The sequence below is a fragment of the Lycium barbarum genome, chromosome 2 (assembly GCF_019175385.1).
Source record: "Lycium barbarum isolate Lr01 chromosome 2, ASM1917538v2, whole genome shotgun sequence".
Classification (NCBI taxonomy): Eukaryota; Viridiplantae; Streptophyta; class Magnoliopsida; order Solanales; family Solanaceae; genus Lycium; species Lycium barbarum.
In genome coordinates, this window is record NC_083338.1 from 113052360 (window position 1) to 113114317 (window position 61958).

General features: G+C 36.2%; 3 protein-coding genes across 10 annotated transcripts; 1 reads left to right on the top strand and 2 right to left on the bottom strand.

Moving 5' to 3' along the window:
• Positions 1-6397: 6397 nt before the first annotated feature.
• Positions 6398-8115, bottom strand: LOC132621425 (universal stress protein A-like protein). The gene is made up of 3 exons (XM_060335692.1): positions 7843-8115; positions 7017-7233; positions 6398-6707 (listed from the first exon to the last, which is right to left on the bottom strand). Exons 1-3 carry the CDS (start codon positions 8009-8011, stop codon positions 6620-6622), a joined length of 474 nt encoding a protein of 157 aa, XP_060191675.1. The 5' UTR covers positions 8012-8115; the 3' UTR covers positions 6398-6619.
• A 20235-nt stretch (positions 8116-28350) lies between these two features.
• On the top strand, positions 28351-37951 carry LOC132626793 (kinesin-like protein KIN-13A). 7 transcript variants are annotated; one of them, XM_060341783.1, is made up of 15 exons: positions 28351-28580; positions 28676-28724; positions 29357-29590; positions 30339-30560; positions 30653-30788; positions 31489-31634; positions 32023-32127; positions 32884-32961; positions 33218-33299; positions 34109-34271; positions 34821-35150; positions 35385-35603; positions 35684-36290; positions 36477-36542; positions 37206-37951. In XM_060341783.1, exons 3-15 carry the CDS (start codon positions 29396-29398, stop codon positions 37386-37388), a joined length of 2532 nt encoding a protein of 843 aa, XP_060197766.1. In that variant the 5' UTR covers positions 28351-28580; positions 28676-28724; positions 29357-29395; the 3' UTR covers positions 37389-37951. The 7 variants fall into 7 exon arrangements, with proteins under 7 accessions (XP_060197766.1, XP_060197769.1, XP_060197765.1 ...); XM_060341782.1 differs by having other exon boundaries at positions 28352-28580; positions 29344-29590; XM_060341784.1 differs by having other exon boundaries at positions 28352-28580; positions 28680-28724; positions 29344-29590.
• Positions 37952-38695: 744 nt separating this feature from the next.
• LOC132626795 (ubiquitin-like-specific protease ESD4) lies at positions 38696-52717 on the bottom strand. 2 transcript variants are annotated; one of them, XM_060341790.1, is made up of 9 exons: positions 51522-52710; positions 50922-51001; positions 50730-50823; positions 50541-50639; positions 47527-47619; positions 47322-47441; positions 46217-46320; positions 39856-39928; positions 38696-39188 (listed from the first exon to the last, which is right to left on the bottom strand). In XM_060341790.1, the coding sequence occupies exons 1-9, from the start codon at positions 52335-52337 to the stop codon at positions 39126-39128; spliced, it is 1542 nt and encodes a 513-aa protein (XP_060197773.1). In that variant the 5' UTR covers positions 52338-52710; the 3' UTR covers positions 38696-39125. The 2 variants fall into 2 exon arrangements, 1 of the variants encoding a protein (XP_060197773.1); XR_009577644.1 differs by lacking the exon at positions 38696-39188 and having other exon boundaries at positions 39894-39928; positions 47322-47401; positions 51522-52717.
• Between the last annotated feature and the right edge of the window lie 9241 nt (positions 52718-61958).

Sequence of the window (61958 nt, forward strand, 5' to 3'; positions counted from 1 at the left end):
CTATAATTGCTATTTGGCATTTTTGCCTTTGGTAGGTTTAGCAGCCTTTAGGGATGGTTCCCTTTGAGTGGGAGGTGCTTCTTCGACTGCGAACATCTCCATTGCTGTGGGTTGCTTGCCACGACCGTTTTGATCCCTTCCGAGGTTGGAAACCTCAACATTTGATGTAATATCGAGGGTACCGCCCTCATGCTATGAATCCATGGTTTTCCTAGCAATGCGTTGTATTTCATCTCACCTCTGATGACATAGAACACCGTTTGTTGAACAGTCCTGGCGATGTTTACCGACAAGGAGATTTCTCCCTTAGTAGTTTCACTTGCCATGTTGAATCTGCTGAGAACCCGAGCTGCTGGCACAATTTGGCCCAACAGTCCAAGTTGTTCTACCACTCTCCACCGGATAATATTGGCCGAACTACCTGGATCAATCAAAATACGTTTAACTTGAGATTTAAAAATAAGGATAGAAATTACCAAAGCATCGTTGTGGGGCTGAATGATGCCCTCTGCATCCTCATTGTTAAAGGAAATAGATCCTTCGGGCACATAATCCCTGGTTCTTTTCTCATGAATAGCCGAGACCTCCGTCCTCTTCATCATCAGACCTCGTGGCATTTCTGTTCCACCGATTATCATATTAATCACGTGCTAAGGTTCCTTAGGCTCAACCTGCTTGTGATTTTGCTTGCCCTTAAAATTTCCTTTGGCTTAGTCACTTAAGAACTCACAAAAGTGACCATTTTTCAATAATCCAGTCACCTCCTCTCTCAGTTGACGACAATTTCTATCCTATGACCATGAGTACCGTGATACTCACACATCACACTTAGATCTCTTTGAGCGGGGTCAGATCTTAGTGGCCTCGGCCATCTTGCATCCTTAATATGGCCAATGGCCGAAACAAGATCTGTGACGTCAATATTGAAGTTCTACTCGGATAACCTCGGGTTTTCCCCATTGTTAGCCAACCCGCTGGTATCACCTCTAAACTGCAAACCTTGATTGCTGGGACCGCGATTAATTAGCCTGTCACTCCTACTCAAATGATGACTATGACCGTTTTTCCCTCTATCCGACCTAAAGCTGGACCTCTCCGGTTAAACATAAGGTCGGTATCTATCCTTTGACGGCCTTGTCTCTGCTTCGAACGTCCGTCTTGACCTTTTCGAGTTCTTGCTTCCGCCTATCGGATCTGAGGGAAGCTCAAGTTGATCATTCTCTACCCGAATTTTAGATTCATACTTGTTATGGACATAGGCCCAAGTCACTGCCTCGTACTCCAATAGATTTTCCTTCAACTTAAATAAGGCAGTAAAGCTACGGGGGTTGAGACCCTTGGTAAAGGCATGGGTAACCCATTCTTCCGGGACCGGGGGCAGTTCCATTCATTCCTTTTGGAACCTATTCACAAATTCTCGAAGTATTCCGTTGTCTCTTTGGGCGATCCTGAAGATGTCTACTTTCCTTGCCTACACCTTTTTAGCTCCGGCATGGGCCTTAATGAATGCATCCGCAAACATCTCAAAAAAAGTGATGGAATGCCCAGGCAGATGATCGTACCTAGTTAGTGCCCCTTTAGATAGCGTTTCACTGAATTTTTTTAGTAGCATTGACTCAATTTTATCATCATTAACGTCGTTTCCCTTTATGGCACAAGTATACGAAGTCACATATTCCAGTGGGTCCTTTGTTCCATCACACTTTGAAAAATCAGGCATTTTGAACCGCTTCAGGATCAACTTTAGGGTCGTGCTCGAAGAAAAAGGCCTTTGAATATATCTTTTTGAGTCCGGTCCTTTCAAGATCGAAGGGGCCCTCGGGATCTGATCTACTCGGGAGTTGTACACTTCTACCTTTTTCTCATTAGATTCAATCCATTTAACTAACTTTTCGAGCATTTTCAGGACCTCGACAGATGCACCGGACCCCAATTTGTTACCACTATCAGTAACCCGACCTTCCTCTCGGTTTGGCTCAATAGCCTGACTTGGTCCTGCCGCAACTGCTTTGTTGCCTTTCTTTTGGAGCTGAGCTATAGCCATTTGTTGTTCCTGCAACATATCATATATCAAACATAAGTTAACTTCCTGTACGGCGTCACCCGGTGTTTTTTGAGCTGGCGCCTGAGGTAAATTGTTGAATTATCACTAATTAAAGTATCTGTGGCTTGAATGCCGCCAGCGTTCTGGTTGCTAGCATCAGTCGAGCTGACAGCATTTGGATCGACAGGGAGAGCGTTGTGGTTTGGTACCCCACTATTGTTGTTTTCATCGTGGTGACTTATCAGTTCGTTGTTGTTCACGTGCATCGATTAACTGTTGTTTACCATCTCGAAATTATCTGAAATCACAAGCTTTCAAAAAACAAGTGAAAAATAGAGTTGTAAACCAATCACCACTATTATCCTCTACCCCACGGTGGGTGCCAAACTGTTTAACCTCAAAAATGATAACAATTAAATTTGTATGTGGTTTAAACGATATGTGATTTGATTAGTTACCAACGTAAAGTAATATAAAATAGCAAGCAATATATAAATGAGCAAAAAGAGAAAAATAGCTTCCAGCGATAAATTATCTGTCACAGTTAGCTTGGTTCGGTTCGGGATGTACAGCTTCTATACCGAGCCAAATCCAGAAAGCTTGAGCTAAGATCTAGACTATTACAAAGTGTATCTGTTGTATCTCTCCAAAAGCTAACCTAAAAATGAGGAGGGTTCACCCCATTTATATTAAAAAATAGATAGGTCTCTTAACAACCTTAAAAGGGCCTTTTAAGCAAAACCTTAAAAATCATAAAACGGCACATCGTACGGATGTCAGAGATCCCGTATGGGTGTCAACGCAAATGACGGCGTGATTGGCAGTGTGTAACCTGGCTTGTAGCAGATCCTTCGAACTTGGGCTGAGTATCTTTCCCTCGGGCTCGGAGTCTCGTCGCTCTTCAACACTCCTTTGGTTTTCAATGTCCCATTGAGCAGATCACCGATTTCATGGACTCTGATTCCTTCGACTGTACCCCGAGGTTTAGCTATCTCATTTTTACTCCGACTGCCCATCTAGAAACAGTAACAATTTACTTCGGTTTTTACCGTATACAGTCCTCGTGTTATATTTATTAATTAATGTTAAGGTTGATTCACTTGGTCAAAGTTAATGCACCGATTTACTGTCCGTCCCCCCAAGGTTTAGGCATGACAATTTGCTTAACGGGTAGTGGCTCATTGGGGATCCTGTCACGGCCTAAGTGTCTGATTTGAATCATGACAGGGGTATATGCAGTATTTGGGTACTCCTTCATAAGGGTGTTCACGGTTTGGTTAAAAGCCAATCCAAATCGAAATCTGAACCAAACTGATTAAATAAACCATTATTTACTTGGGTTGGGTTTGGTTTGGTTTTAATTTTTGAAAACTGATTATACTTGGTTTGGTTTTGGTTTTACTAAAAGCAAACCGAAAAAAAAAAAACTGAACTGACAGAATTTATACATAATTTTATAATACACACACACAAAAAAATATATATATATATATAGTAATTTTTATAAATACTTTTAAATAATTTATAAACTTTTCAAGCAAAATTTTATTTATCTCTAATAGGCTAATGAACTTTATACCTTAAGCCCACTTTTAAAAAGAAATCCGTAAATTCAAACTCATTTATTGAAAGAAACAACTATGAGATTTACCTAGATTCATTTTTTGTATTTCTTATAAACTTTATTCACTTAATTAAAATCATAAATCCTAAGACATGTTCTCCATAATGCAAGAAATATAACTACCATAATAAAAGGTTATAACGAATTATAAGTTGGAAAGTGGTAGAAAATTACCTCCTAATTGTTGGAAAAAAACATGAAAGAGTGAAATAGAGTTAGTTTTCTTAAAAACCGAACAATCAACCCAAACCGAACTAAACCAACTACAACCCAACCGATGGATATGTGTTACATTTGGTTTGGTTTGGTTTGGTTTTAATAATCTTAAAAACCGACTAGATTGGTTTGGTTTTGGTTTTGGTTTTAACCTAAAAGCGACCCAAACCCACCCATGAACTTCATATTCAATTTTTTGTTCAAATCTTTTTGTTCAGGGGAGACTTATCATCCTAAAGCCTAATCCAGATTGTATTATGTAAAGGTTTAAACAAATCAATGTCGAGGAGTCTGCTATTTTATTTATGTGCCTTTATAAAGGTTTATGATTACTAAATTTATATGAGACGGTTTTCATTCATATTTTCTATCTTGTTTTTTGCATCTCTCTCCAAAAAAATATAACAAAATCGAGGTAAGAGAAGAGCTATCAGTAAATATTTTGCCGTTTGTAGACCAGCAACCACTTCTGAAGTCACATTTGCATCCCTTCGATCAATCTCCACAACTTGGAACCATACTAAGGGTTTGTTTGGAAAGCCACCTGGTAATTGGAATTGGTGTAATTACGACCCTAGTAATTACACAGCCTAGTAATTATACAGTGTTGTAATTACAATGACCTGTTTGTTTGTCATAATGTAATTACAAGAGTGTTGTTTGGTTGCACAAGTGTAATTACACAGTTATTTTAATTTAAAAATAAAACTTAACTATAAAAAATTTAAAATTAATATTTAAAAAATATGTGCCTTTATAAATGATATTAAATTAGTTATTTAATAACACATTATTTCTTGAAAATATGTTACTTAATAATCATATATTTGTAACTAATATTGTAAAAAATAGTTGATATATAATTTCAAATTAATAATATTTTTATTTTAATTGATTATAAAACAGCATACTTTTTTTGTGAGAACATCATGGGATTTGATGTTTGAAAAAAAAAAAAGAATACTTATAAATATAATGCCACAATATTATTCAAATGTTTAACAAAAATTCTATCAATTATAAGTGAAAAATAAACAACAAGCAATGTGAAATAACAAGTCAATAGTACTAAAGCAAATAAATTAAAGTCGAAAATATAACCTAAATTCAAAATCCAAAAGAATTTTTTTTAACATAATACTCTTATGTCAAATTCCAACATTACAAAAGTAAGTTCCAACGTAACATAAGTAAATACTCCTATAATTCAAAAGAAAGGGAAAATATAAGTCTATAACCACATTCACAACGAAATTCTACTTTAATAACGTCACTCATTATATGTCAAGATTGTTAATGACTCATTCTTTCTAATATTAAGAGATGTAGTTTCAAAAATTAGAATAATAATACGGTTATGCTAAATGAATAAAAAAAATACGAACAATTAAATGGAACAACAAGGAGTAAAGGTTGGGAATGAGAAGAAAGGAAATGAAATATAAATAATATAAAAAGAAAAATATATTTTAAAAAAATAAAAATAATTAAAAAGTAAAAATAAAAAATAAATTAATTGATAGAAATTAAAAAAAAATAGAAAAGCAAAGAAAAATAAATTAGAAAAGCAAAGAAATTTAAAATATATATATATATATATATATATATATATATATATATATATATATATATATATATATATATATATATATTAAAATAAACTAAAAAAGAAAAGAAATAAACTAAAATAAAAAATAAATAAACTAAAAAACAACTCAGTAATTACACCCAATTCTCAGCCCCCCCTGAGAATTGGAGAGTGTAATTACACCCTGTCAATTACACCCAATTCCCACCTAACTGTGTAATTACCTGGTCAAACAAACAGGCCAAACTGTGTAATTACACCCAATTACATCCAATTCCAATTACCTGAGTGGCTTTCCAAACAGGCTGTAAATAAAAATCTCTTCATCATTGGTGTCCATAAACACATTGTAGTTATCATAAACCCCAATCTTCACCGAGCCCTTTAGAGGAACGTGCTCTGAAAAAATTGATCTCTTTTTCTATATTTGTGGCCTTATCTTCAGGAATAATCCCACTTGCATTCTGATGCTACACTTTTGTAGTAATCCTTTGTCTTAAATTAAATATCACAAGTATTCCATAATGAGTTGTCTTTCTTGCAATTAGAGATTCATATTCATGTTGAACGGCGATCATCACTAAGTATTCCATAGTGATGTTTTGCTCTCAGTAAAATTAACTAATCATGATTAAAAATGTGTTTTCTGTGTTTCCTTTTCATTGGCGATTCATCTCTCTTCTTCTTCTTTTTTTTTTTTTTCTTTTCTTCAATTTTAATGTGATACCTCACATGATTTAGAGAAACAAAAGATATAACTCCTGAAGAATGTAGAAAGTGGCAAATTAATCCATATCAATTTGAATGCAGGATTCATTTCCATTGATTCAAAAATGCAAAAAATTCCACAAAAAAAAACACCATGCATGTGGTGCAAGAAATTAAGGAGGAAAAAGGAGAAAGAAAAAAGAAAAAGGAGAGGGTATACCTATAAATTGCTAATTACTAATTTCACGGAGCCGGCAAGAGATGATTTTTTTTTCAATTACAAAAGCATGCTAGCTACATATTCTAGTTACAAATTAATAGTATATATATAGAGAATTGGATGTATGTCCCTTCTCTAAATTTTGTATTTCTTGTGAAGTTCTTGGTCTAATTATTAATCTCTCTCCTAAATTTCCTTTTTTCTTTTATTTGTACCTTCTCAATTCTTTGCCTTTGGCTTCTTGACAATCATCACGGAGCAACGAGCATGGTGAGAACAGTAGTCACTTACGCTGCCCAAAACGGCCCTGTAGAAAATTAAGCATGAATTTCCAATCAATATCCTCCTTATATAAAAAGAAATTAAATATAAATTCTTAAAAGATTATAAGATCTAGTAGTAATACTACAACAACAACAACATACCCAGTGAAATCCACAAAGTGGAGCCAGAGGGTAGAATGTATGCAGACCTTACCCTACCTTACTCCTACCTTGGGAGGTAGAGAGATTGTTTTCGAAAGACCCTCGGCTCAAGGGAAAGCAAGATCCAGTAATACTATTATTTATAATTTTACCTTTTGAATGCCCAGTAATACTATTATTTATAATTTTACCTTTTGAATGTTCCATAACCATGGCTTCCCATGACCAAGACAGCGGCATGATGCTTGTCAACAACTTCACACAACACATTTCTAGCATCTCCTTCAAAAACATCAAGTTCTACATCATTCACCCCTTTAGCTTCGCATAATTGTTTTGCCTTCTCACAAACTCTCTGAGCTGTCTTTTTAATATCTGTTTCTACCAGCATGAGCACGTCACTTGTTCCTACAGCACATTAAACAAATAATCATTAATTAATTGATTATCAATCTCAAATTAGTTAAGGTTGACTATACGATTTATCTTTATGCATTAAATATCCTGTACTGTTTGGACCAAAGAGTATTTATTTATCATAAACAATGCTAGATCCGCTTCACGGAAAAATCGTACATTATATAATAGGAAACAAAAATTGTGTGTATATATAGATCACAATTAATATTGAATCTCCTAGATAAAAGAGAGTATAGTTTTGAATCCCCATGATGGAATTCCCACAGGCGGGCAGATGGAGCATTAACCAATGTCCTGTTTAACTGATCCTAACTTCTTTATACGAAGTATATATATATATATATATAAATCAGTAAAATTTCAAAAAGAAAAAATCGATTTTGAACCCAAGAGTTTCAAAGTATATTGCATGAAATTAAACTTAAAACTTTGAAATCGTCAAATTAAAGTCTTGAAACCGTCTTTGAAATTTCCGTCTCCCCAATTATCATAAAGACAAGAAAGTACTGGAAAACTTGCATACTTCATCTATCCAAATTTATGTGATATAGTACGGATTTCGAGAGAAATTTTTAACTGCGATTTATTCAATCATACCTGGGCCAGCAAGACCTACAACAGAAGTTGGAGTGGTTTTAACGTGAACAATGACGAGCTTAAAGAGACTAGAAGTTGAGCCAAAGAAATGATCAAGTGTCCATTCTAAGGCGTAAAAGCTGTGGTCAGTGTCATCAAGGGCAAAAATCATGGTCTGTTTTGCTGCCATTGTTATGTCTGATGAGCAAAGACCAAAAGCTTTTGAATTGTTTGAAATCAATCCAAACAACTCAAAGCTTTAGCCAGAAAGACCAAAAACTTTAATTATATGTTTGAATTGAAAGAATTGTGATAACATTATGGGGATTTTATAGCTACTTTTTTCCAACTATAGTCAGCCAAAAAAGGTTTAACCACTAATTTTAATGGATATTATTAGTTGGCAGTTAGTCATTGAATTCATAACTGAACTGAGGTTTTTATGGGAGATGCGTGGTCTGAATTCTCTGTCAGATGTAATTATGTGAAAGAGTTTCTCTTTCTATTAGAATTGACTCGATTAAGGTTCTTATCTAGTACTTTAACTCCCTAGAAAATCCTTTGTTTTCTTAAAGATGGATAATTTGGTTTCTTGCTCAATAATTTATTGATTGGCACGCCAATAAACCATAGCAAATAACGGGATTCAATTTACGTAGTTGAATTTTGATCATATATATAGAGAAAATAATTAGTTAACGATAGTATTCTAATTACGTCTAAAACATTTTGTTTCTATTATGGACCGTAAACGAAAACTAGAGATCCCACATCATATATGAGTAGGAGCTATTTGGATTGGCTTATAAGCTGTTTTCAGCTTTTTTGAGTGTGTGGCTGGCCAGCTTATAAGTTATTTTGTGCTTAAAATAAGCCCAAAAAAATAATTGAGCCCATTTGGCTTTGCTTATCAAAGGGCAATTCGCAGAATTGCCCTTTTTTTAGGGTGGTATTTAAATTTTGCCCCTCATATTTGTGGTCTTTAAATTTTGTCCTTCGGCTAAAACCCATAGGTTCCGGGTTCGAACCCCCGCTCAGTCAAAAATTTAAAAAAAAATTGCAAAGCAGAGTTTAAATTTCGCTATGCCCCCTCCGGCAGACTTTTAGTCATGTTTAACTAAAAGTTTGTCGGAGGGGGCAGACTTTGCCTTGAAGCATATATACGTATTTTTTAAAAAACTTTTCAAGGTAAACTTTTAGTAATGCCTTAACTAAAAGTGTGCCCCATAAAACATAACTACAAGTATGTCCCATAAGGCGTAAGTTTTCCTTAAGGCATAACTAAAAGTTTGTCTTATAAGGCAAAGTTTAAATTTTACTATGCCCCCTCCGGCAGACTTCTAGTTGTGTTTAACTAAAAGTCTGCCCCCTCCGACAGACTTTGCCTTGAAGCATATATATATATATATATATATATATATATATATATTACTTTTCAAGGTAAACTTTTAGTTATGCCTTAACTAAAAAGTGTGCCCCAAAGACATAACTAAAAGTATGCCCATAAGGCGGAACTTTTCCTTAAGGCATAACTTAAACTTTGCCTTATAAGGCAAAGTCTATGCCTTAAGAAAAGTTCTTGCCTTATGGGGCATAATTTTGTTATGCCTTAACTAAAATTCTGCCCCATAAGGCATAACTAAACAATGTCTTAGGAAAAATTCTACATTATGGGGCAGACTTTTAGTTATGCCGGATCCGGCATAACTTTAGCTTTTCCTTAAAGATTGTATGCTGGATCCGGCATACACTCCCCCAGTCCTGCCTGGCGAAATTATTTTTTTATTTTATGCCTGAGCGGGGATTCGAACCCAGAACTTCATGTATTCGCCCACCTTTCCAAGCAAAGGGCAAAACTTAAAGACCACAAATATGAGGGGCAAAATTTAAAGACCACAAATTTGAAGGGCAAAATTTAAAGACCACCCCAAAAGAAGGGCAATCCGTGCAAAAAACTGTTTATCAAAAGCAGCTTCTAAACTGTTTTCAGCTTATAAACTGCTTTTTTTAAATCCATCCAAACTGACTCTAGTTCAATCAATAGTTTGAACGGACCTTATTAATAAACAGGGCCGGCTTTAGCATAAAGCGGCTAAAGCACAGGCCTTAAGCCCCTCAATTGTGAAGGCTTCATTTTTTTAATAGCAATGAATTATACCCTTTTAAAAAAAAAAAAAAAAAAACTTTGAATGGAAAAGTACTACGAAACTACTGTATAAACAAAATTATTTTAATGATGATTTCAACAATTGAATATTATTTTTGGAAATAGGATCCTATTAATAGACTTTTGGATGCTTAAAAAAAAAAAAAGAGTACGTTTTAAAGATCAAATATGAAGAAAAAATGTCAAAGAGTACAAAAAAAACTACTTGATATAAATACTAGATTATTTTACACATTATATGGTTGTCATAATTTAAATTTGATACATTGTGACATGACTAATTCTTGTACGAAAGTTATGTTATTTTTGGATTGGTACTATATATATATATATATATATATATATATATATATATATATATATATATATATATATATATATATATATATATATATATATATATATTCATTGTTTTCTTCTACTACTAAGCGACATAGAGTTTTAAAAGAAAGTATATTAGTCTATCTCTTAAATCATCGTCATAAGAATGTCCGAAAGATCGTATTGAAAGTATTAAAACAATTAGATTAATTATATAGGCTTAAAAAAATATATATGCAATTTTTTTCAAAAAATTATCTTTTAAGGCCTCTTTTCAAAGTTTGGCATTAGGCCACAAAGATTCTTGAGCCGCCCCTGTTAATAAAGGAACATATATAACACGTTAATCTAAAGTAATTATCATAACGTGTAAATTTTAAAACAGAACTTACATGATATTCGTGTAGTGAAAGTGGAAGACTAGAATGAACCGCAGCGAAATTACTGGTCGACAATGGTTGTCATGATACGTAGAATCAACCTCCAATAGCATAGTCTCAACCCTAGTTTTGATTGTAAGAAAAAATAGCATGGATAGCTAGAGAGTTATATCTCTCGTATATCTCTTAGTTATTCACAGTATATGTACTTAGATATAAAACTATTAGCATTACAATAATTACTAAAATTATTGTATTTACTCTAATGAGCTTTTACAACACCCTTTATGGATGGACACTTTCCTATCAATAATAAAGAAACAAATAATAAAAGTCAAATTCCACAAAAATAAATTCTAAAAAGAAATAGGAACAAAAAGAATCTCCCCTTCACACATAATGGGAGTGCTTATCCAATATGAGAAACATATTACATCTCATCTCCACAATCTTTCATACGGGGGAGTAGATCATGTGACTAGTATATATATTTCGAGAGCTATGTGATATACATTTGTTAGGAGTATATAGCCTCTCGTCAAGTGTAATCCTACAAGTAGAACATAATGTATGCATCACCGTAGATCATATGAATCACATTCGGTATAATCTCATACATTATTTTTTGTATCCACAATTATTTAAATTAACTAGATTCAATCAATGATCTTCCTCTTCTCACGGTCCCCTTAACAAATGCTTAACTACTTTTCTAGATATGCTCTGCTAGACCGAATCTGAGTTTATCATCTTTTAGAAACACACTAAGATAGTTAACATTAAACTACGTCTCAAATATCTAATCAAAGTCAATAAGGGCACAAATCTTGAGCTACCATGAAGATTCTAGGTCTCACACACAACAATAAGTTGAGAATGAACTTGTGTTAACCCAATTAGTCGACATTAGCACACATATATGGTATAAAACACGTGCTCCAATATTTTTTCCTTTCTCAAGGAGCATATGTCTTTATCTCGTATAGAATATTGTACAAATGATATTTAGACACCATAAGTATCTAAATTTGAGTTTCTTGATCTACAATATCGTTTTCAACTCATATTTGTCTCAATGAGTAGACTATGTGAATGTTTTTCACCTTAATAGTCTTGTGCCATTGTTTTTGTGACGTTCATGATTTTCAGCTTCTAGCTCTCAAATTATCTCTTTGACATTTTTTTTATTAAAATTCAGTCTCATCTTCACTCATCATGCGGTTGCCTGAGTGAGAAGTTCAACCTCTTCTTACTCGACAACTTATCAAAAACAAATAAATAAATAATACACATAAAGTCCAATAATAATTAAAATATACATGAATGTAAAAAAAAATAAAAAAATTAAAGACATCAATTTTGTGAACATGAAAAACAAAATAAAGTATCTCAAAGTCTACACAAGCCTGGCGACCTACTATGTCTCACAAATACATCTCTAGACAAAGGTTTGACTACTATCATATATTTTGTAGACACATACTTCACGTACACTACTTGCCTCTAACCATGTCTCCCACGTAGTTATACTTGATATTTATGTGTTTGGTTTTGCAATGAAACTCAGGGTCCCTGGTGGAGGATATTGCAGCCGTAGACTAACACTGGTTCAGCATTTCTATGACATGCAACAAGTGTTCTAAGAAAATTTTCAACCAAAATTCTTCTACTGCTGATGCGAGTGCCACATATCCGGCTTCCATTGTAGATAGCAATATACATGCATTCTTTCTTACTATTCCATAATGCAACGCCATCACTGAGTAAGAAAACATATCCTGAGGTCCGAGGCGAATTTAGGATTTGAAGGTGGCGGGTGCCACAATTTTCTTCAATATACATCTGTTGACACCCAATTTTGTCCCGTCTCTCTGCCAAAATACCTATTTTAAGCTTCTAATATTTTGAAAAAAATAAAAAAATATATATTATGTTTACTATAATTATTAGCCTCTTATCAATACCGCCATTGTATCATTCTATCAATTATTATTATTTATCGTATTTTATTATTATTATTATTATTATTATTCATAATTTTTTATCATTTCAGTATTTTACCAGCTTACGCACACACATCGCATTTTATCTTTGCATAATTAAATAATAGTATTTATCTTACTGTGGATTTTCGGAATATTATTGCACGGCTATTACGCCATTTTTTATCTGAACATTAATGTTTGCATATTTTATGTCGATCAATATTTTAACACAAGTTATTTAAATAGGTCTCTTATTCAAATTTAGAAACCAAATTATTTCTTGCACTCGGTCCGTATTTTGACTTACCGGGCTCCAAATCAAATCCTGATTGACTCCTAATATTTTTTTGGACTAGTCCATATCTCTTATCTCAATTTTTAGAATAATTCGTGTTTTAATTTATTAGCCTATTGTTTTAATACCCAGTCTAAAATTGACCCGGTCCACTCGTGGACCGGGTCCGATTCATTTTGTCATTCGAATAAGGGAACCCTTTTAGGGTTCCCCTTCATTTTCCCCACTTTCTTCCGCCGCTCCCTTCTCACCTCCTCTCCTTTCCCTCTCTCCTTCTCCGCCTCTCCACCTCCCCATCGCCGCCTCCTCATCCAGCCAAACACTCCATCGCCCCACTCCTCTTCCTCCCCTTTACCCCTAAACCCTAGCTGCCACCCCATCCTCTTTTGTTCCCACGTTACCCCCACTACTTTTCCGGCATCATCACACCCATATCCATCATCTCCACTCACGCCCGACATCTCCACTCCTCACTGCCATTCCACTTCATCGTGTCGCTCCTCTGCCATCCCTCTGTTCCACTCCATCCTCACCACGTGACCCCCATCCCGCACCCATACCTCTGACACCACGTGACCATCATCTCCACCACACCCATACCCCCACGTGCTCTGACATCACCACGTTACTTCTCCCTCTGTTCCTTTCGCCATTTTTTGTCTTCAACCCAAAACCCTATAAAATGGGGTTGATTCATCGATAAAAGGGGGGATTTTTGGGATCAGTAAGAAACGCTCCCAAGAATCAAAGTCTTTGATTCGCCAGATTCACCTTTAAAATACAAATCTTTGATGGTTTCCAGTTCTTTTTTTTTAAACATCGGTTTTCAATTTTCTCGATATCGTCACGAAAATATAAAATCTTGTTCTGTCCTTGTCGAATTTTCGTTTGAATCTGAGTACACGCGAGTTCGAATTTCGAAGTGTTTCGAGGTATATCGGAAGCCCGAATCCCATTTCGCTGCACCCCAAAAAGGTTTGTAGTTCCTCCTTTTCTTGTTTATCTCTTTCAGTAATTTTATTTAATTCTCTGTTTGTAGGAGTAATTTTCTGCGTCGGTGTGTATTTGTGTGTTTTGGGTTTAATATCCGTTAGCAAGTACATGTCATCATGTGTTTAATTTGATATTAGTTAGATTAGTGTGATCCTAGTTAATAAATATTATCATATGTTTATGTCTGCTTAGCCTTATGTAATCGCGAGTATGTGTTTTAGGTAGGCTTTAGAAGTCGTCTGATTATAATGAATACGTGCTAGCATATGTTTGCTCAGCTTAATATCGACAGGAGTACCATGATAGCTTCTTTGTGATGTGTTAAACATAGTTGATTTTGCATTTTTTGTGAGCTAAAACAATAGTAAAATGTGTGCTAATTGTGATGACTCTCGGATATTTATATAATCTCTTGGTCATAGTCTTCTAATCAACCAGCAGCTTTATCAAATGGTCGATTACGTGAGATGATCTAGTCTAAATGATCACTCTCTGTTAGCACAGTTTTGCATTATCTGTGATTTTTTTAAGAAAAGGACAAATGCCTTACACATATTGCATGATTGTTTGTTTTGTTCAAATGATGATGAACTTGATTTAGCTACACCAGTTGTGTCCATAGACTTTTTTTGTGATGAAAGTTGTCAGAGGATGCCTATATGATATGTTTGGTTGCATTTTGGTTGGTTGAATGGAGCTTCAGTTTGAAGAAATCAAACTCAAAGTGTGTATATCACCATTTGCATTTTTGTTGGTTGAATGGAGGTTCAGTTTTTTGAAAAAAATCAAAACTCAAAGTGTGTATATCACCATGATCTCTATGTATATCACCATTTGCATTATACCTACACTGTTCTGATCAACTTCCTATATGTTGATATTGATATATCTTCATTTCCTGCTATCCTGCCTGGCATAAGCATTTTCTTTCATCTCTGGGCATGTTTTACAGTTCACATCCTATTTGTTTCTCTGTTTTCACCTAAATGTTTTAGCCATTTTTATCCTTTAAGAGTTATTAGGAATTTTAGACTTGATATGATGTTGAAATGAATTTCGGAATCAGTTAGATAGGATCGCTGTGGGCAAAAATGAAACTGATCAACTATTTTAACACTCTAGCCCATCTGTTTAACTTGTCTCCATTTAGTCAAGTACAAAAATTGCTGGAAATGTCGTTGGATATTGATAAATATAGGCTCGTTAAAGAATATCCCTGTCTCGCTGATTTCTTATAAGTAAGTAGTCTAAATGTGCAAATAGATACTGTTTATTAGCAAATATGTATCAGTGAGTCTCGGATGAATTTCGCCATCGGTTTGGGTGTTATTCGACCTTGTGCACTGTTGCAAGTATATTTCAGTTGGTGATGTATATTTATGTGTCTTATTGATATACCTCTTTTAGACAGTTGTGAACGTGTGTACATAAGATATACCTGAATATACATAATAATATACATAATCTCTGATCTGTTTTGAGCTTATTTTTTACGTGTTCAACTTCATTCGTTGATTGCATGCTAATTTCTTTCTTTTCATTTTTTTTTTGCATGATCATCGCGTACGAGACCGAAGGACTTATCTCCTTTCGTATTCGGTGTTGGGCTAAAAGCCCAACGAAATCCCCCTCTGTCCAGCTCTGTCCGCAGCCAAAGAAACAAAAGCAAATTCTGGGCCAAAGCCCAAATAAAACAGCAGCAACAATCTCGAATGGGCTGGCCCATTTAATATTGTTTGGCCTTTTATTCTATTTTTTTTTTTGTTTTCTCTTGTGTATTTAACTTGTATCTATGTAACTAACCCTTTATCCTATTTTATTCTCTTAACTTAGATAGGTTTTAGTGTATTAATGGGCTCAGTTTAGTAAGGGGCTAATTTAGTTTAAGAAAGACTAGCAAATCATTCCATTAGTTTATTTCCCTTCTTTTTCATATTAAATGTCTAATATTTTTCTATTTTTTTGGAAATGATTAATTTACAAAATGGTATGACTATATATTCTAAGTAAAAAAAAGAAATCGTTTTATCATAAACGTTTCGAAACGTTACTAATACGCAAATAAAACTCAAGTATATTTTATAAACAACTCGTCAAATTTGGAATCAATCATGCATACTTTTACTAGGCATAATTAATAAGAAAACTCACTTCCTTTTGAATCCTACTATAAGCTTAGATTTTCTTACATTGCTATGTTCACGTTATATTTTCTACAAGTCTTATTTTAAATAGCATTTACTGATTTCATACAAAATCTTAGCGACATTTTGAGCTCTATTTAAATAGCATCTAAAATTCTTATTATGCAAAATATCTTTTACGAGTTTTATTTCTAAATATCATCTTATTTAAAACTTTTAGCAATATTTATAAGTCTTCTTTAAATGGCATTTTATCTTAACAATGCTTGCAAGTTTTATTTCATGAAATTATCACATTTCCTACAAATCTTATTAAATACCATTTTCCATTTGAGGCTTCATCAATATTTTCAAGTCTCACTTATTTTTTAGAATTTTCTTTACGTACGTTATTATGTTTCTGCGAGTATTATTTTAAAAAACGCTATTACATTTTCATCTAAAAACCTTAACAACATTCATAAATCATATTTTCAAAAAAATGGCATTTAAAATCTCTTTTTATACAAATTATTATATTTTCTGTAAATCTTATTTTGACCAACATTTTTTTTAAAACTTTAGCAATATCTCAAAATCATTTTCTAAATTTTAAGCATTATATTTAGCCTCAATTAATTAACCTAAGTTTGATCGGATAACCGTAAGTTAACGGATTTTAAAGGATGCCTAACCCCTTCCCTTTAGGATAATATAGAGCCCTTACCTAGAATCACACTGGTTAAGCAGACTATTAATTGAGGTTTAGTTTTAACTTTGCCTTAGTTAATCTCTAGGTGTCCTAATTCACCGTTAAACTAATTAGGTGGCGACTCCTTAAAACGAACAAACAGGAATCACCAATACGTCATACTCCTTAAATCAACCGGGTTAAAATGGGGTGTGACAACATCTTGTTAGGAACGTGTATTTGGGTCGGGTCCATCTCTTTTTAGTTTATTCGGGTCAACATAATAGGCTTTTTTTATTTGCAAATATGAAATTACATCTCAAAAATCAAGAAACAAACATAATTAGCATCCTAAACAAGAAATCACACCCATTAACAACAAAAGTAAAATCAACATTTTCACCAAGAGACTTGCATCTTTTATGTATATTAAACAATGAATTTGCACAAGTAAAATAACATCTTCAATAAGGAAATTACACCAATCAAATTAAGAAAAATAATAGAAAAACTCTTCAATAGGTAAATACACCCCATAAGTAAATGTAGAATTAGATAAACTACAAGTTCTCAAAAATAAATCATAAATTTCATGTTTTTTCTAAGCAGTGCTTACGAAATTTCCATCAAAATTTGACTAGTAAAGTGATTTATATTGAATTTAACAATTATAGAATAGCATAAATTTTTATAATACACTCCCTCCATCCATTTTTATTTGTCCATTATATTAAAAATATATGTCCACTTTTACTTGTAAGTTATATAGTTTGAAAAACCAAGACATAATTTACCACTTTATACCTATTTTACCCTTATTATTAAGTACTCCAATTCATTTCTCTTTTTTTTTTTTTTTTTTGTTTGCTTATTAAGAGTGTCCCAAGTCAAATATAGACAAGTAAACATGGATGGAGGGAGTAATAAACAAAAAAAATTATAAAAAAAAAATGAATTTTGATCTCAATCCAAAATTCTCATTGAGACCCCAGTTTTTCGATTTAAATACTCACAGATTTGAGATTAAGAGAAATGCTTAATTTAAGAGATTTTGAAGTTTCTATTTGTGTGTTCTCGCTAGAGATCACAGATAAAATAATAGAAAAGAGGAAAGACAATATAAATAATAAAAAGATAAATAGAAAATTGGGAGAGCCGAAAAGAGAATTACTGGTACAAAGGAAGTAAAAAGCAAAAAAGAAAAACGGGAGTCAGAAAATGTTCAAGATAGATTCAAACTTGTGTCTGCCAGCAGTGACACTTTTGTCTAATTTAAGACTGGGGTGGCAGGATCAAATATTTAACCTAATTTAAGTAAATTACAACATAAGTATATAAAAAAATTATTAAACTAGGGGGTGCCATGCCACCCCCACCCTTTAGGGTTGCCTTTGCCTGAGGTTGACTTTCATGATCAGCATCACTATATCCAACTAATGCAGATCTTTGTCACCTTGGTAACAAAGCGCATAATCAGCAGTTCCCTTTAGATATCTCATAATTCTCTTTATGCATAAATAAACACCTTAACTTGGCCTCAGCTAGTAACTAAATACTCCAACTTTCATATTGCACATCTAGACACCTCAACTCGTCTCTATTGTGTCAGTTGAACACTTCAATTTATAAAATGATCATTTAGACACCTCCAAAATTTATGTGTCATGTCAGTATTGGGTATCCATGAGACATAGTGGGGACGAGTTTAGGTGTCTAGATGTGAATTCTCAAAGTTGGAGTGTTTAGTTGTCAGTTAAGGCCAAGTTAAGGTATTTATCCGTGTACGTATTATGCCTTCTCTTTAATAATTACTAATTTGCTAAACATGGGTCAGTTTAATATCTACTTACCAATCCAACTACTTGAAAGATATCAGGTCTAGTACACACCGGCCATAACGTATATTAGACTTTCGAATGCATTCCTATAAGGAACTTGGCTCATTCTTTTAGTATCTTCAGGAGTTTTATGACACATTTGACTATCCAAGGCATGGCCTTTATTGATAGGAGTCTCAACTGGGCTTCTATTTTGCATATTGAATTGTTCAAGTATTTTCCTAATGTAATTCTCTTGGGAGAGATGAAGTAGTTTCTTTGGATGATATCTTGAAATCATAACTCCAAAAATATATATATATATATATATATATGCAACCTCACACATACCTTTCATCTCTGGAATGACAACCATGAGTTTATCTCAACTATGAACTCCTTATAATTTCCAACTATAAGTATGTCATCTACATACAATGTTAAAATCACAAATTTGTTTTTAGATCTCTCGGTATAAACACAATGGTCTTCATCATAATGGCAAAATCATTGGATACAATAACATTCTGAAAACGTATACCTTTGCTTTGAAAATTGTTTTAAGTCATAAATAGACTTCAAAAGTTTGCAAACCTTTCGTTAGTGGCCTATTTCAATGAAACGACATTCAGGTTGTTCCATATAAATCTTTTCATCTAATTGTCTATTAAATTCAATCAAATTTATGTGATGACGCCAAACAACCCCAAAACTAAATATTATGATGAAGTGGGGAAAACAGGAAAACTAGATGACAAGTAAGACAGAAATCGGGTTGTCATTAGAAATTAATTACTAATTTAATTTCTTAGTGCCGACCTACTTGAAAAGCATTATTATTACTTGTCATTTGCTGAGTATATGTAATATATGAAGCTAACTAGTTAATTACTACAAATGGAGCGATCCAATTTTTTAACTTTTCTTTCTCAAACTCTCAGTTTCCTAATTCAACGTTGGTTCATTTTAAAAAATCGGTCAAGTAATCATCAGCTCCTTTTATAAATTAGACGGCGAAATCGTCTGCTTTCGTTTAAATGAATCTTCTAGATTTTTTTTTTTTTTTTTTTTGGAAATCAAACAATTTCTAAAGACACGTTAGTTCTTTAACCATAATACTGCTACAAATATAATTACATTTCATCTTCAAAGCAATACTAAAAAACGTTTATAACAAAAGTATATTTAATCTTGATCGACATTTCTCTTTTTCTGTATTGATTTCTTTTGATTAACCATGAAAGTTCGCCATATATGTTATTTATCTAGTATTTTTATGAGTAGAAGGTAATAAATATTCCGTGAAATTAATCGAGGTGCGCACAAGTTCATTCGACGCCATTGTTATAAAGAAAAAGTTTCTCCATAAATTTCTTTACAGTATACTTTACACACGATGTTCATTTATCTCCGAAAGCATTGTCAAAGGAAATAAAAAGGAATTTTAGAACCAAAAAAAAAAAATCCAAGTTACAGTTATTCCTCTAATATATCACAGTTTTAATGAAAGGAATCCTTTAGTAGGTGTTTGGCTATGCAATTTGGAGCTTAAATTTGAAATCAATATTTGTTTATGACATTTAATAAAACTTCAACTCCAATTTGAAATTTTGATTTCAATTCCCAAATCCTACATTTAATAAAAGGTAGGATTTCAATATCAAGGTTTTGATTTCAATTAAAAAAAATGACCCAAAAGCTTATATATATTTTGCAAAGAAAGACTCGTAATTTTAAATTTTGAAAGAAAAAAAATCCATGCTCGATGTGAAGAGATTGTGATCTGTACCATGTGGGAGGATTATATTAAAGAATAACTAGTTACTACTATTGTTGATTTATTGGACCAATAGATCTTTGTATATGCCTTTCAAAAGTCTGCAAAAACAATTCATGCTCGATGTGAAGAGATTGTTCAGCCCTCGTGGGAGGATTATATTAAAGAATAATTAGTTGTCACTATTGTTGATTCATTGGACCAATAGATCTTTGTAAAATTAAAGTATTTGAAAAGTTTGTAATAGCATATATATAATCGCAAGCACTTATATATAAAAGGAACATGGGGATATGCAATTTGTTAATGCGTCATTAGGATATTCTGATACCTTATTTATAAACTATGATTTGCTCATCTGGAGCCCGTTTGAATGGGCTTATTTAAGTGACTTTTAAGCATAAGCCATAAGTTAGGAATTGTAACTTTTAGCTTTTTGCTTATTTTGCTTATTTTGACTTAAAAATAAGTGCTTAAAAGCACCTTTTTCACTTTAGCCAAACACTAAAAAATGACTTAAAAAGCTGTTTTACTCTAAAAGGACGTAAAATAAGTCAATCCAAATGGGCTCTTGGTAAGATTGGAAGAATTGAAGAAGTTATGCATTCTGGGGTTCTAATGTTTATGAGAAAAAATACAACTTTTGAGATCCAAAATTTCAACTTCAAATCCACAAGATTGCAAATCATGGCCGAACGTGCTATTAGCTCAAATTAGAGAGTCTGGGGCCTAAAGGGCACTAAAATGCACAAAATAAACCAAAAGGGGTGCTTCATTCCACAATATACCAAAAGGGGTATAATGTGGAGGGGCCAACATTATAACCCTAAATTTTTTTTCCCCTGTCAGACAAAAAATAATAATAATAATAATAATAATAATAATAATAATAATAATAATAATAATAATAATTTAAAAGTATAACGTGGATCAGTCCACGTTATACCATTTCATTCTAATCTTCCCATTTTCTAATATACACGACAATCTTCCCATTTCATTTCTAATACACGACAAAGATATATTGTATAACATGGACTGATCCACGTTATACAAAATTAAATTATAAATTTTGTATAAACGTGGATCAGTCCACGTTATACAATATATCTATATATATATCGTTCCTCAGTCCACGACCTCAGACATCTCACCCCAAAAATTTATTCTGCCCTAATTCTCCATCTTCCTCCTCCGCCTCCTCCACCATTCTTTTTCAACTTACAGAAGTTTTCCAAAAAATCTTATCCTTCTCCTTCTCCTTCTTCTCCTTCATTTATTGTCATTTTAAACCTTGCATTGCGGTCTAATTTTTGGAGCAATTTCTTCATCAAAAACCTTTTGTTGCTATCTAAATTAAGGTATTTTCTCTAACTCATATAATATTGTGTATTTATAGTAAATGTAGGATATCTGTTTATCTTATATATCTTGATTGTATGTATTCTTTAATTTTTTGTTTGTGTTATTTTTATCTGAACTTTAGACATGATTGTTAAAAACATTGTTATATAAAAGGTCTGATTTGTTAAGTAGCACTTTTGAAGAAATTTGTTCTTATGTAACCGTTATTTTCATGGGTTGTTATATAAAAGGTCTGATTTGTTACGTTTTTCATTATACCTTTAATGTGATATTTATAGAGCCAGAAGAGTGGAACTTAATTGATGTCTCACTGGCCCAGAAAAGTGGATACTTAAAATGTCATGATAATGCATTATTATATGGGACCTAAGTCTAAGTGGTTGGACAATTATTTTCTCTATATTTTATAGGTACTAATGTGGTCCACTATCAGTGGTTTCTAAATAAAGCGTATGGAAGTTGGCTTTATTCTAGTCAGTGCATATTTGTTCTGCTAAAATTGGAATAACAAACATTTTTTTTTTATATTAAGTTACTCCAAATAGCTTGATTTAGATTTCAATTATTTTATTTTTAGGCAGCTTCCACGGGTACCCCTACATCCTGGGCCAGAAGTGTACGATGTGTTAACACTCCAGGAGAAGCATCGATCACAGGTGTGTGGGATGGGAGCTTGAGAGGACTGACAGAATGCCTAAATCCACGCCGCGTGGATACTGAATTTTAGAAGCATGTGAGGCGTCATCCTCGCATCCTTGACTACTTTGGCATGTGTGGATTTAGAGGAGTAGTAGAGGTAGGATGTGTATCATATGATTGGGCAGTCATCACTGCACTTGTAGAGAGATGGCGTCCTGAGACGCATACCTTTCATCTGCGTACGAGTGAGGCCACTATCACATTATAAGATATTGAGATCATGTTTGGCATGGTTATAGATGGTAACCCCTTGAATGAACTTAATGCTAGAAATATAGACATTATGGGGTGGCAACATTTGATCTACGAGCTTACTGGTTGGGCACCCGGTCAGGATTGTTTTAACGGTGTTAGTAGGTTGGAAGTAAAAAAATTAATTGAATATATTAAAGGCTTATATGCCATTATAGACCAGACCCCAGAAATTGATATGCAAAGCGGGTTAGGTTATACTTGCTATGGCTCTGTGACGGCACAATATTTCCGGATAAGTCCGGTGACTTACTTAATTTAGACTATTTGCTTGACATGCGCGACCTTAGAGCAATGAGTACCCAAGCTTGGGAAGCGGCTGCATTGTCATATTTGTATACTTGTCTATGCCGCGCTTCGATGAAAAAGGCCAAGGATGTGTGTAGATTCATTTCCTTATTGCAGGTACGTGACCTTAAAAATTATATGATTTTATTTGGTTGTCTTATTTGATAGTTATAAGCTTTCTATTTTTTTTAATTTTTTAATATAGGTTTGGGCTTGGGAGCGCATTATACCGATGCAGCCACCATGCAGGGCTCTTCCGCCACACACGGCTCTTGCACGAAAGTGGACTCATCGTAAATCCCGCGAAAATAAGGCACGTGATGTGCTACCCATATGTAGGGATGTATTGGACAACCTAATAGATTTTATCATAATTATGGTTGTTAATGGCGTTTTGATATAATAGTTACGCTTATGTGTAATTTATTTATTTTATTATCATGTAATTTTATGTTCTTTCTATCATAGTTTGTGTGGCAGCCTTATTCAGAGGCCATCATTAATAGACTCCCTGAGTGGTGTCTGCGTGGCCGAGATATTTGGATGGCGCAGGTACCCCTTATTTGTGGAATCTATCGTGAGTGGCACATGGTAGACCGCGTTCTCAGACAGTTTGGAAGGAAGCAACATATTCCGGGACCATGTGTTGAGATTGATCATTTTCATTAAAAACGTGACAAGTGGTATGCTATAACAGAGGAGGATCAACAAATTTTTTTACAAACGGATTATTTTTGGGAGAATCGTCGAGAAAGGGTAATTCGGGCCGAGTATCAAACTCAAGACCCTGAGGCATTATCAGAGTACTTTTCTTGGTATCGACGTCACTCGCGCACTTTCATAGGAAATCCCGCGCATAATGTGGATAGAGGATACCAACACATGGCAGGCAGGCATGAGGCACTGGCACGTACATTACATTGCATTAGATGTTTGATCCTTTATATGTGTCATAGACCACTGTCAAATCTTATAATTTAATTTTTTTTAGGTTTTAGGACATCAAGAATCGTACAGGTTGGCTCAAGAGACTATCCAAGATCCAACCATCCCTAATGAAATGAAGGAATTAGTAGAGAAGTTTAGCCACATTAATATAGAGTTTATGGTTGCTGCCTCTCTGGGGATGATGTTGAGTTTCGCTCCAAATTATATACCACCGACGGAGTACGTTGAACCGTCTACTGTGCATGTTCCTCGTCGTCAACGTCCTAATGTACCAAGACCTGGGCGCATGGTAAAGGACGCCAAGCAAGTAACAAACGGGGTCAAGGCTGGATCACCAGTTGGTTGATAAAGATGAGGTTCGTTTTGATCAAGATATGCCCAGCTCATCAATGCCTGCAGTTGATGATGCATATTACCCAATAATGGATTTTGGTATGTCCAGCTCATCGATGTCAGCTCCCGAGGTCCAAACACCGGACGTAATGACACGTGAGGGACCTTTTCAGCCATTCGCATTGTTTGATCCTATTAGCCTCGCAGGTATGGCCCAACACTATGGTGTTCAGACAGGCACCTCTTATGGGATGACACCTAATTTTCTTGCATTCACGGGACATAGCTCTCCAATTGGGAGGAGACCGAGTTTTACCGACGTGAGTATTATAACCACTCAAATAGCTTGTATCTTATTTAATTTCATTAATTTAATGGCTACCTTATGTGTCCATATTATTTATTTTGCATAGTCTCCCATGACATTTACTGCCCAAGGTGATGGTAACGTTAGCTATCATTCTAATGCGATTCCATGTTTGGATAACACAGAAGAAGGCCCGGATGATTTTGCCTTCATGAGAGATGACGGTCCAGTTCGACCTGCACTTTGGGATCGTAAAAAACCTGAATTGGTACACTTTGGGATCGTAAAAAACCTGAATTTACCAATTCAGGTTAGTATGGTGGCAATGAATATTTTTTTTGTTTGTTGGCCCATTTTTAGGGGGTTGATAATTTTCCTTGTATTATGCAATTAGGTATGTTATTTCAGAACAAGCAGGAAATGAAAGGCGTAGTGAGACTATATTGTCTCAAAGAAAAGAAAGAGTTCATTTCTGATCAGTCCAAAGGTAAATTTTGAAGGGTTATTTGCAAGCGTCATATGTTGGGATATGAGTGGATGATCCGTTTTAGAGAAATTTCAAGTGGTAGGTGGAAGACAGGCAAAACGGTTCTCCAACACAGTTGTCTCACAGATGATTACAGGAAGGATCATTCCAATTTGAACAGTCACCTAATTGCTACTACGTTGATACCATATATTATGGTCGATCCATACATCAGTATTAAGTCAGTTCAGGAAAAAATAAAAGGGTTGCATACGTTTACTCCTGGTTATAGAAAAGCACAAAAGGGGCGTAAGAAAGCTATTGAAATGGTATTTGGAGATTTTGAAACCTCTTTCAAGACATTGCCCCGATACATGGCTGCCTTACAATATTTCAATCTGGGGACCGTTGTTGAGTGGGAGCACCAGTCAACTACAATGCAAGGTGAACACATCTTCAAGTTTCTTTTCTGGGCTTATAAACCAAGAACGATGGATTCAAAAATTGCAGGCCGGTCATCTCAATAGATGAAACTGTTAATTACTGTTGGAATTGATGCGAACAATAACATTTTTCCACTTGCATATGCTATTGTTGCACGCGAGAGCTTTGAGTCTTGGACGTGGTTCCTTGTGTTGCTGTGGAGGCATGTTGTTTGTGGGAGACAAGGAATTTGACTTATTTCTGACCGTCATCAGGGCATCTTGTAATGTGTCCAAACACATGATTGGTTACAACCACCATCCACACGCCATAGGTTTTGTGTTCGGCATTTGAAAAGAAACTTTAATAAAAAGTTCCTCAACAGTGACTTTGAGAAGCTAGTGTGGTTGGCGGCTACAGAGCACCAGAAGAAAAAGTATAAAATGAGGATGGAAAAAATCAAAAGATTGTCACCTCCAATGCATCTGTGGTTAAAAGCTCTTCCGAAGAAGAAATGGACATTGAATAAGGACAACGGTCATAGGTGGGGGGCTATAACAACGAATGTCTCTGAGTCTTACAACGCTTTATTGAAGAAAGTTCGTGGATTTCCCGTTACTGCCATGGTCCGTTATACGTTTAAAAATCTTGTTGATCGGTTTGTTGAGAGAAGCACCCTTGCTGATTTGTTGATTGCGGATAAAAAGTTTTGGCCACTCGCTATTGAAAAGATATTTGATGAATACTGGGAGAGGTCCCTAAAGCACATTGACATGAAGCAATACAATGCAGCTGAAGGGGTCTTTGAGATTCTGACATTTGCACACAAAGGTAAGAGCGGAAATATCCATAAAGTCTCTGTCGAAGGGAAAAAGTGTTCGTGTGGGAAGTGGAGAAACTACCATATGCCATGTTCACATGCCATTAAATTTTGTGATATCCGCGGAATTCAACCAAAGACCTATGTTAGCAAGTACTATAGTTGCATGTATTACAAGCAAACGTACAGTGGAAATTTTTCACCGTTGGGTGATGAGGCATATTGGCCACCTTCTCCCTTCAGTTTAATTGCAAACACTGAATACGAGCGAACTTCAGGGCGCGAAATACAACTAGAAGGAGGAATGAAATGGATATAGCTCCTGCTCACATGGCTAGAAAGTGTAGTACGTGCAAGCAAACAGGTCATAACAAGAATCGCTGTCGCGACAGAAATCAGTAGTTGTTGTTGCTTGTTGGTTCTTATGTTTTTTCCTAAGTTTTACGATCGTTGTTTCCTTATGTAATCTTTCAAGAATATATAATATGTCTTGTGCCGTTTAATAACATATGTAATTTAACATTTACTACTCAGTTAATGTGTGACATTTATTTAACTTATATTTTAGTTTTTTTTTTTTTTATGTTCGCATATATAACACATATTTAATAATTGTATGAGTTAAAATATTTGTTTGAGTTAATTATTATATGACTTGTGGCGTATGTTTGAGTTAAAAATTAAAAAATCACTAAAAAAAATTATTAAAAAAACAACCGGATATGATTTAAATCTGGCCAACATCTTAGAAACTATATTTGGAAAACGTTGGGGGGGGGGGGGGGGGGGGTAAAATATATATATTGTATAACGTAGACTGATCCACGTTATACAATATATATGACTTCGTGTATATTAGAAATGAAATGGGAAGACTAGAATGAAATGGTATGACTTCGTGTATATTATAAATGAAATGGGAAGATTAGAATGAAATGGTTTAACGTGGATCAGTCCACGTTATACTTTTAAATTTTATTTTATTTTTTATTTTTATTTTTTTGTCTGACAGGGGAAAAATAATTTGGGGGTATAACGTTGGCCCCTCCACGTTATACCCCTTTTGGTATACTGTGGAATGGAGCACCCCTTTTGATTTGTTTTATGCATTTTAGTGCCCTTTAGGCTCTGGACTCCACATTAAAAGTGTTTTATACATATGGCTTTACCTGGGGAGTATCGTGTGTATTTATTCTTGACGCACGAAAATCATTAAAAGTGTTTTATACATATGGCTTTACCTGGGGAGTATCGTGTGTATTTATTCTTGACGCACGAAAATCATTACTGCTACAATTGTAGTAATATTTTAACATGAAACTAGCTAGTGCAGCTTGCATTCTTGATTAATATGCTGGGGGTCAGCTAGACCTATTCCCGTGCTACAAATTATAAAATTGTATTATGGGAACTTGAACAGATGCTAAGCACGTCTAATTAGTGGCATATGGAGGAGAAAAACAAAATCAAGACCACATAGAGAAATCGAAAACAAAAGTTCAAGGTTAATTAATTAGATATTTAGTTTCAGATATTTAAAATTTTATCTTCATGTGTACCAGCATAACTTTCCAGCACGCACGTCGTTGCATTAATCATTCCATAGTATAGTTGTTATACGGACAAACTTCACGGATTACGACAGATAATTTTTTGATTTTATTTTTCTCGATTATTACATAAACTCTTACAGGGTAATTTTTAATATGTCTTTTAATATGATATTCTTACTAATATGGTCTAAAAGTTAGTAGGTTAAGAAGCGTAAAAAATCAAAATCAAAATCGAAAACCTTATATTCATTAAAGTATAAAGCAGATGACAATCATTTATTTTTAATATCGACATTTTTTCTTAATACAGTTTACAATATGTAGAATTATGCTATGTGACAGCTACGAATATAAACATTTGGAGAGATCTACACATTTTGGATGCTTTATAGGTGATTAGGCACTAATCACACCTAGAAAGTAATAAGTATATTTCAAATTCCTCAATGAGTAACCTTTAAGTTCACTTTACATAACAAAAAAGAAAATGAAAATGAAAATATATCTAGTTTTTGTTACCAGTCCAAGGGTACCTTACAGCTCCACCAAATTTAGCCGTTTAATACTTTTGAAAAAACATTAGCACCAGTCGAACTTTATTTATTATTTATAAAACAGACCCATATTAAATACATCAATATACAAGTAAGTAGATGGATATAATTTCCCTTTCACCAAGGTAAAAGATAGAGATAAAAAAATTTTAAAAAGCATTCAGATATCAAGAAAATTCCTCAATCCAATCAGACAAATTAGGTTTGTTTCCTTTCCATTTTGGATAATCCAATCCAATTCAGTGTTTATGATTCTATGTCTTTATTTCTTGATTTTTACATGCATTGTATTGTTAGGTAGATTTGAAGAAATCAGCTGGTTTTGATTTGGACGTTTTGCTTCCATGTGAGTGTCCCTTATTTCCAAAGATTAATTCTTGAATCATGATCTACCAGCTTTCCTCTACTTTTTTGGTTTCTTTAATTAGAAATGAACAGTCCAAATGGAGCAAAATGGATTCTTATAGCTTACTCCAACTACCTTGAGATTGAGATGTATAGCCTGTTTGGCCAAACTTTAGCGCTTTTTAAAAAAAAAAAAAAAAAAAAAATTTGGTGAGAAACCTTTTGTGTTTGGCTAATTAATCAAAAATCACTTTTGAGCAACAATTAGTGTCTGTCCAAGCTTTTAAAAAGTGTTTCTAAGTGTATTTTCTCAAAAGTGTTTTTCAAAAAAGTGGAAAAGCTGCTTTTTTTGACCTTCTGAAAAACAGCTTCAGTTACTCTCCAGAAAGACTTATTTTCTCTCAAAAGTTTCGCCAAACGACTCACTGTTTCTAAAACAAGCACTTTTTGCCTCCCAAAAGCGTGACCAACAGGCTAGTAGTTGTTATGTTGTTTCTAGGTGGAGTTAGAGTTGATATAATTGGAAAAAGACTCCAGCTTTTTTGTTATTGGTAAAAAAGTCCAGCTTTTTGAAGTTCTTTTTTTTTTTCCTGTTTTGTTTCTTTGTGGTGTTGTTGAAGTATTGGTTAGCAGATATTTAAATTGGCTCCTCAAAGGCGATCGCAGCGCCACATGGGTGGGCAGATGCAGCAGAGCAATCCGGCAGCTGCTGCTGTGTATGATCACCCAGGCAATGTGGGTCCCGCTGGTGATGCAGGTGATGCTGTCATGGCGCGATGGCTTCAGTCTGCTGGATTACAACATCTGGCCTCTCCTTTGGCTTCTTCGGGTGTCGATCACCGCCTCCTTCCTAACCTACTTATGCAGGTAAAATTTCTTATTTTTAATAATGTGTACATTTTGCTCAAATCTTGTTTTTAGAGCTTAATAAGGAACCAAGAAACTTGATTTGATTCATTGCTTTATAGTTTTAGTTTGATTTATCCTAGCTTCAATAATGCTAATCTGATATACGAAGCATGTTGTTGAAAATTGCTTCTGTTACTGCTGATTTGAATAATAAGTAGTTTAGTTGAGGAGTCTACTTTATTTAAATTTGAATTTCTATTAGGAAGTTTAGGTTTTTTGAATTATTCTGCGGATTTTCTGTTTTTAGTTCGCTACTTAAAGCCCTCTATGCTTAATAAAGTAATTGAGAGACAATTTCAGTCAATACTCTCGGCCTCTTTTTGTTGCGCCCTCTTTCAAAAAACCAACAGATGTTCTTTTGTCTTCTCTGGTCCTATTTCTCCTTCTAGTTGGTTTATCCCCCCTACTGACTACCAATGTGGTTAGAGAGAATACGATTGTAGACTATCTTTCCACATTCCTGGACACGGTGGTTTAGGTAATTTTTTAGATGTTATGTCCTTGTAAACTCCATAGGCCTTACTCGCAATGTTTGGCTACTGTCAGTCACACTGTATTGAGGAGTTCATCACAGGCATTCCTTTGCCTCTCCTTGTTCTCTTTCATTTGAACATGATCATGTGGTCTTATCATGGTATTCTTAGTTTGTGTAGATGTTTCTCATTAAATTTTTTAGTAATGGCGAAGCTTGGGGTATTGTTTTAAGGGATATGGAGAACAATCTATGGAAGAGAAGCAGAGGCTTCTCAAATTAATGAGAAATCTCAACTTTAATGGTGAATCTGCCTCCGAGCCATATACTCCAACTACGCAGAGTTCTGGGGAGATTGGAGTATCAGAAGGTTTTTATTCTCCTGACTTCAGAGGAGACATTGGGGCAGGGCTTTTGGATCTGCATTCAATGGATGATACAGAGCTCTTATCTGAGGTATGAAAATATTCTACTTTGGCACTTCTATTCTAAGAATTTACATTGTTTAAGCTTATCAGAAAGAAAAAAATAAAAAGCACATTGTTCAGCTGGGGTCTTCTGCTAGTTGTGCAGTCTTCAGCTGGATACAATCAAACACGCCTTTTCTCCTAGACCATTCCCGTTTTACCTGCCCTTACAACCCCCTCCCCCGCCAGAAAAGGAAGAGCAAGAAGGATATACGCGGTAAGGTTACTGACTATGGGTTCATTCAAATAAATAGTTGCTTCTTTCACTAAATCCTTTCCGTCCATTTTTCGGAATTCTACATAACAGTAAAATGTTACTTTGTCTAATATTTACATTAGTAATGGATATCACTTGGATTGTTATATTAAAGATGGAATCAGAGTTACATTTATGCATTCAGCAATGTGTTGTCAAAGACAAAAGTGCAGAGAGGATGGAGCAGGTAATACCAAATAAAAATAAATAGTTTGATGCTTAATTTCCAAGCATTTCTTGCCTGTTAACAGTTGTGAGAGCATGTGTTGTCACAATCAGCAAAACTTAATTACCTTCTAGAATAATGAGTCCTAAACGAACATCACTATGGATTTAGTAACCATTGTGCTTGTTAACGATTGAAGCTTTCCAGAATTTAAAGAGGTTGTGATACAGCCTTCTCTTTCTTCTATAGCCATTACTCTCTTATTCAGAATTACTTCATCATTTGCTCTATTTAGTACATTGTGGTATTATCGGGAAAGTGTAGAGCATAAGATGTGTCTATAGTTATGTCTGAGTGCATTTCTTGTTGCATTAGCTGAAACTGCCCTTACTCCTTCTCGTATAGAGGAGAGTCATTGAGTACTAATGTTTGCTTTATTTTCATTATAGCATGTTATTTCTGAACCATTTGAGCCATCACCTTTTATGCCGGCAGTAAACAATGCCTTTGACGGTGACTTTGATGCTCCTACTGGTCAGCACCAAAAAGCATCTCCTGACAAAGATGTTACAACTGGATTTCTGCCAGTTGAAAAAGACAACAATGCGAGGGAAAACAATGTGGCAAAGATTAAAGTAGTGGTATGTCAGTTCTGCGTGTGCTGTAAATTCATTCATGCCCCTCTTTCCCTATAAGTATATATGTTCTTTATTCTACAAGTCAAACTGATATAGTCTACGACCATTTTAACCACTTTACTTGTACACATTCATACCATTATTTCAATACTTCTCTTCCAAGCTCAAAAAAAAATCAATCAACTCAAATATTTTATAATTAATAATGTCAACCTAATGTATATTTTAGGAAGTAGGTAGTATCTGGTAATACTACAAAATGTTTTTTTTACCAATCCTTTTAATTTTGAGTGTTTTTCTTAACATTGCTATTGAGTTACGTAGTTTCTGGGAATATATCAGGTCTTCTCCTCTCTAAAATTCTCCAAAGCTGACAACGATGTTTGGGCAGGTGCGCAAAAGACCTTTAAACAAGAAGGAGATTGCTCGGAATGAGGACGATATTGTCACCGTATCTGACAATGATTCTCTCACTGTTCATGAACCCAAGCTTAAGGTTTATTATTTGTAGTTAAAGATTTGATGATGCTTTACACTATGTTATTTTGACCAGTGTTTTAAAAGGCGAGGGCGTAAGGCGGGGCGTTTTACGTCTGCCTCAGTGAGGCGTAAGCCCCATGGGGTTTTAATTTTTAGTATTTTATAAAATGATATAATTATAATAAATACTTTTAAATAGGTGAAATAGCGTAAAAAATTGAAGAAAACTATAAATAAGTGATATATATATATATATATATATATATATATATATATATATGCTCCACCCCCACAAAAAAACTAATTAGAACAATCTATTATATGCTACTTACAAGTACAGATGACTGCTCGTTACTTTTTTGAGATAGTAGAAGACAAGATAAATAATTGGAAAAGAATATATATTAGACATTCTAGCAATAAAAAAAGGTCTTGACTTTTAATTTAATGTTCCAGTTCCTTTTTAAAACATTTGAGTAATTACATGTTGACTTTTGAGAATTTGGGCATTATATTAAGGACTTATTTAACAAATTTCGTTTTAGTTTGAAGAAATTTTCTGGGCTTACGCTCCAACACGCCCCAACAAAAAAAACTTGCCCCAAACGCCCGGGCGTACGCCCCGAATTGCTGGGCGTACGCCTTTGGAGACTTTCGCCCCGGGGCATTTTTGGTACGCCCCGCCCCAGGGCTCGCCCCGAAAACGCCTTTTAAAACACTGATTTTGACCTTTTCATGTCTTTGAGGAACTGAGTTTTTTTCGTTATGGAAGGTGGACTTGACTGCTTATGTGGAGAAGCATGGGTTCTGTTTTGATGCCGTCCTAGATGAACATGTCACAAATGATGAGGTATTATTTCATCACACAAATGGAAATGCTAATCACAAAGACAACTTATTTATGTGCATGTCCTGAAATCATGTAAAAATGATTTGGACTACGTTTAGCTCTTTGCTTTGCAAGGGTTGGTGTTTTACCATCACTTTCCTCTAATCTCTACGTTTCTCTTTTCATTCTTCCGGTCTTTGACATGTAAAACATTTCCAGCTTAATGTGTTAGGTTCCAGTTTCCTATCATGGTTGAGCCTTATGCAATACTTTGCAGGTTTATCGGGCTACTGTGCAACCAATTATTCCTATTATCTTTCAGCGCACAAAAGCAACATGTTTTGCTTATGGCCAGACAGGTCTGTCTGTATTTCTTCACATGTTTGTTTCAGCTTTTTAATTAGGGCACTCATTTATTTTTCTGATAGTTAATATAGTGTGCTCAATTATCTCCTCGCCTTTAGATAATTGCTGCTCGATTTGTTCTCTAGTGTTTTTGTGTTTTGTATTTAAGTTTGGGAGAATTTGTTGAAGGGAAAAAGCTTGGCACATGAGATCCAAGATGGAGGAGATCTTAAAAAAGTGTGTTGAAATTTGACCAATTTCGAGTTATGTTGTGATCTCATTCATCTATTCTTGTTTGTATGGCTAGTGCAAATTTTTGAAATGCACCTTTACATTCTTGACTTGTATGGCTAAAGTGCAAGAGATATTTAGGGTCTGGTCTTGGTTGACCTGTTTGGTAAAAGGTGCTCATTAAAACAGTGGGGTGTTGAATGCACGAGGTGAAATTCTTTTAATCCTTTGGAATGTTTTTCCTTCTGGAGTTGAAGGAATAATGCTAAGCTTCCCTTCTTTAATATTTCTGCTACATTTGGATGGCGAAATTTAAAATATCAGTATGATATGTAGTCATGGGACTGTTGCAGCTCCCACTTCCTTCTTCCATGATCAGGAATGGACAACATGGTTGACACTAAGCCATTTTTTTCACTTGTTTTTTCTCTTTATGAGTGTCTATATTAGAAGTTGTGATGAGCCTATAACTATTAAATTTATAGTTCTTGTTACTGCTAGTTGGTGTCTTTTCTGTTACAGCCATGGTTACTTTCAGAATGCCAGTAGTTGTTTATCTTCAAATTCTCATATCTCCTTTTTTATATGTCAGGGAGTGGTAAGACGTATACAATGCAACCTTTGCCTCTCAGAGCTGTGGAAGATCTTGTGAGATTGTTGCATCAGCCAATTTATCGTAGTCAGAAGTTCAAGTTGTGGCTTAGTTTTTTTGAAATATATGGTGGAAAACTGTTCGATCTTCTCAGTGATAGAAAGTTAGTGCCCTTATACTATGTGGGACATCTATTTCTCGTTTCCTTCTATCCGGGATGTCAATATACAACCTTTTACTTATCAAAAAATCATGCATACGTTCGTGCGTACATGCATATATATATATATATATATATATATATATATATGTTTGTGTTTGTGTGTGACTACTGAGTAGATGTCATGCGCGATACAAATCAAAAAAACTTCAGATTCAATTTTTCTGTATTTCTTGTTGTCTATTCTAGAGCCTTCAGTACGCCGCTTTCATACAATGTGGGAGTTATGAGAATGGTGATATCTCTTTGTTTTCATACCATATGAATTAACAGAAACTAAGAGCACAATGTGCCAGAGTCTATGCACATATCGCATTTATTTTGTCTGGACTATCCAACTTGTAGATAAATGTGAAATCTTCTCATCGTTTGTTCATGAATTTATAGCTTGATTCCTCTCTTCTTCTTCTTCTTCTTCTTCTTCTTCTTCTTTTTTTTTTTTTTTTTTCATTTATCAATGTTTTACCAAATTACTGCATTACTTGTATGCAGGAAACTTTGTATGAGGGAAGATGGTCGACAACAGGTTTGCATTGTTGGACTCCAAGAATTTGAAGTTTCAGATGTGCAGATTGTGAGAGAGTATATTGAGAGGGGAAACGCTTGTAGAAGTACAGGCTCCACTGGTGCAAATGAGGAATCATCAAGATCACATGCAATATTACAGCTGGTAGTCAAGAAGCACAATGAGGTGAAGGACTCCAGGCGAACTAATGATGGAAATGATTCTAAGGGTGGCAAAGTGATCGGGAAGATCTCTTTTATTGACCTTGCTGGAAGTGAGAGAGGTGCGGACACGACTGATAATGACCGACAAACCAGGTAAGTTCTCATGGGACACACATCTGGCTGCTCGGCATTTCTTTTTAGTGTGGAAGGAATTAGAGTTGATGTCATGAAGACCATCTCTATGTTTTTTCGTTACTGCGAGCAAGGACGACATGAGCATTCAGAACTTAGAGCTATTACCTCCTCCAAATCACTTGCAGTTCTATATGCCTTGATGCTGGTATGCTGAAGTACTATATTGAAACCTACATTCTTGTTTGTTTCCAGGATTGAGGGAGCAGAAATCAACAAGAGCTTGTTGGCTCTTAAAGAGTGTATTCGTGCTCTTGACAATGACCAGATTCATATTCCATTCCGTGGGAGCAAACTTACTGAGGTGCTTCGTGACTCCTTTGTTGGTAACTCAAGAACTGTTATGATATCCTGCATTTCTCCTAATGCTGGATCATGTGAACACACACTCAATACATTAAGATATGCAGACAGGTACCGTCGCTTTTACTATAGGATTTGAATGTTTGTTTTCGCTTATCATGTATTGCAAACTATTGACAATTGCTCAATAGGGTTAAAAGTCTATCAAAAAGCGGAAACACAAAAAAAGATCAGAATGCTGGCATAACACTCCCGATGATGAAGGAACCTTCTTCTGCACCAACTCTGGTTGCTTCCACTGAAGCAGAAGATGCTATTGAACAACCTCAAGAATCAAAAGTATCAGAAGTAAGTAGAAGGGCGATGGACAGAGAAAGTAAATCTTACAATCCCTCCAGTGAACGCAGACAAACATCTAGTTTTGCTTCAAATCATACCTTCACTGCTTGGGAGGAAAGTGGAGCAAATTCGGGTGGTCCGGAGAGGGACAAGTTTGAGGTGAAGAATAGCTATCATGTTCCAGCTGGTCAGAAAATGTATTCAACACCAAACATACAAAGTTCAGCTGATACAGAAGACAAGGTTCAAAAAGTCTCTCCACCTCGGAGGAAAGTTTCTAGAGATGAGAAACCTGAAAAGCTAGGAAGCGGGTCAAGAAGAGACGTTCCAAGCTCAGACTCGTTGTCTACAAGTTACAAACAACAAAGTACAAATAGCTCTAAAATAAAAGGTATTGGAACAAGACAAAGTGAACTTAATTCACCCCCTCGTGATGACAATATCAATGAGATACTGGAGGTTAGCTTACACTCTGCCTTTGCTTTGTTACCCTTTGCATTTATTATCATTTGCTTTGTTTTTTTATTATTTCTTTCTTTTATTGTTTTTTGGTTGCTGAGGAGGGGCAGTCTTTGTTTCTCTACTTGAACAACTGTCATGAACTCTCCATTGGCATCTGCTAATTTTCTTTCTTTCTGTGTGAAGGAAGAAGAGGCCCTCATAGCTGCCCATAGAAAAGAAATTGAAGATACAATGGAGATCGTCCGCGAAGTAAGCAAAATCTCCTGTTATTCTTGTTCAATTAACATTCTGAAAATTACCCTCCTTGCAAACCCTAGGAATATTTATAGGCGCAATGTGAGGAAATTTCCTCTATTCTGTGACGTGCATGGTACTTGCCAAATGTTGGCAATTGTGTTATTTCCCTTAGTTATCTTAATTCTTGAATCTCTTTTAGTATTTACTTTAGATGCAATGGCCATTCAGCCAAGAGTTTATATGCTTTTATCTCTGAAGCAACACTAGTCATGGGTGATTCCATGCCTATAAGCATTTCAAGCAAGCATGAAATGCAATTCAACCATTTTTGGTTAAAACCCTTTCTCACCCATTTTTCTATCTTACTACACTCATCCCAAGTTTCTATGTGGTATGACTTTAGATCAGATTTGAATAAGAGGGCAGTAGAAAAATTCATCACTGTAGTACAAGTAGAAATTCATCGATTCTGTGACATTTATCTGGAAAGTGCAGACGTTCAAATTTTCATCCATCTTTACTTCTTTTCTCTGTTTGTCTAGTGATGATATTTTCAGAGGACATGGTTACATTGTTAGAACTTTTACTATATCCTCTTGAGTTTCTATTGACAAAACCAATTAAAAAAAGAAATTGTGTTTGAGATGATTAATGTACTTTGCCTTTCACTACCAGGAAATGAAACTGTTGGCTGAAGTCGATCAACCTGGTAGTCTCATCGACAATTATGTGACACAGCTGAGCTATGTGCTATCTCGCAAAGCAGCAACTCTGGTGAGCCTCCAGGCTCGTCTTGCCAGGTTCCAGCATCGACTGAAAGAGCAGGAAATACTGAGTAGAAAGAGGGTACCACGCTAGGCAACAACTCACATGGATACAGTGAGAGTGGCACCTATTTCTACCTTGTTTTTACTTGTCCCTTTTGTAATTATTTCAAGAAATGTTTTATTCCTCTTGTCCCAAAAATGTGTACCCAAACCATCAGGCAGAAGTGTCATTGAGCAAATTTACTTAAAGAGGGAAAAATGGTGGCCTCTTCTGAGCTTTTGCACAAACGAAACAACAGATGTTTTAACATTGCTTCTGTACCATGCTGCTCCTGTTAAAGTTTAAGAAGTCTCTTGCGATTGTATGGTGAAGGAGAGGTTCAGAGTTGTAAACTGGTAAGATTCAGACTAGGGCGACAGCATGGACATTAGTCTGTGTATGTTACTATGTTATCAGGAATGTATTATTCCAACTTATACTATGTTGCTCAGAGTTGTAGTGGTTGCAACTGAAAAAAGAAAAACCTTTAAATTGTTTGACAACAATGGAATTGATATACTGTGTATTGAACAGTTGTGGTTAGTGTCTGTTCCGACCTTAGCATTTACTGTTTGTTCTTATATCCAAAACTATTCGAACATTTCATTGTGTTTCGACAATCAAGCATGCTCATCAGTTTCAATTTTAACTGCTTATGATCCTTGGTTGTGTTTCAGCAAATCTTCAAGCTAGTTCATCAGTCACTTTAAGTGCTTTATGACCCTTTATAATATAACAGATAGTTCATCAGTTTCACTTACCCACTCGCTGCTAATATGCTCAATCGGTGACAATTATTCCTCACAAAAGGAACATAATCAATTGATCAAAACTCAAAGATGAGGAATCTTTGGATCTGAGGAAACTAAAAACATGAATGTTGTAGCATTTCAAAAAATAATCTCTACACCTGCCTGTTTCGACTTTTGGAGTGAGAAATGAAGTGAATTAAACTTTTTTAACTAGATAACCTGTTGGACATAGATCTAATTTCCCACTTTTTTGGATTTCTTGAAATTTCTTCTTCCCGTTCCCAGTGGTATAAAAATGCTGATAGATCTGGTTCGATTCTTTTTTTTTTTTTTTATCTCCACCCAGCGACACAACTTCTTAGATTTAGGATGATCTGTGCATCTACCCCAACAATACTATTGTTCAGTACCATAAGATATGCACACCTCCAGGGACGGAAAAAAACAATCTACTTTCATTTGGTATTTTGGCCTTAGGAAGCTTGCTAGGTGCGGCCTTTGGCAGGCTTAACACTAAACATCAACTGAGTAGACCATTAGTAGACACCAAATTTGAATTTTCCTCGTGACAAGAATGTAAACCAAATGTGTGCTACACCATGCCTATACGTACCCTAAATAACAGATACTTTCTCTTTAATGAAAATAGAAAGAGTTTCATGAATACAACTTTGCGCTTTCTTTCCAGTCTATCTTCACAAGTAAAGAAAGTTTAGTGATCAGTAAGGAACTCCTAAATCATTCTAAGCTTTCTCAAAAAGCAGTTGGATGCTATATGTGAGAATTGTAAGGACCTACACAGAAAGGAAAAACTAAAGAACAAACACTAAAGCACTATCAACCTCAACCTACAAAAACCATGCCTTCATCAGACAGCAACTAGCTTGCTAGGATGTAAAACCACCAAATATACAAATCAAACGAGGCCTTCAGGAAATTGTTAGCAATGCATCAATCATTTCAACGAATTACGTCCTTCACTCCTTTGCTGACACGGGATATGTGACATTGCAGCAAAGAGCATGTTCAAGACTTTTTACTCAGCTTTCAACCTCAAGATCTCCTTGGCAGTCCTCGACCTAAAATATGGCATGTGCTCCTACAAGGAAAGGACAACATTATCTATAGTTTCAATAAGCATGTTTTCTTGCAGAAAATAAGTCACAACGGCTACTACACCACCCCAGGTCCCTAGGTATCTTAAAAGCATATAGAAAAACGAAAATTATTATGCAAAAGGAAAAACGAGAAAAACAATTCTACCACGTAGAATAAGGAGCAAAGTAGGAAAACTATGCTTCAAAAAATTAGGACATGCCAGCTGCTTGCTGTACAGACTTGCTTAGGAAAGAATTACAACCACCTTCATCTGAATGGAGAGATGGATTTATTTATAACCCAAAAGAAGTACTATATTGTTTAAAAAAAAAAAAAACTGGTAAGGTTCTCGTCATGGGCTGGGGGGAAGAGAAGCAGCGAATAATACAGTTCCTGGAGAGTTTTGTCGCACTCTAACACAGCACAGGAAGGTCAAAAGTCATATTTTTAGCATTAAGAAACCCAAAGTGGAAAATTTTAGTGTCATAACCGTCCAAAAACAGCGTTATAATATATATATATATACACGCACACGTGTGTGTGTGCGCGCGCATATGCATTATATATAGTTCCCTTTTCTACTCTCAAAACCCGGTTTTGAACAGTTTGCCTCGTCAGTTTCATTTTTCATCCAGAGCTGCAGTGAGTATTGCAGTTGATTGTTTTACCTGATTGAAACAGAGTCCTATATCTCTGCTGTAGAAATCAGCATACTTGAGCATGAACATGCCGCAGTCATACCTGTTCATAGTGGAAGTTTTTATCAGTATGATTAGACAACAAACTTCAACCACAGAATTCAGTCAGTAGAAAATTATGCGCCGATCGAGATACAAAGTTGACTCATTTTTCTTGTAGCCGAACCACAGCTACAAAGTAAATTGGGCACATTATTGTAACAAAATTTAGGGTCAATTAATTAGACCTTCCTAAATCCTAATAGTTTAACAAAACTTAATATACATTCCCCTCTAGTTAGATGTTTCATTAGATCACCTTCTCGCCGTAAGCCTCGGTCTTAGAACATTAAAAACACAAGTTCCCATCCATTTGCCCTCCAATGTTAACAAAAATCAAGTTAAATAAACTTATAGATATTTTTTTTTTAAAAGGGGGGAAGATTCATGGGCCCCTCACTCTCTTCTAGCGTAAGCCATCTAGCCTTTCCCTACCCTAGCTTTGCTGATCGACTACATCAGAAAGAACACTTGCAGTTGGAGATATGGATTATGTGAAACTACAGCCCTATAGGCCTGTTCTCTTCTTATAACCTGTTTGGCCAAGTTTATTTTTTCCCAAAAGTGCTTTTTTTTTTTCAATAAGTGGTTATTTAAAAAAAAAAAAAAAGTGAGGTGTTTGGCCAAGCTTTTGGGAGAAAATAAGTAATTTTGGAGAGTAGCCGAAACAGTTTTTCAGAAGCTAAAAAAATAGCTTTTGCCCAAAAGCACTTTTGAAAAAAATACACTTAGAAGCACTTTTTAAAGGCTTGGCCAAACACTAATTGTGCTCAAAAGTACTTCTTACATTAATTGGCCAAACAGAAACTGCTTTCAACCAAAAGTACTTTTTGGAAAGAACTTTTGAAAAAAGTACATTTCAAAATAAGTTGATTTTAGAAGCTTGGCCAAACAGGCTATTTATTTTCCTTTCTTTTTCCTTTTCATTTTGTGGTGCTTTTTTTTTTTTTTTTGTGGTTCATTGTAAAACCTTTCAAGGAGGGATATTTTGGTCAAAATTTGACACCATCAACTTTTGCCATTAAGGAGGAAGCTCTTAATTATTTCTCAAACTGGAAGAGGGAGGTCAATCAAATGTTGTTAAATCAGAGGAGATATCTAGGTAATTGACCCTAAAATTTAAATTAACATGCATTGAAGTATCTTTCTGGTTGTTGCAAAATTGACGGCAAGAAAGAGCAATGCAGTTAGCATAACAAGATTCAAAGAGGATTACTGCACAAAGCAGAACATGGCAAGAAGCATGACTTTGTACTAGCAGCAAAGATATTGTGGTCATCTCACACCACATCATAGAGAAAACAAATAAAAGGAACTACTAATTATGAAGAACCTCTTGGGTAAAGTCTGTGTACTATTAATTGGGAACTGTCTGGAACATATAATCACTAAGGAACACCATATAGAGAACAGAATAAAAAGGTGTATCTGGTCCATATGGACAATAATAAGCAACAACAACAACAACAAGCCCAGTATAATCCCACCATGTGGGGTCTGGGGAGGGTAGAGTGTACGCAGACCTAACCCCCACCTTGAAAGGTAGGGCGGTTGTTTCCGAAAGACCCTCGGCTCAAGAGAGGAGAACAAGAGAGGAAAAACAAGACAAAAGGTTAGATAGGACCAAGCATATCGAAAATAATAAGAAAGCAAGGAATAACAAAAGCGAGAAAGTCATGGTAGAACAGTTCGGAAAGAAAGGATCATTAACTACTATAGATAACTAAGATACCAAAGTACAACAGCCCAACAAATATAAGCAGCAATCCAATGCAGAAATCAAATGGCAATAAACAAATGAGCAAAACTACAACTACTATGGTGAAAGGATTAGCCACCTAGCCTTCTATCCTAATCTGAGTCCTCCACAACCTCCTATCTAAGGTTATGTCCTCGGTGAGCTGAAACTGTGCCATATCCTGTCTAATCACCTCTCCCCAATACTTCTTCGGCCTCCCTTTGCCTCTCCTGAAACCGTCCATAGCCAACCTCTCACACCTCCGCACTGGGGCATCTATGTCTCTCCTCTTCACATGCCCAAACCATCTCAGCCTCGCTTCCCGCACCTTGTCTTCCACCAATGCCACTCCCACGTTGTCTCGGATATCTTCATTCCTAATTCTATCCCTCCTAGTGTGCCCACACATCCACCGCAGCATTCGCATTTCCGCGACTTTCATCCTCTGAACGTGAAATTTCTTGACTAGCCAACACTCCGTCCCGTACAGTAAGGTCGGTCTAACTACCACTTTGTAAAACTTGCCTTTAAGTTTTGGTGGCACTTTCTTATCACACAGCACTCCGGAGGCGAGCCTCCATTTCATCCACCCTGCACCAATACGATGTGAAACATCGTCGTCGATATCCCCATCTCCCTGTATAATAGACCCAAGATACTTGAAACTTCCTTTCTTTTGAATGGCCTGGGTACCAAGCCTCACTTCCTCGTCAGCCTCACGCGGTAGGCCACTGAACTTGCACTCCAAGTATTCTGTCTTGGTCCTACTCAATCTAAATCCTTTAGACTCCAACGTCTGTCTCCAGCCCTCCAGCTTATCGTTAACTCCGTTGCGAGTCTCATCAATCAGGACTATGTCATCCGCGAACAACATACACCAAGGCACCTCACCTTGTATTTGTCGCGTCAATTCATCCATCACTAGGGCGAATAGAAACGGGCTAAGAGCTGATCCCTGATGCAAACCCATCATAACAGGGAAGTGCTCCGAGTCTCCTCCTGCCGTCCTTACCCTGGTCTTAGCTCCATCATACATGTCCTTTATCGCTCTAATGTACACCACAGGTACACCTTTAGCCTCCAAGCATCTCCATAGGACCTCTCTTGGCACTTTGTCGTAGGCCTTTTTTAGGTCAATGAATACCATGTGCAAGTCCCTCTTCCGCTCCCTATACTGCTCCACCAATCTCCTTACAATATGAATTGCTTCTGTAGTCGAGCGCCCCGGCATGAATCCAAACTGGTTCTTTGAAATAGACACACCTCTCCTCACCCTCATTTCCACCACACTTTCATAGTGTGACTTAGCAGCTTGATACCTCTATAGTTGTTGCAGCTTTAAATGTCGCCCTTGTTCTTGTACACGGGAATCATTGTACTCCACCTCCATTCTTCCGGCATCTTCGATGTCTTGAAAATGACATTAAACAACCCAGTCAGCCACTCCAAGCCTACCCTGCCTGCATTCTTCCAAAATTCCCCAGGAATCTCGTCAGGTCCAGTCGCTCTTCCCCTGCGCATCCTACGAACAGCTCCCTTAACCTCCTCAACCTTTATACTCCTACAATATCCAAAGTTACGACGAGTGCTCCAAGTCTCCCAACACAATGTCTCTGTCCCCTCCTTCGTTCAAGAGTTCATGAAAGTATGACTGCCATCTCTGTCTAATGCGAGATTCCTGTGCCAACACTTGACCATCCTCGTCCTTGATGCACTTCACTTGATCCAAGTCGCGTGCCTTCCTCTCTCTCTCGCCTTGGCGAGCTTGAATAGCTTCTTATCCCCACCTCTGTCCTCTAGTTCTGCATAAAGGCGTTCAAAGGCAGCCGTTTTAGCCGCCGAAACTGCCAACTTCGCCTCCTTTCTCGTCATCTTATACTTTTCCCTGTTCTTCCACTTCTCTTCATCATCCTTGCTATCTACCAACACATATGCCTGCTTCTTTGCTTCTACCTTCCCTTAGACTTCTCCATTCCACCACCAATCCCCTCGGTGCCCACCACGGCGGCCTCGTAGACCCCAATACCTCTCTAGCTGCTTCCCTAATGCAACTGGTCGTCCTATCCCACATACTGCTCGCATCCCCCCTGCTATCCCACGCTCTCATAGCCATCAACTTCTCCCCCATCTCCAGGGCACTAGACGGAGTCAAACTTCCCCACCTAATCCTCGGTCGGTCATCCACGACCCTCTTCTTCTTCTTCCTTCTTATCTCCAAATCCATCACCAATAGCTTATGTTGGGTCGTAAAATTCTCACTCGGTATGACCTTGCAGTCCTTACAGAGGCCTTTATCATCTTTTCTAAGAAGCAGAAAGTCTATTTGCGTCGCAGCCACCGAGCTACGGAAGGTTACCAAGTGCTCCTCCTTCTTCGGAAAACTCGAGTTGGCTACCACCAATCCAAAAGCTTTTGCGAAATCCAGGAGTGAGACTCCTCCACCATTCCTGTCCCCGAAGCCAAATCCTCCATGCACCTCGTCATAACCCCTCGAAACAGACCCAATGTGCCCATTGAAATCTCCTCCTATGAATAACTTCTCAGTAGGCGGTATACTTACCACCACTTCGTCCAAGTCCTCCCAAAAGCGCCTTTTTACCTCCTCGTCCAAACCCACTTGCGGCGCGTAGGCACTAATAATGTTCAAGGTGAACCCTTCAACGACTAACTTAATCGCCATCATCCTGTCATTGATCCTCCTAACCTCTACCACCTGATCTCTAAGCTCACTATCTACTAAGATCCCTACCCCATTCCTATACCTCGACTTGCCCGAGAACCAAAGCTTGTACCCGTCCACCTCCTTAGCTTTAAGTCCTACCCATTTAGTCTCTTGGACGCAAGCTATATTAATCCTCCTCTTCTTAAGAATCTTAACTAACTCTATGGACTTTCCCGATAAAGTCCCAATATTCCAAGACCCTATTCTCAACCTAGAAGCTCCCTCAACCCCCTTAGCCCCCCCAACCCTGGCCCCCGATCCCAACCGAGAACATGACCCTAGTCTACCATCTCTCACCAAAGCCAGTAAAACAAATATATGCTAGTGAAAGGTTAATCTAAGACAAACGAAGGGTCAATACTAAAGCACAAGTTAGCAATAGTCTATAAGCAGTGAAATATGCGGAGCAGGCAAAATTTATAAGGCTAAAAGACCGGAAATGGGCTATTGGAGGTACCAACTCCAAGAAAATAAAACCTGTTCACCACCGAGAAACCTCTGTTCGCCGCCGGAAATGCTGTTCTCTGCCGGAAAATACTGTTCACTGGCCGGAATCACTGCTCACGGCCGGAATCACTGTTCACCTACCTGTGCAGAAACTGCCTGGAAGCCTACTGGTGGAGGATTTCCGGTCGCAGGGTAGAAGAGAGAGGAAAAGAGGAAAAAAAACAAAAAAGGAGAAGGAAAGAGAAGAGAGAGCGAGAGAGAGCGAGAGAGAGAGAGAGAGGAGAGAGAGAGAGCTGGCCGGCCGGTGGCCGCTTGGGGTGGCTGGTTTGGGGGGTGGGTGGGGTGGGGGTTGGGGGGAGGAGGAGAAACTTACCGTTGTTGAAGAGAGAGAACAGAGGAGAGAGAAGAGTCTCCAATAAAAACAGACAATAATAAGCAAATGAAGAAAATTTTATTCAAAGTAACGCAATCTAAATTGCATTAAAACTAATTATGCCAGAAGAACCACTAGGGTTATAGCATAGAACTTCTTATGTATATTTACACCAAGCAAGGCATGATACATTTCTCATCCAATTTTCAAAGTCTAAACTACAGCTTGTGCTACAGAGTAGGTCTTTTTTTTTTCTTTTCTTTTTTGTGATAATGAGGGCTACAGAGACGCATACACATTTGAAAGAATGGGATATGCCAAGATCAGGACAGCACAAACTATTCATACTTTTGGACATGTTAAGTTTCACTTAACGCAGGCATAAGCCAACTTAAAGCATTAAAAAATAAAACAATTCTGCCCTGAAAAACATGTCATTCTACAGCATGGCAACGACCATCTTTCTTAGATGCACGTCATTGCAATGCGTACATGTGATAAAGGGATCGCAATTAGTAGAACGAGAACTATTATGACTTTAAAAGAGACATCACATATACGGCTACCAATAGGAAGTCAACTTAATAGCATTGAAAATAAAACCAATCTGCCACAAAATAATATGTTATTCTAATAGCAGTATGAAGACCATCATTACTTAAACGCACATCATTGCTATGCTTACATGGGATAATGGGTTCGCAAAGTATTAGCAGAATGGGAACTATTCATGATTTTAAAAGATACAGCTACCAATAGAAAGTCATCTTAACAGCAATTTTAGCAGGGTCCCCCAAAAAAAAAAAAAAAAAAAAAAGTGATCTCCTCAGATACTCAAAGAGAACAACCCATAGAAAGGGAGAGGCAAATTTCGGGTCAAACTACATAAGCCATATGAAGAATGATATATATCAACGAGCCTCCAACATGTCGAAAGAAATTGTTAGACCAACAAGATTGAAGTATTATGCCTTTATCAGTAAAAAAAAAAAAAAAATCAGGTACTACGCACCCATTCTCTTGCTCTGGGAGGTCCTCAACAAATTCTAGCTTCCATGAACTAACATCAATATCTTTCCCACTCTTGTCCTTCACCTCGTCAACGAAGTACCTAGCCTGCACATGTAATTCCAATTTCCGCAGATCATGACATCCTTCAATCTAAAACAAAACTCCAATAAACATGAGATTCTTTTTCCCCAACACTAATTGCATCAATCAGTGTTAAAAAGAGCTCTTTATTTTATTTTTGCTTTTTATGTTTTCTTTTTCATTTGTTTGGCTTTCTGCAAGTAGTGTCGCTATGGCGCTGCCAGATTAAGCAGGACATAATGCCATAGTATCATGGTAAGAAATTACATTATCTTCCTGCATTTTAGTCCACTAGAGTATAGTAAGACTCAAAATGTATATATATTATATTATTTTTTAATAACCAAGAAATCCCCGAGAGATGATGGTGCACAGTTCAAAACTCGGTGGATAATGGGCCTACAACTTCAACCTTTTTGCACTATCTCTCATTTTCTTTTCAAGAAACTCCTTAGACACTACCAAATTCCAACAGGAATTAGATAGAAGATCTCACCCACGTACAACTGACGGTATATTAAATCCAAAACTGGGAAGAACTAAGACAGGAAGGAAACAAAAGGAAAGTACCACAAACGGGAACAGTAGAATAAGAAACAGCAAATTAAACAAAATAGTGACAAGGGAGAGGATGCCCTAATCTACGCTAAACCAGTCCTGTAAAGAGCCTAACCAATTGGATCGTGTGATTCCAATGGATATGAACAGCACTTCAACACAGAGCAGCCCCATCTGCTTAGGAGGCAACATAAACAAGATTAAAAGCTCTCATCTATTTCATCCACTATTAACCAGCAAATTCTATCATCACTTAACGTAATAAAAGGCTTAATGCAGGTGGTAATGTTTTTGCTGCCTACTCTAAGTCTCCAATTTAAGAAATCATAGTATGTGGTAGACTGCATAGAACCTATATTGACACGGTACTGTCAGAAAAGAAGTAAAAGGGATAAGATTTGAAAACAAAATGTCACATCTGCATTCTCTTGAAAAACAAATTCCTGGTAAGCAGATGCAAAACATACCAGCACTTTCAGTACTTGATGATCTCTTCCTCCAAGTGAATCCAAGTATTGGAACTTTTCATCCTTCTTGTTGATGACAGCTAAACACCAATGTATTTGTTTGTGGATAGGGACAAAAATCTAAGTAAATTAGGACATATCAATCAATATACAATAGACAACAAAACAAAGTAAGCAAAGATAGATGAACAATGAAAATTCCTACTTTATCACATTCAAAGAGGCAATACCCCAGCTTCCTTTGGGATGTCCATCTTTTCACAGGTTGATAGTTATAGCCTCCCTTGCCACTGATTAACTGAAATTGCACAAAATGTCCACAAGAACAATTAGCAGATATCACCTTCTGCTTGTAAGAAACTTTATATAAGAATTTTACACACAGATTTCACTTAGGAGATGATAAACTCTATCAGATATAGAAACCTTTTATCCAGTGAGTAAGATACAATGATATTGAATAAAAAGGATTAATTCAGGGGCACATTCTAGCCTCTAGGCATCTTCTAGAGACTATTAACAAGAAAATTACAATATTAACTTGACTGAGAAAACCAGTCACTGTCAACCATCAGATCATGCATTGCTCAGAAACTCAAATCAGCATTAGAAACAAGGTTCTCTACTGAGATCAGCATATCAACTATCAAACATTCATTAACAAATTATGACTAGAAAAAGTTGGGAATGAAATAATTGGCAATCATGATCCTTGCAGATCAGATGAAGAGTCTATGATAAAGAAGACAAAACCTGCAAACTTTACTTCTCCAGGGCAAGGTTGAAGGGAAACAAAGAGAAAAAATGGTTATTGATGCTAAAAATGAGATCTCATTTTAGAGCAGGCACTAGTTAGTACATTCCAATCGCACATCAAGAGTTGAACCCTGGGCATAGACCAAAGCCTGGTATTTACGTGGAGAAGGGTATAGGGGCGGGCTCAGCATCCACCAAGTTTCGAACTTTGCGCCACTTGCTCAGTTATAAAAAACTTATTACATTCCAAGCAGCATCTTCATGATCTCTAAGTTAGTATCAACGACAGCATCAAGAAGGTGCTAAATATGTTCCAAAGGTCATCAGGAGGGTAAAGGCTAAAGGGAAGAATTAAAAGAATCAAAAGGGAAGACAAGTCCCAGGTGTTATATCTCAAATTAACACTGATCGTATTTCAAACCTTGTTAGGCTTACACATCAACGTGCTAAAGAGTGTCATATACCCTGTAAATGAGGTGCCTATTCCGGTGGAGTTGGCTGGAATCTTATGTTGCAATGCTGGTTCACTATCTACCACTTACCTGGGGCTTCCATTAGGTGCTAAATACAAAGCCACTGACATTTGGGGTGACTGAGAAATGTGAGAAGAGGCTTGCGACTTGGCAGATGCAATATCTTTCAATGGGGGAAGACTTACACTGGGGAATAGTCAACAGTGTCCTGGACAGCATCTTTACATATTACATGTCCCATTTTCTATGCCAAGCAAGGTCCTGAAACAGATTGACAAAATCAGAAGATCTTCCCCATGGCAAGGTAACAGCAAGGGCATAAATTTCACTTAGTGAAGTGGTCCAAAGAAACAGTGCCTAAAACTCTTGGAAGGTTGGGTATAAAAAATCTGGAAACGCACAACAAAGCTCTCCTGATGAAATGGCTATGGGGGTACACACAGGAAGAGCAGGCCCTTTGAAAGAAGGTTGTAAATGCTAAACATGGCGTCCAGAATCACTGGTGTACTAAGTTATCTAGAGCTCCATATGAGGTTGGCCCTGGAAGAGCATATGCAAACTATAGGGAAATTCTCACAAAACTCCCACTTTGTTCCAGGTAATGGAATGCACATCAAATTCTGGACAGACAAGTGGCTAGGCATATGTAAGCTAAAGGATGACTTCCCTAACCTGTTTCAGATAGCTAGGGATCCACATACTCTTTCATCCCCCAAAACGAAAAGGAAAAACCCCGAACCCTCTTTTCAGGAGGAACATACATGACTGAGAATATGAAGAACTCCTCAACTTTCTCTCAAAACTGGAGGGCTACACTATCCCAGTCAGGAGACGAGCTAAAATGGGGTAATAATAGGAACTGGAACTATTCTTTAGATGGATATGCTTCTTTTTGGGCACAAAATGAAATGGTGGACTGCTGGCCTTGGAAGTTAATATGGAGGACAAAGCTGCCACCAAAGATCGTATGATTCAGCTGGACTGCCCTGCATGAAGCCTAACTTACTCAGGACATCCGCAGCAAAAGGAGCATCCAGATTCTGAATAGATGTTTTATGTGTTACAAGGCCATAAAACCAGCAATCATGTTTTCCTGCATGTACAGTTGCAACTGATATGTGGATACGTTTCTCTCTCTATTTTTGGACTCAGTTGGGTCATGCGACAGACCACCAAAGAGGCTTTTGAATGTTGAAGTAGCTGGAAAGCTGGTAAATCCATCAGAAGCATATGGAGGATGATTCCACCTAGCATTTGCTGGTGTTCATGGACAGAAAGGAACAGAAGATGCTTTGATGGTTTATCAACTCCAAACCACTCTATTAAGGCTAGACGTTTTTTGTATTTATGCAGCTGGAACAATATATCCCCTGTAAATTTCCCTGACAAGTTATGCATTTTTTTTAGCTGCCTGGTCTTAGGATAGCCACCTGTGTTTAGGAGTTCAACTCAATATTTTTTGTAATCTCAAATGTACTACTCTTTTGCATCTTCTTGATGGCTTCGATGAAGCTTTTTACTTCATCGAATAAAAGAAAAACATTTTGTTCCTAAGGCTAGAAAAGATTAATAATCGAGCATGCCAATATATGCTTCAGGCATCTGTATAAAAGTGCAATTTTTCTTCTCTGAGTATAAAGTGGCGGGCAGACTGGGGAAACATGGTTAAAACTTTATGAGTCTGTGTGCTGTGTAAATCCATACATACTTATTTTACTTTTTTATAACCGTGGTGTCCGAGACGGCAGGTCTGATGCTTTTAACAACTTGGACAAACAAACTCGAATTCAAAGAAATGTGAAATGAGAAGGAAAAAGAAAAATAAAAATACCCCTCGTCATGAAAAATATACATGCTATGAAAATTCATGTAAAAGATAAGTGATATAAACCTAGAATGGCTGATACACTTTATCTTTGAATACTGCAACCTAGCAAGCAACTGAATAACTTTGAAATTCAAGTTTTGAGCTTAAAGGCATAGAACTGACCTTCTTGTAAAAAAATGTGTTAAAGAAATGACACTTCAAGAACTTTTTGGGCTCCCTTTTTTCTCTCTCTTTTAGTAACTCAAGATACACATTAATGACCTGCAAAAGAAGAAAACTTCTTCAATTCCCATAATCCATTCAAGCATATTCTATAACCACTACAGCTCGGTAACTGACATAAAGTATTACCTCATCATTCAACCATGCCCCAGGTCTCAAACATTGCAACATCTCTCCAGTAATGTCTATATTGGAGTTTTCATGGGTTACCAAAACCTTCCTCCTGCCAAAACAAGTCCGTGAAAAAACATATGACGGAATTGCAAAAGTGAAAATTGGAGCAGTCTGAAAACAAATTTGAAGTTTAAAAATAAGTTATACCTGTTAGAATTAGATAAAGCACGAGAAACTTCGGCCTCTTCCTCCTCAGTAAGGAGTACAAAGGGTTCTGTAATCACATCCTGCAAGTTAATAAACCACAAAATAAGGACATAAACTAAGAATTTGATGCCCGGATTGCTTTTTCATATATTGCAAAGAGATAATGGCCAAAAACACACCTTAACTATCACATTTTCACGAGTTTCTCACCCAAACTATCAATTGTTCCTTTTCCCTACCTAAACTATCACCATCTACGTATTAAAACACACCAAGTTGATAGTTCAGGTAGGAAAAGGGAGCACTAATAGTTAGCCTAATCAGCTTCGGGGTGTGTTTTAATACATAGACGGTGATAGTTCAGGTAGGAAAAGGGTGCACTAATAGTTGGCTTACTCAGCGTCGAGGTGTGTTTTTGAGGACTAATAGTTTGGCCTAATTGCGATAGTTTATGCAGGAAAAAGGAAAAAAGAACAACTGATTGTTGGGGCGTGAAACTGGCGAAAAAATGATAGTTCAGGTGTGTTTTTGACTGACCATTAACTCGATAACAAATGCATGCAAAAGAAATGACTATAAAAATGGGTCCAGCAATATTACCTCCTTAACATGTTCTTCTTTCTTTTGAGGCCTCAACAATTGATGTGTTTCGCGAAGCTTCTCAGTATACTCTATCTGAAACTGCAGTCTCTTCAACTTATCATTTCTTTTCTCAGCTGAACCAAGCAATTTCTTATACACAGCAACATACAATGACGAAGAATCACCAAACTTGCTACCTAAAGACAATGAATCCAACATCTTTTCTGCATTATCCACCTTGTTCAAATTCACATCATTGGACACTGATGAATTATCCAAGATTTCAACAACCCCATCACTCTCCTTCCATATCTGACCCGACCCGTTATCAAGACCCGTTTTTGCAACAACCCCATCACTCTCCTTCCATTTCTGACCCGACCCATCATCAAGACCCGTTTTTTCAACAACCCCACCACTCTCCTTCCATTTTTGACCCGAGTCATTAACAAGACCCGGTTTTTCAACAACCCCATATTCCCAAATTTGGTCATCATCATCAATGTTGATCACTTCTTTATCTTTTTTCACATACCTCAAAATTTCAAAAGCGTTACTTTTAGCTCTATCATACTTCTTTGCTAGAAAATTCCCCATATTTCCAAATCTTGATTGTCTACAAGGAGCATGAATTTCTCTTTTTATAGGAGTAATATAAGATGGGTATTTGAAAATCCTTGTAACTGTTGATGATTTTCTAGGGAAAGGGTGTTCTTGAATTTGGTTAATAGATGAAAAAAGCCTAGGTTTTTTGTTGTTGGATATGTGGTCAACGTTGTAATTTGATGTGAAAAAATCATCAACACGTTTTCTGTTACATGTTAAGGCACCCATTGAAGTAGATATATGTCAAGTTTTTCTGGAAATTTATGCATGGATTGATAAAAGGGAAAACTGAGAGAAATCACAAAATAGAAAAAAGAAATCAATTAAAAAAAATGTGATTTTGTTGAATTTGGAGGAAAAGGGGAGAAGAACATGAAGGGACAGAGAATTTTGTTTTGTCGGTAAGAGGAAAGGGTTTTGGGGGGCTTTCCTTATTGGTTGGGGAATTGGAGAAATATTTTTTCCTGTTTTGGATTTTTCACTTTTTAGCAGAGCTCTAATAAATTATTACTATTATATGTGACACTTTCACAATGTACATGCTACACTTTCGTTTTGTGGTTTTTTTTCTGGTCGTACGAAAGAGAAGTTTGATTATTTTGTGTTTTGCTGCAACGGGTTGCTTGCTATGAGTGAATGTGTTTAGTATGGAGGATAATTAGGGCATATACTTTTTTTTATGCTATCATGTCCCGAGAAAGTCGTTTGTACTTTCTATAGAAACTTCATAGACAATTCAGAGTTGGTTAATATGATTGTTATGATTTATGTAAAATATTTTATTTTTAAATTTGAATCACGTGAAATGTTTTTAGGCTAAGGTCTTCAGAACTCTAGAAGAATGATTTCTATTGTCTTAACGTTTGATCTGCATGTTAAGATGCAAGGATGGTTTGCTTAATCAAGTTAAAGGTATTTGTGTCGTCGCGGTTGGGACAGAAATCGGATCTTGATAAAAAAGACATGAATAAAATGACCAAGTGCTATAATATTTGATTACGATGCAGAAGCAAACTACGCAATACAAAATCAGAACAGATCTGTACAACATGATTTAATAGAATTTAAAGGAAAATTCCAAATCATTGTTAAACTAGTGTAACAACCCGTTAGGTCGTTACGGGGGCTTTGACCATTTTACCTTTGCTAGTACCTTCCTGAGAATAGAAATAAGCTTAATGGGAACTCAAAAAGTTAGAAAACTAAAAATAAAATTTGTGTTGGTTGTGTTGGGCATTGCCTGGAACTTGTCTTCATTTCCGTTGGGGGGTGACTTAGTAAATTAGACCTCCGTTGGGAATTCCAAGGCCATAGGTGAGTTTGTAGCATGTTTTTATGTAAATGTGTATGTTTGGTTTGCGTCTGTAGGGCCTCGAATTGGTGTTGGGATTTTGGGTGAAAGACCGGTGGAAAAACTAGAGCTACTGGTCAATATGGACCGCTGCAGCAATGATAATACCGTTGTAGCGAGTCCGTCGCAGCGGGGAGGTGGTCGTCGCCACGAAAGTCGGAGAATTTAATGAGGTCCGCCATAGCGGGATCGTCGTAGCGAAACGTCGACCGCTAGGAGGCAGAAACTGTGTTCTATATTCCATATTTCGAACTTATTCCCTACATAACACCAAAACAGTTCCCAAGAACAATAAGTGGCGCTTTTCTAAGGCTAGGCATTACTCCTCATTGAAGGTAAATTATAATCTCTACATAGTTCATTCCCTATTCTTCCTCAAGTTCCATGACTAGCTTAAGGTCCTCTAATGGTGAATGAAAGAATGAAACCCTAGAAATAGTAAACCCTTGGATAATGAATGGCTTGCTGATTTTATTACTGTTTATTCATCTAGGAATGTAGAGTATCACTTTCTAGGATGAGAATTGATTACTTATGGAGGAAATTGCATATTGAGACTTAGGGTTCTAATAAAAATGGGAACTTTAGCCTAAAAATTGTTTGAAAAGGGATGAACTGATTAGAAAACTCATTGAAAAGGGTCATGGTTGGGCTCTCTTTTCCTAATTGTTATTTTGTTGAGTAGATAATCCAATATTCACTTAGCGTTATGAATTCTAGACTTTGAACGTTCCGAAGCTTTGCGAAAAGGGAAAGTTTGTTACACCTCGGAAAATTTCATATCGTTGCCTAGTGAAAAGGCTAACGCAGGGTAAGAGGTATACAATGTTTCTATAAGTAAGAAAAGTTGTTTAACGATTTTAATTAAGATTCCAAAGACGGTGGAAGTAAGAGAAGAAAGTTCGTTAAAGAATGTTGAGCGCAAGTTGTATCTTGAAGAGGATGTGTAAAGTATCGAGTTAATGTCGACCTGATGATGTCTTAAAGAAGAACTTATAATGCTCCTTAGATTGCTAATAAGGTTTTAAACAAGTGTTAAGAAGGTTTCATAAGGATTGGAGATCAAACGAACGACGGAAACAATTTCCGGGAGGTGGGGCTATACGACCCCTTATACGGTATGTATGTTGACACCCAATTTTGTCCCGCCTCTCCTCCAAAATATCTATTTACGCTTCTAATATTTTTGGCAACTTAAAAAAAAAATTATATTCTACTCCTTTTATTTAGAATTAGAAGTCCATTGTCCCCTAAAATAGTACCCTACCCGTTAATAATCAGCCCAATATCATTAGCCCATATTTTAATTTCATCAGCCCTCATCTACCCCAGCCCATATTTTTCAGCCCACTACATCCAATACCCGACCCGACTCGACCCGACCCGGACAGCCCAATCTCTTCTCCTAAACCTAAATCCCTCCCCCCACTTTTTCTTTTCTTTCTTTCCCTCATTCCTTCATCAGCTGCACCCCCCCCCCCCCCCCCAGCTCTCTTCTCTCCCTCTTTCATCGTCATCTCCTCTCCACCACGCTGCACACTCCCCGCCCACTTCCCTCTGTCCCCCACTTCCTTTTGTCCCCCGCTCCTCTCTCTCTTCTTCACAAAGGAAAACCCTAACAAACCCTAGAATCCCTCTATAAATAATCGTTTCTGTTAATTTATTCAAACAAGTTCTTGAGCTGCAAAAATCCCCTTACAAAGACATAGTTTTTTTTAGTCGCCGAAATCCTCTACAAAAAGAGGTTTTTAATCGCAAAAATTCCCTAAGAATCAAAGTTCTTGAATCGCCAAATTTCCCTTGAAAATACAAGTCTTTAATTGTTCCAGTTCCCCTTTAAAATATCAGCTTTTAATTTTCTCGATATCATCACAAAATATTAAATCCTGTTCTGTTTTTGCTGTGGGTGTTCGTTTGAATCCGAGCATACACGAGTTCGAATTTCAAAGTGTTTCGAGGTACATCGGAAGCTCGAGCCCCATTTCGTTGCACTCGAAAAAGGTCGATAATCTTCCTCCTTCATTTCTCAGTTCCGTTTTCAATGTAATTTTTAGTAGTCGGGTTTTTTTTTTAGTTCATAGTTTTTGCTTCTATTCTAGATTTATTTATAAGTAGGTCTCCCTTCCCTTTTAATTTCCTATGTTCTGTGTTTATTGTATTTTATTTTAGTCTTTGCTTCTATCGTATAGTTGTTTCCAGTTCCTTTTAAAGTTTTTCAGCTCTGTTTTCACTTTCCTAGAATATGTTGTTAGTTAAAAAAATATGGTTGTGTTTTTGTGTTTAGAGTTTAGTTTTCTCTCTAAATGTAAAATGTTAAAAAAAAAAAAAAAAAAAAAAAAAAAAAGAAGCTATTTTTAGTTATATGCTATAACAGGATAGAAATTTGATGATGATTCCTGATCCCTTTAGTGTGCACTTTCAGTTGTTATTTTCCCATTGTCGCCTCTTTGTCCGCTGTTGTTGACAGTAGTGGTTGTCTCCCAGGGATTTCTTTGATGAAAAATGTTTTCTTTACAATATGATAATGTCTTTTTAGCAATAAAATCTGGTTATGAATCAAGTTGATGGAACTGCTGTGTGTTCATGTATAAAAAAAAAGAGCTTGCGTGTCTTCTCTCTTAGCCCATTTAAATCTGGATGTGGAGCATTCATAGGCAGAATGTTGTATGCTATGAGAAGTCAGGCTTAGTTTCGTTCTTTTATAAAAACAAAATGCTCTTTTGGTTTAATTAAAGTGTATAAAAGATTTAATTTGACTATGATTAAGCTTAGTGCCTGACTGAGTTGATTTTATATGTTGTCTGAATATGCCTTTTAGCAGAAGCCTTAAAATTTCTTTTTCGGAACCAATGTAGAAATAATCTCTTTTGTAGACACGTTGAAAGCTTCAGTAAGAGGGAATTGCTAGGCATGATTGAGTTTCATATTGTAAAAGCTAACTCTGCTTTGGAAGCCTTATATTTAAGGAATTGTGTTCACTTTGGTTGATTTGTTAAAGACATGATCTAGTTAAAAAATCAATTTTTTGATGAGGTTAGAGTAAAAATGAAATGTCAGGTGGGTCCATTATGCTCTTGACTCAAATGATTTGCCACTCTTTATTCTAAGAATCAAGTATACCATGTGGTAAAATATGATAAGCACAACCTCTAAACTTCACCTCTCCATCCCATTATTTTCTTAATTCCTCAAATAATAGCTTATTTGCTCTGTTTCGGCTCAAATAGGTTAGCATGGTAATTCAATATGATGACTGGTTAACTATAAACCTAAAGAGACCACTTTATACTTTAGATAGAAACTAGCATATGAGTTGGTTCAGGTTCGATGAAGCTAGTTGGACCCATAGCCTATTTTACTTGGGATTTTGGTTCTTTATCACTTTAGTTTCCCAATGAAGTAATGCATCTCCATGTTACCTCTCTGATTATGTCATTAAAGATAAAAGTTATGTTAAGATATTGTTATTGCTTGTGTAGAGTATTATGTCAAAATGTGCCATTATAGATGTGCGTATACTTGGGAGTATTGATATTGAACTGATGTGAAACCCTTCTACTCTCCTTCTTCCTCTTTGCTACTATGCTACTGCTATGTGATATACATAGGATATACACAATCTATTGCTCTGTTTTTTTGAGTTTACATTTTATATGTTTAACCATACTCATTGATAACGTACTAATCCTTTTCCTTTCATTTTATGCATGATCATCGCATATGAGTCCGAGGGACTTATCTTCCTCCGCATTCGGTGTTGGGCTAAAAGCCCAACGTAATCTCCCTCGCATCAGCTCTGTCCACGGCAAATAAAAATTCTGGGCCAAAGCCCAAACAAACAAAAAAACAGCAGCAGCAGTCCTTAAAAGGGGCTGAGCCCATTCAGCTTATTGGTTCTTCTATTTTATTTTTTGCATTTAATTTGTATTGCATGATTAACTCTTTATTTTGTTTTGTTTTCCTAACTTAGATGAATTTTAGTAAATTTAGTGGGGTTTAGTTTTAGTCGTGGGTAGTTAATTTAAGAGAAACTAATAATTAGTTTCATAAGTTTCATTTTCTTCTTTTCATATTAAAGTATTTATAGTACCTATAATATTTACTTTTAGAATAATTAATTTTCAATAGCGTAAATTCATATTTGAGTTAAAGGAATCATATTTTATTCTTATTACCTTGGGAATTTTAAAACGCCACTAACACGCAAAGAGGAACTAAAGAATATTTTGTAGACATCTTTTAAGGTTTATCCAAATTATGCATATATTTATTCAAATGTAGTTAATAAAACATAATCTTGTTTATACTTCTAAAACGCAAAGTCAATTAACATATAATCGTTTAGTTTGTTTCAAATGTTTATCAAAATACTGCACAAACTCACATTTTCTTCTACTTATATGCAAATTATCATATTTTTCAAATTTTATTTTGAACAACATTATTGTACTTCCATTTAAGGCATTAGCATCATTTATAAGCTTTATTTCAAAATAGCATTTTAAAATCTCCTTTATGCAAAATTAGTCTTATTTAAAAATAGCATTATTATATTTTCATTTAAAATCTTAACAGCATTTATAAGTCTTGTTTTCAAAGGCATTTGAAGTTTTCCTTTATGCAAACAACTATATTTTTTTACAAGTTAGTTTAAATAGCATATTTATCCTTTCCTCAAAAAACCTTAGTAATATGTACAAGCTATTTTCTTAAAATTTAAGCATTTTATTTAACCTTAATTAATTAACCTAAGTTTGGTCGGATAATCGTAGTTAACGGATTCTAAAGGATGCCTAACCCCTTCCCTTTAGAATAATCTAGAACCCTTACCTAGAATCACACTGATTAAGCAGACTATTGACGAAGGTTTAGTTAGCTTTACCGTAGTTAATAATTGGGTGCCCTAATTCACCTTAAAATCAATTAGGTGGCGACTCCTTAAAATAAAACAAATAGGAATCACCAATATGCTATTAACCTGGTTAAAATCGGGTGTAACAATGTATAACATTATACGGTCCGTATAGCACCCAACATAAATTTTATTTCTCTGATGGTGAAGTACGGTCACTTATACGGACCGTATAATGTTGTACGGACCGTATAAGTGTCTGTGGAAGCCCCGACGGGCTGAGTTAAGTGCAAGTATAAATATGCGTTCCCACTTTCATTTTCTCATTCTTTCCACTTCTCCATCTCTCTCAAGGCTTCTAGAGTGTTCTACATATTTCATAAACACCAATTCAAGGCAAATCAAAGATCAAATTCATCAAACCAAGAGAATTAAGTGCAAGAAACTCATTAGGGTTCATCTAAGACAAGAAATCTCATTGGAAGTGAAACTAAGGTTTTTCTCAAGTGAAGTGTTTCCACCCAAAGCTCATTCCCACTATATCAAAGGTAAGTTTTATATGATCATTTCATGTTTAAGGTGTTGAGGGGTTGAAAGACTTAGATTATGAAAGGAGGTGGAAGATGGGTCATAAATATGAGAATAGTGACATCTTTGAGTGGTAGCTTAGAATGAATTATGATTCTTGATATGTTGTGATTATAATTATGTTACAAATGATATTAAGGACATGGAATAAACATTATATATGAGTAAATATAATAGTGTACTATGACCATGGTTATGGATGATTTGAAGTGAAATTGGGAAATGTGGATAATGTAGGTGAACGGAGATTTTTGCTTATGATATTGTGAAGGTTATTATAGACGTTTGGGAGTTGATATATGATATGGAGAAAGTTGTATAAACAAAGGAAATGCTGCCCAATTTTCTATAACTTTAGTCAAGTATACTTAAGTTGTCGATTATCTAATGTTGGTAATGTTACACCTTGGAAAATTTCGCGCTACCAAGGTCGTATCCAGCTTAGTATGGGCCTGAGGAAGAGCAAAGTTATGCGAGGATTAAGGATAAATGTTATATTATAATAGTGTATTAATGGTATACATATGACATTTAGAGACCATATGGGTTGAATTGGTTCATGTCACTTACCGAAAAGCCCTCGTTGCTGTAAGCTAAGTGGGGCCCACACGCCGGAGTTTTATAAAGGACATATGAAGATATATATGAGTAGTACATGGAAAGTTGAGCAAGTCCTAAGAAGGACCCATAAGCCAAATATGGGCATAAGTCATCCAAAAGGACGATTTAAGGAAACATTTTCGGATGACCTGACTCGGAGGGGCCAAAACGCCATTATAAGTTTGGAATTTGGAAAAAATGCTAAGAATGAAAGTTGTAGATAATTGAAAGAGCTTTCCAACCATAGGTCGTGGGCCCTCACACGATATCGGGATCAAAAGTTATGGTCATTCTACGACAGACTGTCTGAGTAGAAAATTTCTGCGGACCATTTGACGGCCCGCAGGAATTTTGACGCCCCGCAGAAAATTCTGCGGTCCGTCAAATTGACACAGCCCAGCGTCAAATGGTCACAGTGACCCATATTTGACTGGGCAGTTCTACGGACCATTTTGTCGGTCCGTAGTAATTTTGACGGCCCGTCAAAATTGGCGTAGAATTGCCCGACGGGATTTTAAGTTTCCCTTTATATAATTTAGTCCACATTATTTGGACATTTCATCTTACCAAATCAGATCCAAAAGCTCTCAAAAAAACCCTCTCTTCCACTCCATAGACTAATCCAAGCCAAAATCCAAGAGAGATTAATTAACATTAAGCAAGAATCAAGATACCCATGTGCTAGAGGTCTTGCTAGGGTTAATAAGCTACAAGAATTCTTTGGATATTGAAGCTAGGGTTTTCTTCAAGTGGAGTATTGCTATCCAAAACCCATTCCTACACTATCAAAGGTAAGTTTTATGATCAATTCATGTTATTTAGAGTATTGAGGGGTTGAAAGACCCGGATTATAGAAGGAAGTAGAAAATGGGTTACAAATATGAGAATAGTGACATTTTTGAGTTGTGGCTTAATATGAATCATGATTCTTCGTATGTTACGAGTATATTTATGTTATTAATGACATTTAGAACATGGGATAAGTATTATATATGAGAAAACGCGATAGTGAGCTATAATCATAATTGTGGAGAAATTGAAGGGAAATGGTGAGTTGTGGGAAATGTAGATGAATGATGATTGTTGTTTGCGATATTGTGAATGTTGTTATGAAAGTTTGGGAGTTGATATAGAATATGGGAAAAGTTGTATAAACAAAGGAAATGCTGCCCAATGTTTCCTAGAAATAGTAACACGTTCTTATAGCCGATTAACTAATGTTAATGCGAATTCTCTTGAAGGTAGAAACGTGGGTATTGAAGGAGAACAAGCAAGCGATAGAATAGTTAAACATAAAAGGTATGTGAGGCTAGTCCTTTCTTTCTATGGCATGAATCCTATAGCATGACTTTTCGTTCCTCTTCATGAATTTCCTACATTCCGGAAAACTAATAGCCATGTTCATGAATAACCACATGAGATAAGAGATACATTATGAGTTCAATAGTGATGATGAAGAGTTTAGTATAACGATTCTAGAGTTTATGATATAATGTTCCTATGACGTTAATGGTGTCATTTATTGTAACCACTCACCTTATATACTATTTCCTTTAAGGTGAGGCAGAATACTTCAAAATGTTCCATAATGGATTCGGGGGTTCGCGACCTTAGGTCACCCCGATAAAGTATAGCTATCCTTGAGTTATTATACATGCATTATGATGAGTATAAGTTCATGACATTACACCGTACCTATATGGACGGGCAGACACACACCACTATAGCGGGCAGCTTATACCCCGGACGCGGGAGGCCTGGACGCAGGTTAATTACTATCACACCGTACCTATATGGACGGGCAGCTTATACTTATACATTTATGCATATATGATATGACGATGATGATTATGAGTAAGCCAGCATATGTAATTTCTTTTATAAGTGACAGTTATATACAGTTGCCCCTTATTGATGCTTCCTTTATCTCATTGACATATTTTCATTGCTTATGCCTCTCATACTCAGTACAATGTTCGTGCTGATGTCCGTTTTCTTTGGACGCTGTGTTCATGCCCACAGGGAGGCGATCTTGATCCAGACTCGTAGGGGCTAGTAGCTGATTTGAGAGCACTCCATTGTTCCGGAGGTGCTTATGATTATTCTTTTGTGTACATGTATATTTTGGGCACGACGGGGTCTTGTCCCATCCATATGTTTAGTACTATAGTAGAGGCTCGTAGATACGCAGTGTGGGTTATACGGTCTCACGAGGTTGCTACTATATATATATATATATATATATATATATATATATATATATATTATTTTGATGGCCAAAAAGACTTATGTATATAAAGGTATTTATGTTTTCAAATGAAAGATGATTTTCTTATAATTTGAGTACGAATTTGATAAAAGAACGTTTAATGAGCATGATAAGTAGTAGAACGAGTGGTGCTCGGTGGTTAGCCCCGGGTACTCGTCACGGCCCTAGTCGGGTCGTGACAAAAGTGGT

Coding starts and splice junctions, on each gene's coding strand:
- LOC132621425 (XM_060335692.1), bottom strand. CDS start 8,011: ATGGCAGCAAAACAGACCATGATTTTTGCCCTTGATGACACTGACCAC. Junction 7,234..7,842: donor TGTAGGTCTTGCTGGCCCAG/GTATGATTGAAT, acceptor AATGTGCTGTAG/GAACAAGTGACGTGCTCATG. Junction 6,708..7,016: donor GGTTATGGAACATTCAAAAG/GTAAAATTATAA, acceptor AATTTTCTACAG/GGCCGTTTTGGGCAGCGTAA.
- LOC132626793 (XM_060341783.1), top strand. CDS start 29,396: ATGGGTGGGCAGATGCAGCAGAGCAATCCGGCAGCTGCTGCTGTGTAT. Junction 30,561..30,652: donor ATACAGAGCTCTTATCTGAG/GTATGAAAATAT, acceptor CACATTGTTCAG/CTGGGGTCTTCTGCTAGTTG. Junction 30,789..31,488: donor GAGCAAGAAGGATATACGCG/GTAAGGTTACTG, acceptor TTATGCCGGCAG/TAAACAATGCCTTTGACGGT.
- LOC132626795 (XM_060341790.1), bottom strand. CDS start 52,337: ATGGGTGCCTTAACATGTAACAGAAAACGTGTTGATGATTTTTTCACA. Junction 47,620..50,540: donor ACACATTTTTTTACAAGAAG/GTCAGTTCTATG, acceptor GTGCAATTTCAG/TTAATCAGTGGCAAGGGAGG. Junction 39,189..39,855: donor TAGGACTCTGTTTCAATCAG/GTAAAACAATCA, acceptor CTTTCCTTGTAG/GAGCACATGCCATATTTTAG.